Source organism: Scylla paramamosain, unplaced genomic scaffold (genome assembly GCF_035594125.1).
Source record: "Scylla paramamosain isolate STU-SP2022 unplaced genomic scaffold, ASM3559412v1 Contig89, whole genome shotgun sequence".
Lineage (NCBI taxonomy): Eukaryota > Metazoa > Arthropoda > Malacostraca > Decapoda > Portunidae > Scylla > Scylla paramamosain.
The window spans coordinates 3,973-75,000 of record NW_026973754.1 but is presented as its reverse complement, the minus strand read 5'-3'; the positions used below and the strand labels follow the sequence as shown (position 1 = coordinate 75,000).

At 37.6% G+C, this 71,028-nt stretch overlaps 3 protein-coding genes across 3 annotated transcripts; all 3 read left to right on the top strand.

The window, feature by feature from the left end:
* The first annotated feature begins 12,904 nt into the window (after window positions 1-12,904).
* LOC135098878 (serine/arginine repetitive matrix protein 1-like) lies at window positions 12,905-47,441 on the top strand. The gene is made up of 2 exons (XM_064001285.1): window positions 12,905-14,244; window positions 47,147-47,441. The coding sequence occupies exons 1-2, from the start codon at window positions 12,905-12,907 to the stop codon at window positions 47,439-47,441; spliced, it is 1,635 nt and encodes a 544-aa protein (XP_063857355.1).
* LOC135098870 (uncharacterized) lies at window positions 47,172-48,579 on the top strand. The gene has a single exon (XM_064001264.1). The coding sequence runs from the start codon at window positions 47,776-47,778 to the stop codon at window positions 48,577-48,579; it is 804 nt and encodes a 267-aa protein (XP_063857334.1). The 5' UTR covers window positions 47,172-47,775.
* Window positions 48,580-48,624: 45 nt separating this feature from the next.
* On the top strand, window positions 48,625-51,190 carry LOC135098869 (uncharacterized; the record flags this gene model as incomplete). Its single annotated transcript, XM_064001263.1, has 3 exons — window positions 48,625-48,706; window positions 48,883-49,033; window positions 50,935-51,190. Coding segments are annotated over exons 1-3 (489 nt in total), but the record flags the coding sequence as incomplete, so codon positions are not given.
* Between the last annotated feature and the right edge of the window lie 19,838 nt (window positions 51,191-71,028).

Sequence of the window (71,028 nt, the reverse complement as noted above, 5' to 3'; positions counted from 1 at the left end):
ACGAGTTACGACTTTGTAGTTGGAAGTTCGGGGAAGAAGAAAGGACGAACAGTGGAAGAGTGAAGTGTTTTGTAAGCAAGAACAGATTCCACGAAGTTTCCAGCGAACAGAACGAACCGAAAACTCCTTCAGAAGTTGGTATCATTAGGTTTTCTCGGCTCGTAGTGAGACGTTTGCAGCGGCTGTTGTGGTCTGGGAGTCGCAAATCCAAGGAGGAAACGGCGGGAGGGAGGACGAAAAGGAAAGATGTAAGGATAGGATAGAGAGAAGGAAGGGAAGAAAAGGGGGAGGGAGGGACGTAAAGGAAAGAAGGGAAGAAGGAAGGAAGAAAGAGAATGATGAAGGAGGGACGGAAGGAAGGGGAAGGAAGGACAGGAAGCAGGGAGAGAAGAGAACGAGAGAGGGAAGAAAGAGAGGGAAGGGAGGGAGAGAAGGGAGAACGTACAGGAAGATTCAGTGACAAGAGGGAGGGAAGATGGTGAGACGGAGGGAAGAGAAGGAGGGAGGAAAGAAAAGGAGATAATCTACAAAGAGATACCAGACATGTGCAAAAGAAAAAAAGAAAGAATGAAAAATATGAAAATTAAAGAAATATGATAAAGAGGGATTGAAAGAGAGAAAAAAATAAAGGAAAGGAGGACTGAAGGAGAGACAAAATGTAGAGCAAAAGCAGTGAAGGAGATAGAAAGAAAGTGAATGAGAATTGTAGAATGTGAGACAAAAGATCAGAAAACGAAAGGTGAGTCAATGGTATATTTAAGGGAGAGAGAGAGAGAGAGAGAGAGAGAGAGAGAGAGAGAGAGAGAGAGAGAGAGAGAGAGAGAGAGAGAGAGAGAGAGAGAGAGCACTAAGTTAATCAACAGGGAAGCAGACAAACGAAAGAAAACGAGAAAAAAGATAAAGAAAAATCTACCAATCTTTTCCTCCACCTACTTACGGTTCTCTTCCCTCCTTCCTCCCACATCACCCTTTCTCTCCTTGCTCCTCCATCTCTCTCTCTTCCTCTCCTTCTTCGTCCTCCATCTTCCCTTCCACCTCCTTCCTTCAGCAGTGGAAGAGAATAACAAACATATTTTTTACTCCTACCTCTCCCCTTCTCCCTCCTCGCTCCCTTAAGCACTTCCCTCTCTCTCTCACACCCCCCATCTTTCCCCTCTCCTCCCACCCGTATCAGTACTCTCGTGGTCATATCTAGGGTTTCCTAAGGTGGGGGCGCCGCTCCCTGAATGATGAGGCAGCCGTGTTGTGTCGAAGAGGAGGAAGTGGAGGAGGAGGAGGAGAAGGAAGAGAGGAAGAGGAGGAGGAGGAGGAGGAGGAGGAGGAGGAGGAGGAGGAGGAGGAGGAGGAGGGAGAAAAGTAGGTGCAAGGAAGCGTGATGGCGTGCAAGAAATCATAATAAGATGGAAAACAACAATCTCTCTCTCTCTCTCTCTCTCTCTCTCTCTCTCTCTCTCTCTCTCTCTCTCTCTCTCTCTCTCTCTCTCTCTCTTTCTTGCTGCGAATTTTTCTTTTCTGCTGCTAATTTTTCTTATGCTATTTGTAGTAGCAGCAGCAGTAGTAGTAGTAGTAGTAGTAGTAGTAGTAGTAGTAGTAGTAGTAGTAGTAGTAGTAGTAGTAGTGGTGGTGGTAGTGGTAGTGGCGGTAGTAGTAGTAGTAAAAGTAGTAGTAGTAGTGAAAGTAGTAGTAGTAGTAGTAGTAGTAGTAGTAGTAGTAGGAGTGCTAGTAGTAGTAGTAGTAGTAGTAGTAGTAGTAGTAGTAGTAGTAGTAGTAGTAGTAGTAAGAGTAGTAGTAATTGTTGTTGCTTTTGTTTTTATATAGGAGGGGTACCAGTTATTGTTGTTGATGTTATTGTTGTTGTTGCTTTTGTTGTTGTCGTTTGTGATGGTGAAGCCGTTTTGATAATCACGACAACATGTAATAATAACAATAATGAATAACAAAAATAGCAATAACGATAATATTACGAATGGAATGAAAACATGAACCAAAAAAGAAAAAAAAAAACAGGAAGAACTGAAGGAAAAGAAAGAAGTTTTAAAAATGTTCGTCCCAGCATAATAATAATACATTCCTTCTTTTTCCTTACGCGTCAAGTTAGAAGGAGAGGAGGAGAGGATGCAGGAGGGAGGAAGATAAGAATGTGTGAAGGAGGGAAGGAAAGGAGATAAACATATGAAGGATGGGCGGAGGGAGGGAGGGAGATACGGACAGGAGGGAAGGAAGGGAAGACAGAATAGGAAGGTGTGTGAAAGAGAGGGAAAAAGGTGTAGAAAAAAGAGAGGAGGGGGAAAGGAGGGGGAGAGGCTGTAAAGATATGTGAAGGGAGGAAATGACAGGTAAGAAAGAGAGAGAGAGAGAGAGAGAGAGAGAGAGAGAGAGAGAGAGAGAGAGAGAGAGAGAGAGAGAGAGAGAGAGAGAGAGAGAGAGAATGCACAAAAAACAAGAGTAGGAAAAGAGAGAGAAGCAAGGAAAGTGAGAATAGGAAAAAAAAGGAAGAATGGCGAAAGATTAGGACGAAGGAAGAGGAGAGAGAGAGAGAGAGAGAGAGAGAGAGAGAGAGAGAGAGAGAGAGAGAGAGAGAGAGAGAGAGAGAGAGAGAGAGAGAGAAATCAGGGGGAAAGAGTAGAGAGAGAGAGAAAGAGATAGAGAGAGAGAGTAGGATTTCTACCTCCTACTGTACCATAAGAAGACTCTCCTACAGTCGTCCCTTAGCCCTGATTTCCCAAGGGCTGGCTGTGCAAGTGAGGGGGGAGGGGGCTAAGGACTGGGAAGACCTCACTGGGGGTCTGGATGCGATAGGATAGGGCTGAATAGGATTGGATTGGATTAAAATTAGATCAGGTCGAGGGATGATATGTGAGAGAGAGATTAGGTGAACATGAGAACGTAAAAAATTAGGGAAGTTGCTTCAAGTTCTTAGGTCTTCACGTGGCAGTGTCTGTATGGAGGTACTTTACATATTTTCACCCGTCATCCGTATGTGTACTTTTGTCTAATCTTATTTTGTCTAATTTGTCTAATCTTTTGTCCACTTTTTGTCTAATCTTTTCTCTAATCTGTCTATTATTTTGTCTAATTGTCTAATCCTCTTTTGTTTAATCTCTTTAATCTTTCTTTTTTGTTTAGTCTGTTTAATCTCCTTTTGTCTAATCTGTCTAATCGTCTTTTGTTTAATTTGTCTATTTTTTGTGTAATCTGCCTAATCTTTTTTTGTCTAATCTTCTTTTGTCTAATTTATCTAATTATTTTCTGTCTCATCTGTCTGTTCTTCTTATGTTTAATCTAATTCTCTTTTGTCTAATTTCTCTAATCTTTTGTCTAATCTGTCTAATCTTTTGTTTTATCTGTTTTATTTGTAGTTCTATGTTTATTCTTTTATTTTACTTGTCAAATCTTTTGTTCACTCTGTCTAATTTTTGTTTTGTTTAATTTCCCTATTTTTGTTTAATCTATCTAATCTTTTTTCGTCTAGTTTGTCTATATAATCTTCCCTCAATACGCTTCCCTTATCATTACAACTACGCACTTTTACTACAACACACTCTTACTACAACACACTCTTACTGCAAATCACTCTTACCACAACACACTCTTACTACAACACGCTCTTACTGCAACACACTTACAACAACTGATCTCTCTAGTGCACGCTTCCACATAAATGCTAAAGGACAAAGAAAAAAACAACATTACACCAAGCAACAAAACTATAACATTTTACCAATACGTTTTCCTTATTCGCTTCTCTTAATGCAACTCTTCTATACCAGATCTTCTTTGTTCGAACAGAAGCCACAGGGAGAAAAACTACCAATAATTCGTCTCCACTACACCAAGCAACAAAACTACACCATTCTTCCATTATGTAATTTTTTCTACAACATTCGTCTGCTGTACTTAAAAAAAAAAAAAATAAATAAATAAATAGCAGGTTCTGGGAGATCGTGTTAAATATTTAGAGGAAGAGGGAGAAAGAAAATAAGTCTCCATTACACCAAGCAAAAACACTATAGCATTCTGCCAAAACATTTTCCTTATGGCTTCCCTTACGCAATCTTTTTATACCATTCGTCTACTGCACGTAAAAAGAAGCAGGTTTTGGGAGATCGTTTTAAATATTTAGAGGACGAGGCCTTGGCGGTGTGTGGCCTTTGTTTACACTAGCCGCGGTACCAGGGAGGGTGTAGGTTAGTAGTAAAGTGCAGGAGGTAATACAATGGATGTGTAGTACTGTACATTAACGGTAAATTTAGCCGCTATCTAGGGCAGGCCAGCGTGGTTAGGTTAATGATACAAAATGGACGGATATTTTGTCTTCATTCCCTGCGCTCGTGTGGTGGAAAAATGCTTCGTTTCCTACATCTTTTTTGTCCTCTTTTTCCCTTTTTTTTCCTTTTTCGTTTTCCTGGTTTTTCCTTTTTTTCTGTTTTTTTCGCTGTCCCTTGGCTCTCTCTCTCTCTCTCTCTCTCTCTCTCTCTCTCTCTCTCTCTCTCTCTCTCTCTCTCTCTTTCTGTTTCTCTCTGTGCGCGGCGTGTGCGTCACAGCCTCACTGTGGCGCCCTCAGGTGTGTGTGCAGGTGAGGGAGTCACCATGATGTCACACTCATTCATTCACTCCATCCATGAAATTTGTTCAGCGCAGAACCACAACGCAACAGGATTTTCTTTTTCGGACAGACGTCACAACGAAACAACAGAACAACTGTCTGCGTGTCCCCGCGCGGCTGAGGCTGCCCCGTGACTCAGCGAGTGTGCGGCTGTCCCCTCCCAGGCCGGGTGCTGCGCCGTAGTGCTTCGTTCACCTTCTCCAGTGGGGGGAGCGGAACCCTCAGTCCTGCCCAGGTAGCCAAGATGGGCCTGGGCTGCTGGGGAGGACGGCAGACCCCGTCACTGTGCGCTGCGTGGCGAACGGGGTGGCCGTCTTCAGGAGGCAGGTGGCGCTGGCCGCCCTCGTGCAGGTGCTGACGTGCACCGCTACAGCACACCAGGCTGTGCCTTACTTCAGCCCTGCAGGAGGCAAGGTGAAGTGAAAGCAGCAGTGCCTCGCCGCCATATTCTGCAATGGTGGGTATATGGGTTGAGGGTGGCGCCAACCACCCTGCCAACCACGCCGCCAAGCCATTGAGGACAGGTCTGTGACAGGTCAGGCCCTCAGGCTGAGCATGAACAAGACAGCCCAGGCCATGAGGCCATGAGACTTCAGGTCACCTGCTGCTCCTCCCTCAAAGGAAGATTCCCCTTACGGCCACGCGCCAGTCCTGAACTCCTAGCTACAGCTACTGCTACTGCTGCTGCTAGTAGTGGTAGATGTTGTTGTTGCTGTTGTTGTTGTTGTTGTGCAGGTGGTGTGTTGCGTGCAGGCCTCGTAGGACGCCAGCGGTCAGTCACAGTGAGGGCGTCGCCTCTGCTCTAACACGGAGCGCATCACTACAAAGCAGTCGTTTGGATTCACACCTTTGCTTCTCGTGGCCTTTGTTTGCAGACGCGCAAACAAAACCCAGGAAAAGCAAAACTGAATCCAAACCACCGCCTTGTAGGTTCCGAAGTGTTACAGCAAAGGGCACACCGCCGTCTGTGTGGCTTGACTGTGTTACTGAGCTTACGCGGGTGTCCTGTTAGGCCAGTACAACACATAACCAACACAACAACAACAATAACAACAACAGCAGCAGTAGCAACAGAAACATTCCCTCCCCTCACAAGACATCCTTCCCTTCATCTCTGGTTCTCTCCTCGCCTGCCTCGCGCGTCGCCGTCAGGAAACATTGGGTAAGCCACGAAGGATGACACACTGCACACATCTAATGTTTGCTTTTTTCTTTCTTTTCAGGTTAAGAAATACTTTTATTAGTCTCTCTCTCTCTCTCTCTCTCTCTCTCTCTCTCTCTCTCTCTCTCTCTCTCTCTCTCTCTCTCTCTCTCTCTCTCTCTATATATATATATATATATATATATATATATATATATATATATATATATATATTACCACTAACTTATTTTTGGCAAATGTGGCTAGCACACTTGTATGCAAAATCATGGGCATGTCGATCATTTTGTGTGATATTATTTTAGTCAAGTGTTGTGTTATCATTTTTATGACTTTTAGCTATGTAGGCAGTTTTATTTATTTTATATTTTTGTATTCTTAAGTCGTTGATTAACAATAAGTAACTTTTTTAATTAGGTTAGTTTCATTACTTAGTTTTATCTTTTATCATTTCATAGTTTTGGTATGTAATAACTTTTTAAATTTTACTGGCTAGAATTTTTTAAGAGTTAATTCTATATTATATTATTTTCCTTTAACAATATTATGTTTGAAATATTCAATTATTTTATAAAATCAAATAATCCTCTATAGAAACTAATTATTATTTGTAAACCGTTTGTAGAGCATTACGTATTTTAACTTGTCCTTTTATATTGATAGTGTATTAATACTGCTTACTTTGCAGTGGACCGACAGCGTCACTGCCATTTTACCTTTAACTTTGTAATTACATGTTGAGAGTAGCGTTGTGGTCAATAAAATAATAATAATAATAATAATAATAATAATGATAATGATAATAATAATAATAATAAAAATAATAATGATAATAATAATATTAATAATAATGTGTGTGTGTGTGTGTGTGTGTGTGTGTGTGTGTGTGTGTGTGTGTGTGTGTGTGTGTGTGTGTGTGTGTGTGTGTGTGTGTGCGCGTAACGGAAGGCAAGAGGAAACAACGCTGTCAGTAATTAATCTTAAGACGGAAGTGAATCTCAGAGAAGTGTGTATCATGACTTATACTCCCCATTACTCTCTCTCTCTCTCTCTCTCTCTCTCTCTCTCTCTCTCTCTCTCTCTCTCTCTCTCTCTCTCTCTCTCTCTCTCTCTCTCTCTCTCTCTCACACACACACACACACACACACACACACACACACACACACACACACACACAGAAAGTCCTCATCTCAGAATTTCTTTTTTAAAAATCAACAAATCTATTTTTCCCCCTTCCTCCCTTTCAGCATCTCATTTTTCCACGTATTGTAGTTCCCTTTCCCTTCATTCCCTCCCTTCTTTCCTTCCTCCATATACGCAGGCGAGAAAGCCATCCACACCTGCTACTACACATCTGTCAGAAACCTTTACACCTTTCCCATAAGCCTGGCTCCTTTTGGTTACCTGTGATCAGAGTGGCAGGTGAGGAGGGGAGGGAGGAGGTCACGGGAGGCAGGAGGAGAGAGGATAAAGTACAGAGGGATGAGGGGGAAGGTGTAAGGCATCTAAATCTCTGACGAACCAGCATATACCAAGAGACAGGAAGGTATTCGCCTCTTCACGATGAGTAAACAGCGGAGGGAGAGCGTGGGAGGGCAAGATAGAATAGACGTGGAAGGAAGATAGTTTTAAAATTACGTTTTCTTCATCCGTGTTTCGTTTTCTTCACCCGTGTTACGTTTTCTTCGTCCCTGTTTGCCTTACGCCCATCTTCGCATCTTCCACTGCTCTACTTTGTGTCAGAAACAAGTCTCATTCTTCTATTTACTTTACCGCTGTCTCTGCATCATTATTTTGTTGTCTTTCATTCCTATTATACTTCTACTTTCTTCTAATCCCTTGGTGTCCCTTTGTCGCTTTCTGTTCTTCCTTTATCACCAGTTTCTGTTGTCCTCATTCCTTTTTCTAAGTTTCATTAATTGCTCTCTTTCATTCCTCTCATTTTATACCTCTAATTTATCCCTTTTGTAGTTCCCTGGTGTCTCTCTGTTTCTCTCTGTGTCTCTTTTATCACCAGTTCCTGCTGCTTTCACTCCCCTTCCTCTCCTGACCAGTTATTCACCACGACTCTTGTTTCTTGCCATTCCTCTTTACTCAGTCATTCTTAATCACTCCCTGTCGTTTCTTGCCGCTGGTTATCATTCCGTGTCATTCTCAGTCATTCCTAATTCCTCTCTGTGACCTCTTGGCACTCTTTAGGATTACGTGTCATTACCACTCATTCCTAATCATTCCTTGTCGTTTCTTGGCACTGCTAGTCATTCCTTGTCACTCGTGGTCATTTTTCACCCCTCTCAATAACTTTTTGTCTTTCCTTATCATCTCATCACTTCAAGTCATTTCAGTCAACTCCATATAATTTCATCATTTCAAAACACTTCTAGTCGCTCATATTTTTTTTTATACTCCTCACTCCAGAAGCCTCCCAGCCACGCTCATTTTCATACCTCGTCACTCCAAAACACTCAAAATCACTCCCATTTTCATTCCTCTTCACTCCAAAGCACTCCTATAGTCACTCCCTGTCAAACCCTGTCACTCCTTGTTCATCTCCACCATCTCCAGACACTCCCCAACCCCTCCAAGTCTTTCAGTCACTCGTACTCACTCCACACGCTTGTCTTTCCTCATTTGTTTGTCTCGTACTAATACCCAACACACCAATGCTACCCTACTCCCTCTCCCCAGCCTCCCATCCACGTGTCGGTTTCCTCATCGTCTCCTTGCACTTCTCTCCCTCCCGTTCTCATCTTGATTACTGGGAGAGGCAGTGTCGCAGTGGCCCAGTCAAGGGTGCGTCTATGTTTAGCCTTCAGCCTTTCAAGTTCCGACTAATAGATTCTGGTCTTTTTTTTCTGTTTAACTCCTTCATTTGCGTCCGTGTGATGGAGGTCAAGTGATTTGGTGCAAAGGGCCTCGCTTCCACTTGATTTGCTACGTTTGACCTGCGACGCGTGTGACTTGAAGTGGCGGGGAGTTGAGAGGTTTAAAAGCTCCGTCGGTCAGTTTCCCCTCTTGACTGTTTAAGTGGCAAAGTGGCAGCGTTTAATTAGAATGATTTTGAACGAAAGGGCTGTGGAAATCTTGCTACTCCCTTTCCTATTCTTTCTCCATGATTAGCTGTGTCTCTTACTCTCTCTCTCTCTCTCTCTCTCTCTCCTCTCTCTCTCTCTCTCTCTCATCTCTCTCTCTCTCTCTCTCTCTCTCTATCTATCTATCTATCTATCTATCTATCTACCTATCTATTTTTATCTATCTCTTTATTTGGTTAACCTCTTCTTATTTCTCTTCTTTTCTTCCTTTCTTGTGTTACTCTTCATTTCCTTGCTTACCTCTAATTTCTATATTTTCTTATCTTCCTCTCTCTTCTTACTCTTCCTGCCATTGCTTATTTTTCCTGTTCTCTTTTCCTTTCTTTCCTTTCTTTCCTTACCCTTCCTTTCTTTGCCTACCTCTAGTTTCGCTTTTATTATCTTCCTTTCTCTTCTTTATCTTCCTTTCCTTGCTTATCTCTCCCTGTTCTGTTTTCCGTTCTTCCTTTCTGTTCTTACTCCCTTTCCTTGCCTATCTCTACTTCTCTCTCATATTATCCTCCTCTCTCTCTGCTAACCTGTCTCTCTACTTACTCTTCCTTCTCTTCTTTGCCTCTCATCCTCTTTTCCTACCTGTCTTTCTTTTTTTTACTCTTCCTTTCTTCTAATTTATCTCTTCGTTACCTTCCTCCCTCCCCCCCTTGCCTTCTCAATTCCTCCTGTTACATATCTTTACAGTCTTAACGATTAACAAGTAAAATTGGAGTAGCTTTTTATCTCTCTCTCTCTCTCTCTCTCTCTATCTCTCTTCTTCCTTTTCTTCCTCCTCTTCCTCCTCCTCCTCTTAGACTTAATTCTTTATTACTTTCCTCTCAAATTCATGTGGTTTTCCTATACAACATTTTTTTTTTTCTGGGCAGTATTGGTTAGAGTGATGAGAGTGGTGGGGAGGAGCGTCTGTATTATCCTGTCTCTCCCACTAATAGCGTAGAATAGTTTACCGAAACAGTTTAGTAAGGAGCTCTGGTGCTGTTTGGGACTTTCTTTGTATTCCTTTGTATTCGTCCTTTTCCTCCTCCTTCTCCTCCTCCTTCTCCAGCAATATAACCAACCAGCCGGACAGATAGACAGAGAGAAAGAAAGAGAGACAGAGAGAAGGACACACAGAGGAGGGTTTAGAAAAAGACTCGGGAAGAAAAAGTCCAAGACATCCTTTTCTTATCTCATTGAGTGTCCGTCTGCACGGCTCTTCAAACAACGCGAGGAACAGGAGGAGGAGAAAGAAGAGGAGGAGGTGGAGGAGGAGGATGGGGAGGAGGAGAAAGAGGACGAGGAAGAGAATAGATCAGTGAAAGACTTTGTGTTGAAGTATTTTTTTCTTTCTCTCTCTTAGTGGTTAAAATGGCGGCTAGTTACGAGGAAGAGGAGGAGGAGGAGGAGGAGGACCACGAGGAGGAGGAGGAGTTGAAGTTGTAAAACGTCACTGAAAAATCTGAAAAAAACTGACAGTTTTTTTTTCCGTTCCTCCTCCTCCTCCTCCTTCCTCCTCCTCCTCCACTTGGTCGTCTGTCATTATATTTCCTCGCCTCCCTGACTCTGGCCACTCGCTCTCCCAATCAGAAAGGCTTGTCAAGTCATCCGTTTGTCTGAAGCGTGGAGATGATGGATGATTGTCGCCTTTCAAACAGACACACACACACACACACACACACACACAACACACACACACACACACACACACACACACACACACGCGCGCGCGCGCGCGCCGCGCACGCACAGATAGACACACAGGCCGACACTTAAGGTTCACGTTGAGTGTTAAATGAGTGTTTTCCGTTTGTCGTTCTTGGAAAGTTCAATCATACAAGAAAGAATTGAGTTTTCTTCTTCTTCTTATTATTATTATTATCATTATTTTCTTCTTTTTTCTTTTTTTCTTCCTTTCAGGTCTCCTATTTCTCTACCTAAAAAAAAAAATGACATTGTAGTTTTATTTAGACAATTGCCAGACAGATATGTGTTTCAGTTCTATGTGTTATTTTCTTTATTATTCATTTGTATAAATTTTGTTACTCGTGTATTTTGCAGTGTGTGATTCGTCATTTTGTCTATAAAGTGTGTGTGTGTGTGTGTGTGTGTGTGTGTGTGTGTGTGTGTGTGTGTGTGTGTGTGTGTGTGTTTAAGTCATTCACACGCACCCCCAGGAAATAAAATAAAAAAAAAGCTTAATTAACGCCATGAAAAACAGATTTGCCAAAGATAACTTGGTCTAAAGATGAACAAGCCTTAAGCGTCTGTTATGAGCACCAAACTTTTCTAATTAAGCTTTTTTCTTTTCTTTTTCTTTTTTTTTTACTCGAGCATAAAATGAGAGTAATGGTCTAAAGATAAGCAATCATTGGCGATTTCATTAAACGGCATTTAATTTGCACCAAGAGAGAGAGAGAGAGAGAGAGAGAGAGAGAGAGAGAGAGAGAGAGAGAGAGAGAGAGAGAGAGAGAGAGAGAGAGAGAGAGAGAGAGAGAGAGACTTAAATTTACATATGCATTGTTTAATAAGTTTTAAAATTTTTCTTTTATCTGTCTTTGAAACTCTTCTCAAACCTTTTTTCCCATCCCATCCTTCTCTCCTTCTCTTTCTTCCCTTCCCTTCCCTTCCTAAAATCTTGCCTCCTTGACCCATTCCTCTTTGATTTTTTTCTTCCCATTCCTCCTTGTCTCAGTTCTTTAGTCCGTGCCCTTCCTTTGTTCTGCAATTTTTTCCTGTCTTTTTCTTCTTTTCTCCATTTTATATCTTCTCTGCACCTTTTCTCCATCTTCCATTGATCTTTCCTCCTTGCCCCATTCCTCTTTCATTTTTTCCTTCCCATTCCTACTTGTCACAGTTCTTTCAGAAGAAGGAGGGAAGCGCTATAGAAGAAAGAAGAGTAAGAAGAGAAGTAATGATTGGGTGTTGAAGTGCCTCTCTCTCTCTCTCTCTCTCTCTCTCTCTCTCTCTCTCTCTCTCTCTCTCTCTCTCTCTCTCTCTCTCTCTCTCTCTCTCTCTCAAGTGTGTCGGTGTGTAGTAAATATTTAAGAGAGTTCTTAAAGAAAATAGATCGCTGAGAGAGAAAAAAAGAATGTCAAGCAAAGAGGACAAAGAAAAAAATCAATAACTTTGCTTCCTTCTTTCTTCTTTCCTTCCTTCCTTCCTTCCTTCCTTCAACCTTTCCTTCAGCATATTCCTCCATCACTTCTTCCTTCATATCTCCTCTCCTTTAACCCGTTTACTCCTCATCCCTTTTATATTTTTATCTCCTCCTTCCTCTTGACTTTCTTCTTTCTCTCACTCCTATTCTGTCCACCTCTCTAACGCAAGAGTTAACCAGTATTCTCAATCATTCATCCCTTTCTCTGGTAAACTCTGGAACTTCCTGCCTGCTTCTGTATTTCCACTTGAATTCCTTCAAGAGGGAGGTTTCAAGAAACTTATCCTTCAATTTTTGACCACTGCTTTGACCCTTTTATGGGACTGGCATTTCAGTGAGCATTTTTTTTTCTATTGGATTTTTGTTGCCCTTGGTTAGTGTCCCTCCTACATGAAAAAAAAAAAAAGCCTACTGCCCTCTTTCCTCACATCCTGCGCAGCTTAACCAATCTTGTTCTGCTCTTAACCGGTTATGTTGTGCGTTGTCTTGTTGATCAGGTTAGTGGATATGATGACTGTAATATTTGTGAATCTCTTTAATTTTGTTTCCTTTTTCATGCAGGAATGTGTAGTTGTTCAACTTTGCCTGTAACTTTTGAGTGGTTTTGTTACACGGGTAACAAACATATATAATGCATCCCTGGAGCAGGGATGCATTATATATGAGTGAGTCATGAAGGAGTGAACACACTGGCTAGTTGCACTAACTGAAGGTGGACAGAACAGTGACTCAACAGGTGAAAACAGAAACAGGCAAGGAGTGTACGAGTGAAAGGAGGGAAAGAGAGAAGACACTGGTCCACTCTTGTGACTGGTGGCGATCGTGGGATAACAAGGTGACGCACCCAGCCCAAATCAAACTGAATGTTCTTGTTGCTGGTTTTTGCTTGAAGCACAACTTTTTCATAATCACACAAAATGTCTGAACAAATTGAGAAAACCTCTACTAAGAAGAAAATGAAGAAGGGCTCCCGATTCCTCCGTGCGCTGAAGAAGCTCCTGTGGTGCTGCTGTTGCAAGGCGCAGCAGCAGGACGAGGAGGCCGAGGAGTACGTGGTAGTTGAAAGCCCACGTCAGGATGAGGGAGAGAAAGTTGATGTGTGTGAGGAGAGTGGCAGCCTGGCTGACAGCGGCTCGGAGACGGCCCAGTCACTGCAAGTGACTTGCGGACAGTCTCCTGAGTGCGAGTCGGCCCAGGGCTTGCCTGAAGAATGCGTGGCGCTGGAAGATCCTGTGCATGAGGCTGGCCAGAGCTTCTCTGACGATGAGTATGTGTCTACGCCTGACGTGCAGACGTCGTCAAAGGAAGACGATGACTCCCCTGAAGAGTCCCTAGACTGTGAAGCGATGTGTGATGAATCCTTGATTGAGAGCATTTATGCTCTGATTGAAGAGCCTCTGAAGCCATCAGCGACAGAGGCTCTAAAGTGTGTTGAGGCGATGCCTTCACCGTCCAAGGAGCAAGACAAGGCTGAGGGGCAGACAGAGCGCTGTGCTGCAAAACGTCGGCGACGCAGGAAGAAGAAGAAAGTGCCACACGAAGAGGAAGACATTGGTGGCGAGTGGCAGTTGGTGTGTAAGAAACCAAGACGGAAGAAGAATGAGACAGTCATCCAGGAAGCCATCAAGCCCTCTGAGCCTGAGCCACAGCGCGTGTCCCGCAAGTCCAAAAAGCCACGCCGGAACAACAGATGCCCTCAGGACGACCGTGACCGAGTGCGTCTGTCGTGGCAGGAGAGCACAGTGGAGGTGGCGGTGCCGGTGCCGCCAAACAGACGGCGTCACGTCATCGGCACGCGAGGAGACACGATCCGTCAGCTGCAGCAGCAGTACCCCGCCGTGCGTGTGTCAGTGCCCCTCCCGCAGGACCTCGAGTCCCGGGAAGTGATTATCGAAGGGTCCAAGACACAGGCTGATGCCGTGGCGCTGCAAATCACCCTCCGCCTGCAGGCAATAGAGGAGAATCTGCGCGAGGCAGAGCAGCTTCGCCAGGAGAGAAAGAGAACGGTGCTAAAGGTGCAGGTGGCACCCCACATGCGGCGCCACGTGGTGGGTCCTCGAGGCGAGACGCTGAAGAGGCTGGCACAGGAACACCCCACCGTCAGGGTGACTGTGCCGCCCCCCAGCAACACTCGGACCACCAGTGTGAGCATTAAGGGGCCACGCAATGAGGCAGCCGTTGTCGCAGACTGTATCATGGCCTGTGTGCAGGCTGCAGGCCAGCGGCAGCGGCAGCGGCTGCCCAACAAGGGAAAGCTGTGAGGAGGCAGCGCACTAATCAAAAAACCCCGTCATTACAAGGACATGACAATTACAACACGCTAGACTAGTTTAGGCTTAGCTAGGTTAGGTTAGGTTAGGGTTAGGTTAGGTTTAGGTTAGGTTAGGCTTAGTCATACATGTCAAGGTATCTTTGTGTGGGAATAACAATGAAAGTATTTCCTAGAATATCTAGTGACTAGTTTCGGAGCGACAGGCTCCGAAACGGATTCTAAATCTATTAACAGTGGTGTTTCTCAGGTTCTGTCCTGTCACCCACTCTCTTCTTATTATTCATCAATAAACTTCTAAACCAAACTTCTTGTCCTATCCACTCCTACGCTGATGATACCACCCTGCACTTTTCCACGTCTTTCCATAGACGTCCAACCCTTTAGGAAGTAAAAATTTCATGCAGGGAAGCCACAAAATGCCTGACTTCTGATCTTTAAAATCTGCGATTGAGGCAGGACAAACTTAGTATTGTTCAGAGTTTCAAAAACTCAATCCCTCCATCTATCAACTCAACACAACCTTCCAGATAACTATCCCCTCCTCTTCAGTGACATCCAACTGTCTCCATCCCCCCTATACATGTGAAGCATACTCCATACATAGGCGGATAAGGCCCCTGTACAGAGTGAGCTGCTGGTAAGGGGGTGGGGGAGAAAAAAACTGGCGGAGACGACTCAGAACTAAGACTAAGTTCATAGAAACTGTTTTAGCTAGAGATGAGATGTGAAGTTTGCAGTTAAGACAATAAAGGATAGTAACTTAAAAATAAAGTAAAGTTTACTTTAGAAGTAAAGGATAGACCGAGAACGCTCAGTGTAGAAAAGGCAACAAAAATCTAATAAAAAAAAAAATGCCCACTGAAATGCCAGTCCCATAAAAGGGTCAAAGCAGTGGTCAAAAATTGGTGGATAAGTGTCTTGAAACCTCCCTCTTGAAGGAATTCAAGTCATAGGAAGGTGGAAATACAGAAGCAGGCAGGGAGTTCCACAGTTTACCAGAGAGAGGGATGAATGATTGAGAATACTGGTTAACTCTTGCGTTAGAGAGGTGGACAGAATAGGGGTGAGAGAAAGAAGAAAGTCTTGTGCAGCGAGGCCGCAGAAGGAGTGGAGGCATGCAGTTAGCAAGATCAGAAGAGCAGTTAGCATGAAAATAGCGGTAGAAGACAGCTAGATATGCAACATTGCGGCGGTGAGAGAGAGGCTGAAGACAGTCAGTTAGAGGAGAGGAGTTGATGAGACGAAAAGCTTTTGATTCCACCTTGTCTAGAAGAGCAGCATGAGTGGAACCCCCACTCATATACATATATATATATATATATATATATATATATATATATATATATATATATATATATATATATATATATATATATATATATATATATATATATATATATATATATATATATATATATATATATATATATATATTGTAAATGCAGCAAATATTCAATGAATCTCCATCAGATATAAAGAAGAAGGAGGGGAGCTGAAGACAGTTAGAAGAGAGGATTTGATAAGACTTAATGTTTTTGACTCCAACCTCCCTAAAAGGGAAGAATACCTGTTTGAATGTATCTCTTATAAAAGAAGGAATCCAAGGGGTAATCTAATTACAACATATTGTTTTAAAAAGAAGAAGAAGAAAAAGGAGAAAATGCATATAGATGACACAGCCAAGCTGGAGAGAGACAGAGGGTGGTTGGGGGAAGCAGAGAGCATCCAGGCAGCCCTTGCCCTGGACGTTAATAGTTTGATGAGATGCAGAAAGGCAGCCTTTTGCCTTTTCACCACCCAGGCTTATTATACCATGCCAGAGTTTTCTCTTTAGTACAGACACTGGGACTTAACACAATACAATAAAGGAGGAGGCAGTAGACACCTGCCGAAACGATAATTACTCCCAGTGAGGTCTAATGCACTGTTCAGGGGGTGCTGTGAACTTATCATTAAACCCAGCTGTAACCTCACTGAACGTTTCCCTTTGTGTCTCACAGCACAAGGGGGCAGTCACAGCCTGCCCTCTAAAGACAACTCTCTTCCTCCACACAAAACTACAAACACCTAATAACACACACACCCTTCACTCTAAAATTTTAAAATCATCATGGCGACTCTTACACCAGCCTCTGAGTCCCCATCTGGGGAGGGGACCATAAATGTCCCCAGGTCTGACTGCCTTTCTGTCGACGACCCTAAGTGTCTTTACACCCCCCTCAACTTTTTCTTCATTAACTTCTGCAAAATTCGCGGTCTAAGATCTAATTTTCTATCTGTAGAACACCACTTCTCTTCTAAACCTCATCTTCTTTTCCTCACTGAAACTCAGGTGTCTGAGGCAACTGACAGTAGCCCCTTTTCTGTTCCCTCCTACATTCTCTATCCTCATTTTCGATCCAAAGCTGGTTGCTACGTTTATGTGCGCAATGATTTAACTTACTCTCGTGCCCACGCTCTTGAATCTTCCAAGATTTCCACCATCTGGGTACGACTACAGAGTCACTCTCATACTAAATTTATCTGTGCTGTGTACCTCTCTCCTAACTCCTCTGACTATAAGAAATTCTTTGACTACTTAACTTCTAAAGTGGAGCACATTCTGACCCTCTTCCCTTTTGTAGAGATCTCCATTCTTGGAGACTTCAATGTTCACCACCAGCTTTGGCTTTCCTTTCCCTTCACTGACCATCCTGGTGAACTAGCCTACAACTTTGCTATCCTCCATGACCTAGAGCAATTGGTATAACACCCTACTCGTATTCCTGACCGTCTTGGAGATACGCCCAACATTCTTGACCTTTTCCTGACCTCTAATCCTTCTGCTTATGCTGTCACCCTTTCTTCTCCGTTGGGCTCCTCCGATCACAATCTCATATCTGTATCTGGTCCTATGAGTCCAATCCCTCTTCAGGATCCCCCTAAGCGAAGGTGCCTCTGGCGTTTTGCCTCTGCTAGTTTGGGGGGACCTGAGGAGGTATCTTGCTGATTTTCCTTGGAATGACTACTTCTTCCGTGTCAGAGACCAGTCTTTGTGTGCTGAGCGCATAACAGAGGTGATAGTGTCTGGCATGGAGGCATATATTCCTCACTCTTTTTCTTGTCCTAAACCTTCTAAACCTTGGTTTAACACAGCTTTTTTTTTTTTTTTTATGTAGGAAGGACACTGGCCAAGGGCAACAAAAATCTAATAAAAAAATGCCCACTGAAATGCCAGTCCCATAAAAGGGTCTAAGCAATGGTCAAAAATTGGTGGATAAGTGTCTTGAAACCTCCCTCTTGAAGGAATTCAAGTCATAGGAAGGTGGAAATACAGAAGCAGGCAGGGAGTTCCAGAGTTTACCAGAGAAAGGGATGAATGATTGAGAATACTGGTTAACTCTTGCGTTAGAGAGGTGGACAGAATAGGGGTGAGAGAAAGAAGAAAGTCTTGTGCAGCGAGGCCGCGGAAGAAGGGGAGGCATGCAGTTAGCAAGATCAGAAGAGCAGTTAGCATGAAAATAGCAGTAGAAGACAGCTAGATATGCAACATTGCGGCGGTGAGAGAGAGGCTGAAGACAGTCAGTTAGAGGAGAAGAGTTGATGAGACGAAAAGCTTTTGATTCCACCCTGTCTAGAAGACCAGTATGAGTGGAACCCCCCCACACATGTGAAGCATACTCCATACATGGACGGATAAGGCCCTTGTACAGAGTTAGCAGCTGTGGGGGTGAGAAAAACTGGCGGAGACGTCTCAGAACACCTAACTTCATAGAAGCTGTTTTAGCTAGAGATGAGATGTGAAGTTTCCAGTTCAGATTATAAGTAAAGGACAGACCGAGGATGTTTAGTGTAGAAGAGGGGGACAGTTGAGTGTCATTGAAGAAGATGGGATAGTTTTCTGGAAGGTTGTGTCGAGTTGAGAGATGGGAGAGATGAGAGTTTTTGAGGCATTGAACAATACCAAGTTTGCTCTGCCCCAATCAGATATTTTAGAAAGATCAGAAGTCAGGCGTTCTGTGGCTTCCCTGCGTGATATGTTTACCTCCTGAAGGGTTGGACGTCTATGAAAAGACGTGGAAAAGTGTAGGGTGGTATCATCAGCGTAGGAGTGGATAGGACAAAAAGTTTGGTTTAGAAGATCATTAATGAATAATAAGAAGAGAGTGGGTGACAGAACAGAACCCTGAGGAACACCACTGTTAATAGATTTAGGAGAAGAACAGTGACCGTCTACCACAGCAGCAATAGAACGGTCAGAAAGGAAACTTGAGATGAAGTTACAGAGAGAAGGATAGAAACCGTAGGAGGGTAGTTTGGAAATCAAAGCTTTGTGCCAGACTCTATCAAAAGCTTTTGATATGTCCAAGGCAACAGCAAAAGTTTCACCAAAATCTCTAAAAGAGGATGACCAAGACTCAGTAAGAATAGCCAGAAGATCACCAGTAGAGCGGCCTTGACGGAATAAATACTGGCGATCAGATAGAAGGTTGTGAAGTGATAGATGTTTCAGAATCTTCCTGTTAAAGATAGATTCAAAAACTTTAGATAGGCAGGAAATTAAAGCAATAGGACGGTAGTTTGAGGGATTAGAACGGTCATCCTTTTAAGGAACAGGTTGAATGTAGGCAAACTTCCAGCAAGAAGGAAAGGTAGATGTTGACAGACAGAGCTGAAAGAGTTTGACTAGGCAAGGTGCAAGCATGGAGGCACAGTTTCGGAGAACAATAGGAGGGACCCCATCAGGTCCATAAGCCTTCCGAGGGTTTAGGCCAGCGAGGGCAAGGAAAACTTCATTGCGAAGAATTTTAATAGGTGGCATGAAGTAGTCAGAGGGTGGAGGAGAGGGAGGAACAAGCCCAGAATTGTCAAGGTAGAGTTTTTAGCAAAGGTTTGAGCAAAGAGTTCAGCTTTAGAAATAGATGTGATAGCAGTGGTGCCATCTGGTTGAAGTAGAGGAGGGAAAGAAGAAGCAAAGTTATTGGAGATATTTTTGGCTAGATGCCAGAAATCACGAGGGGAGTTAGATCTTGAAAGGTTTTGACATTTTCTGTTAATGAAGGAGTTTTTGGCTAGTTGGAGAAGAGACTTGGCATGGTTCCAGGCAGAAATATAAAGTGCATGAGATTCTGGTGATGGAAGGCTTAAGTACCTTTTGTGGGCCACCTCTCTATCATGTATAGCACGAGAACAAGCTGTGTTAAACCAAGGTTTAGAAGGTTTAGGACGAGAAAAAGAGTGAGGAATGTATGCATCCATGCCAGACACTATCACCTCTGTCATGCGCTCAGCACACAAAGACGGGTCTCTGACACGGAAGCAGTAGTCATTCCAAGGAAAATCAGCAAAATACCTCCTCAGGTCCCCCCAACTAGCAGAGGCAAAACGCCAGAGGCACCTTCGCTTAGGGAGATCCTGAGAAGGGATTGGAGTGATAGGACAAGATAAAGATATGATATTGTGATCGGAGGAGCCCAACGGAGAAGAAAGGGTGACAGCATAAGCAGAAGGATTAGAGGTCAGGAAAAGGTCAAGAATGTTGGGCGTAACTCCAAGACGATCAGGAATACGAGTAGGGTGTTGTACCAATTGCTCTAGGTCATGGAGGATAGCAAAGTTGTAGGCTAGTTCACCAGGATGGTCAGTGAAGGGAGAGGAAAGCCAAAGCTGGTGGTGAACATTGAAGTCTCCAAGAATGGAGATATCAGCAAAAGGGAAGAGGGTCAGAATGTGCTCCACTTTGGAAGTTAAGTAGTCAAAGAATTTCTTATAGTCAGAGGAGTTAGGAGAGAGGTATACAGCACAGATAAATTTAGTATGAGAGTGACTCTGTAGTCGTAGCCAGATGGTGGAAAACTCGGAAGATTCAAGAGCGTGGGCACGAGAGCAAGTTAAGTCATTGCGCACATAAACGCAGCATCCAACTTTGGATCGAAAATGAGGATAGAGAAAGTAGGAGGGAACAGAAAAGGGGCTACTGTCAGTTGCCTGAGACACCTGGGTTTCAGTGAGGAAAAGAAGATGAGGTTTAGAAGAGGAGAGGTGGTGTTCTACAGATTGAAAATTAGATCTTAGACCGCGAATGTTGCAGAAGTTAATGAAGAAAAAGTTGAGGGGGGTGTCAAGACACTTAGGGTCGTCGACAGAAAGGCAGTCCGACCTGGGGACATTTATGGTATCCTCCCCAGATGGGGACTCCGAGGCTGGTGTAGGAGTCGCCATGATGATTTTAAAATTTTAGAGTGAAGGGTGTGTGTGTTATTAGGTGCTTGTAGTTTTGTGTGGAGGAAGAGAGTTGTCTTTAGAGGGCAGGCTGTGACTGCCCTCTTGTGTTGTGAGACACAAAGGGAAACGTTCAGTGAGGTCACAGCTGGGTTTAATGATAAGTTCACAGCACCCCCTGAACAGTGTATTAGACCTCACTGGGAGTAATTATCGTTTCGGCAGGTGTCTACTGCCTCCTCCTCGCTTGTTCTCGTGCTATACATGATAGAGAGGTGGCCCACAAAAGGTACTTAAGCCTTCCATCACCAGAATCTCATGCACTTTATATTTCTGCCTGGAACCATGCCAAGTCTGTCCTCCAACTAGCCAAAATTTCCTACATTACCAGAAAATGTCAAAACCTTTCAAGATCTAACTCCCCTCGTGATTTCTGGCTTCTAGCCAAAAATATCTCCAATAACTTTGCTTCTTCTTCTTCTTTCCCTCCTCTACTTCAACCAGATGCCACCACTGCTATCACATCTATTTCTAAAGCTGAACTCTTTGCTCAAACCTTTGCTAAAAACGCTATCTTGGACGATTCTGGGCTTGTTCCTCCCTCTCCTCCACCCTCTGACTACTTCATGCCACCTATTAAAATTCTTCTCAATGATGTTTTCCATGCCCTCGCTGGCCTAAACCCTCGGAAGGCTTATGGACCTGATGGGGTCCCTCCTATTGTTCTCCGAAACTGTGCCTCCGTGCTTGCACCTTGCCTAGTCAAACTCTTTCAGCTCTGTCTGTCAACATCTACCTTTCCTTCTTGCTGGAAGTTTGCCTACATTCAACCTGTTCCTAAAAAGGATGACCGCTCTAATCCCTCAAACTACCGTCCTATTACTTTAATTTCCTGCCTATCTAAAGTTTTTTAATCTGTCCTCAACAGGAAGATTCTTAAACATCTATCACTTCACAACCTTCTATCTGATCGCCAGTATTTATTCCGTCAAGGCCGCTGTACTAGTGATCTTCTGGCTTTCCTTACTGAGTCTTGGTCATCCTCTTTTAGAGATTTTGGTGAAACTTTTGCTGTTGCCTTGAACGTATCAAAAGCTTTTGATAGAGTCTGGCACAAAGCTTTGATTTCCAAACTACCCTCCTACAGTCTCTATCCTTCTCTCTGTAACTTCATCTCAAGTTTCCTTTCTGACCGTTCTATTGCTGCTGTGGTAGACGGTCACTGTTCTTCTCCTAAATCAATTAACAGTAGTGTTCCTCAGGGCTCTGTCCTGTCACCCACTCTCTTCTTATTATTCATTAATGATTTTCTAAACCAAACTTCTTGTCCTATCCACTCCTACGCTGATGATACCACCCTGCACTTTTCCACGTCTTTTCATAGACGTTCAACCCTTCAGGAGGTAAACATATCACGCAGGGAAGCCACAGAACGCCTGACTTCTAATCTTTCTCAAATATCTGATTGGGGCAGAGCAAATTTGGTATTGTTCAATACCTCAAAAACTCAATTCCTCCATCTATCAACTCGACACAACCTTCCAGACAACTATCCCCTCTTCTTCAATGACACTCAACTGTCCCCCTCTTCTACACTGAATATCCTCGGTCTGTCCTTTACTTATAATCTGAACTGGAAACTTCACATGTGTGGGGGGGTTCCACTCATACTGGTCTTCTAGACAGGGTGGAATCAAAAGCTTTTCGTCTCATCAACTCTTCTCCTCTAACTGACTGTCTTCAGCCTCTCTCTCACCGCCGCAATGTTGCATATCTAGCTGTCTTCTACTGCTATTTTCATGCTAACTGCTCTTCTGATCTTGCTTACTGCATGCCTCCCCTCCTTCCACGGCCTCGCTGCACAAGACTTTCTTCTTTCTCTCACTCCTATTCTGTCCACCTCTCTAACGCAAGAGTTAACCAGTATTCTCAATCATTCATCCCTTTCTCTGGTAAACTCTGGAACTCCCTGCCTTCTTCTGTATTTCCACCTTCCTATGACTTGAATTCCTTCAAGAGGGAGGTTTAAAGACACTTATCCACCAATTTTTGACCACTGCTTTGATCCTTTTATGGGACTGGCATTTCAGTGGGCATTTTTTTTATTAGATTTTTGTTGCCCTTGGCCAGTGTCCTTCCTACATAAAAAAAAAAATAATACAAATATAAATACACTCACACTCTTACCGTTATTCTGGCCAGACTGGAGAACCTGGAAAGATAAGAAAAAACTATGAAAGATCACGCACTACAAAAATTAATATATGCATCAAGTAAAAGCAATAATAAATAATATATAAATGTTGCAAGGTCACTGAGTACCAGAAATATTTCGATACCATAAAGAAAATATTAAAGGAATGTTGCTGACGTTCGTCATCGTTCGGCTGTAGCTAGTTATCACTTCCTTTTTCATCTGTTATTGTTAAAATGTTATTTATCTATTATTACCCTTGTAACGATTTCAGTTTCACAAATATCTCAGGTATTCAGTCTGCTGTTGTTATTGACAGTAAGAACTGTGCACATGTTAAAGCTCCTGCATCTACCTTTCTTCAGATCTTGAATGTGCAGAGCCACCGCTGGCCGGCAGTGAGTAGCGTCAAGTGTAATAGTAACAACATCAACATTTATGACAGTTTTGAACAGCACTGGACTGAAAGCCTCTGATAAATTTAGTTTTCAGTTGCTGCCTCGTTGAACTGTGAGGCATTTTCAATGAGAGTAGAATAAGCAAACATTACACAACAGAGAGGATCTTCTGAGTGTGGCTTGCTTGCTGTTGCTTGTGCCACAAGCTTCTGTTTGCATCTGTCTCCTCAGAATCAAAATTTTGTTCAAGATAAAATGAAGAGCCACTTCGTAAAATGTTTTTTGGAAGGTGTGATGAAACCATGTACTGTGGCGTCACTTCCCTTAGTGCCCAGGAGTAGCAGTTTTTATTGAAAAAGTTTTTGTTGTAAGTGTAGATGACCAGAGTTTGAAGGCGACAGTTCAGTAATGTGTATATTGTGAAATAATATCTATCATTGCTTGTATGGAAAGGATGTCATTGCTGACATTGTTGTGTGTGCTAGACGTAGGTGTGATATTTAGTAAGTTTCCCTTGTTAACATGATGCAGCACTGCCACCTTATCTATCTCTAAGGCTGAACTCTTCGCTCAGCAGACTTTTCCTCAAAACTGATTTAGGGCTTGTTCCTTCCTCTCCTCCACTTAATGTTTAAAATAAATGGTGAAAAAAATATTGTTAGGCGAAGCAAAACATTTTATTTTCAGTCAGATCATTAACATACTGTGCTTTCTGCCATCCAATCTTCATACCTCAATACTTCACACTTCATACTCCATAAGTAAATGGTCTTTGTTTTCAAGAACAAATTAGACAAACACCTAGACTCTCGTCCACATGTAAAGTGTTATTCCTGCTCAAAATAAATGAATCTCGTCACTGTTGTCAATAGCCGTAGTTGTAGCAGAAATGGTAGCGCTAGTAACAAGTGAATAACAGGAAGGTTGCAAGTGGCAGAAAATCTGGTAAGGTACCTGTGTGATCCCCAGGTCCTCGTTGAATGGAAATCGAGTCCCTTTCACCTCATACTGTGGCTGTGGTAGCCCCTCTCTAGTTCAAGACTTTAATTATTTGCATATAATATTTTAAATTCTTATAAAATACAGCATTATGTGGATGACATGGGCTGTGGCTTTGGCGCTAAGAAGGGTATTGAGGCCTTTCGGATAATATATATATAATTTAGTTCTAAATTCTACTTAATAAATAACACAATAGGTTCTATTGTATTATTTTACTTTGCCTTGAATTATTTACTCAATCTCTAGTTACGTGGTAAAACATCCGAGTATTAAAAATAATTATTTGGTAGCATAACTTTTATTTTGTCTACAGGCACTGATGTCTCTTTGGAGTATTGAATTTATAGGCGTAGTTTGTGTTTAACAAAAAGTGATGGGTGCAGCTGGCAGGACAGAATGACAGCTCACCTTTTCACAAAACAAACAAATTTATTTCATTACTATTTAATTATAATTAATTCACAATTTAATTCACATGAACAGAACTTAACACCCAAATTTCACCATACACTCCCAGCTAATTGACAGTCATTTCTTGCCTCCGAAAAATCCAATTTTAAAATTATCCTCACAGGCTGAAATTTTAAGTGAGGCAGTCAGAAGACCGACCGTCACTCACGATACCAACATCAGCATTACATGACCGCGAGGCGAGGAACAGATACATGACACGTGCTACTCTACCATATTCGAACACCGAGGCATATTATCCCTACCCAGTTTGACTTTTCTAATTAACATAACATACAGTATAGACAACTTATCAATTACATATTGCAAGAAATAGAAGACGTGAGGTGGTGTACAAGGAGGACAGAGGAGGGCAGTGCATCTCTGCCCTGGCACGCCAGCGCGGCGTCTCTCACAGCCGTCTGGCTTGCTAGTTGCCTCAGTAACATGTATTTCTTTCTCTTCTCTCCAATGTTATAAAAGATTGGGATCTATCATCCCAGTAGTGAAATCAATCAAGGACTGGAAAAATTTAGCGGCATGGGCAAAAAAAATTCCCAGCGTTGTTTTAGATAATTTATCTTCGATTGTTTGATTTGATTGATAGCTGTGTACCCGCCTAGTCAGCTGAGACATTAATTTTGTACTCCTTATCCAAATTAACCATTAGATATACGCGTTAGCGAGTCATTTAAAACATTGAGAATACAAGACAAGACACTACACGGTGGCAGCATCAGCAACAGCAACAGCACCAGAGGATACATTGCCTTATAGCAAACTGCATGATGCGGTTCTGATTTTGTGGCCCATTAAACAATTAGGTGCGGTCATGGACTTTTACTTACGAATGACATTATTTTACTGTGTTGGTACTCGGCAAGCACCATCAGCTGATTCTGACACTGCCGGTGTCTGTCGCTCAGAAGATTCGTGCCTCTAGTCTTGGATGTGATTTGTTTTATTATCTTTTAACTCTACAGATACAAACATATGTGCACACCCACACAGTGTTAACATACATTGCACCAAATAACATTTTGGGGGTCAGAATGAATTTTAAGCGATCTTACGCTTAAAAGATTTCAGTTTGCAGTGGAGGTATTTCCCCTCATATTTTCAGTCAACGTAATTGGGGGAAGGGATTTTCCGCTCATTTGCAATCTGGTTTCTCTGAGAGGCCATGTGGAGTCCCACATACACTTCTGTGCCTTACTTAAGTTTGTTAGAAGTAGGAGCATCGTGTGCACTACTTCCTTCCTCTCACAAATTATCAGTGTACTGAATTTTCATCTTTAGTTCCTGTTATCTGCAAACATTGTAGCAACATTTGTATATAAACTGCATCCACAGACCACAAATCCACTCACTTTCAGCCTTGCACCGTTTCATTTCCCTAATACAAAATCTACACGAAACAACCTAGTCCTGTCTCACTCTTGCTTCTACAGCAAAATTCCCACCTGACTTCCCATAGCTACATCTTCACATGAGCACTCCTATTTTGACATGTAATATGCTTCCTTCCATCACTTAACTAACTCTTCGCCGCAGTAACTGGTACTCCTCCCTGCTTGCACGGTTGGTCACTCATGTGGAGCATCCGCTCTACTGCTACATTTTCGCTACATATGGTCACTGCAGTTATTTCATATAAGCATTGTTACTACCCCAGATTCCTTCCCCCATCCCCCTCTTACAGCTGCCACTGACCTGGTCAGTTTTCTTAGACTACCACCTACGTAAACTAGTGCGGGGTTCAACTACAGGTTATATAATCCATCTGGTCTCCTGCACCTTTTAAACAAACGGTCGCAACACCAGGCTCAGCACCCCCCTCCCCTTACGGCTGCCACTATCTCAGGTCAGCCTCCCTAAACTGCCAAGTTTGTAGTTTAGTACAGGACTCACAATCACTTTTACAGAATTCTTCTGGTCTCCTCTGGTGAGTTAAACAAATGGGGTCGTCAACCAGTTTCACTTCCCACAAGTAAGGGAATATTGCAACTGCCAAACAACTCCAACCAGTTGAAAGAGAATAGCAAACCACATTTAGCTGCGACAAGGAACAAACGGTTATGAGGATTGAAGTATTCTATGAGCTTCCGCCCTCACGAATAAATGGCCCTCATAGAATAAATGGCACGGCCCGAGTAGGAAACAGATGAGACTGCACAACAGAAAAACTATAATCCTCTGGGTCCAAAGCTCTAAACAGAAATTTGAAGCCCATTAGCATTTAGCAATACAATAAGACACCATATTAAATACAAGACACCAAGCAGGGACGGGCAGGGGAAGCTCGTCATTACTACAAATTTGGCTTGGCATGCCACACTCAGTCAGAACCTTATGAAAGGGGCGGTGACAGGGACCGCTAACTCCTATAAAGTACTATCTAATCCACTCTCTCTAAACTGTACAAATGTAGTCCTATTCCGTGCCAGTGTCAGGCAATGACTCAAAGGGGATAGGGAAGGGGAAGAACAGAGAAGTAATACGCCACCCACCCGATCGCCCTCACTCATACTAATTTCACCTCACAGAGATCGGTATTAAAAAAAATAATAATAATAAATATATAAAATAACTGTGAGTAAACGGCTAAGTCTGGATGGATTCTGATTACCCTGTTTACAAAATGAACTCTTTAACAGTATAATGTGTGGGACTCAATATGAAAGCACAACAGGAAATAAGGAAATTTAAATGGAGAAGTGGAATATCTATATATGAAGAATCTTACAGGAAACACGTTGTGAGTAACCAAGCATTCATCGTGCCTCTTGCACCTACTGTCTTCGTCCCCCCCCCCCCCTCTCTCTCTCTCTCTCTCTCTCTCTCTCTCTCTCTCTCTCTCTCTCTCTCTCTCTCTCTCTCTCTCTCTCTCTCTCTCTCTCTCTCTTTTTCTGTATGATAACTTAAAAGAAAGTTCACTTACTGAAACTGTACAAAAACCGACATGCAAGAACCAGGTGCTCAATCTCGTGCTTGTTACAAAAAATGAATAGAAATTCTGAATGTTGGTGAAGAGTTCAGCAATAGCCACCACCGCGCAATCCCCTTTTGTTATCAACTTCTTGGCTGACGAGTCAAAGTAAAGCATAGAAAAGTCCCTGACTACAAAAAAGCAAATATTTGGAAACTCAGATCAGTCCTCAATTAAATGGATTGGAGTTTCTTACGTATAACCACAGACATTAATGCTCAGTGGAAAATTTTCACTGATAAATATTAATAAGTTGTGCAAGAATAGGTGCTCATGAAAAATCGTCGTCCAACTCAAAACGTTAAGCCTTAATGATAGAATACATAAATAGCTGAATGCCTGCGCACAAAGATGGGCGCCAATAACAAGTTAAAATCCTATAGTAATAACGATGAACGTGCTAGATTCATAGAGTTAAGACGTAGAGTAAAGAGGTTAATTAAACATAGCTAAAGGTCCACCAAATTAAACGCTGCAAAACAAAGTAGGACGAATCCAAAGGAATTTCATAGCTTTATCAAGTAAAACAGTTTACCCATAGGTAGGTAAGGAAAGGTATGGTAGGAATTGGTAGGATTTTTGTTAATGTAGCTTACAGAATTTCCATGGTGAAAATTTCCATTGTTTTTGCATCTGTTGAGATGTCCCCAACTAATACAGACTGATCACGAGATGCTGATGATATGTCTACGTCTACGGACAAGACACTGTCTACGTCGTTGGTTCCGGTTAGTACTTGGATGGGTGACCGCCTGGGAACACCAGATGTTGTTGGCATTCCAAAATTTTTATTTCCTTATTTATTCATCATTTTGCCTTTTCCTCCCTCCCTTGATGATAAAACAATGCAATAAGACAAGCAGAAAAGAAAAACAAATAATAAAATGCTTCCATTGACAAATAAAGCATCTCTCTCTCTCTCTCTCTGTCTCTCTTTCTCTGTGTATGTATATATATAAATATATATATATATATATATATATATATATATATATATATATATATATATATATATATATATATATATATATATATATATATATATATATATATATATATATATATATATATATATATATATATATATATATATATATATATATATATATATATATATATATATATATATATATATATATATATATATATATATATATATATATCCTTATTATTCTTTTCATACTTCAAGATCAACGAGGTTAAGCAACGGCTCTGGGCAAAACGTGGATGGGTGACTACACAAGCTTCATCCCGCAACTGGATCAGGATCACGGGTCCCCGTCCCAGCCATTTCTGTGATTGGCCCAGACATTCCTGGGCCGAGAGCACACCCAACTACTGCCACCACCTCACATCATCATTGTTCTTAATAATAAATTCTTCTTCTTCTTCTCCTTATCATTATTACTATACAAATAATAATGATAATGATAATAAATTAATAATAATAATAATAATAATAATAATAATAATAATAATAATAATAATAATAATAATAATAATAATAATAATAAGAAGAAGAAGAAGAAGAAGAAGAAGAAGAAGAAAAGAGGAAGAAAATAATAATAACAATAAAAATAAAATAAAATAATTATAATAAAAAATAAATAAATAAATGAAAATATAATATTAAAAGAAGAAAAAGAAGAAGAAGGAGAAGAAGAAGAAGAAGAAGAAGAAGAAGAAGAAGAAGAAGAAGAAGAAGAAGAAGAAGAAGAAGCAAAAGAAAAAAAAATAATAATAATAATAATAAGAAGAAGAAGATGAAGAAGAAAAAAGAGAAACAGAAGAAGAAGAAGAACAAGAACAAGAAGAAGATAGTCCAATCTTCTAATAGTCGGAAACTCAAGCTCACCAAGGCCAACGACCACACAACGTTGAATACACCGCTTCTCGTCTGATCAGCGAAATACACGCATTAAGTAAGGTTGTTCTGTTTCTCAATTAAGAGTGTTATTCATCAGTTTCAGCATTTTCGTATCTAGGAAATCTCTCCATATACACGAGTTTTTGCGTTGTTTGCTTTGTGGTTCTTTTGAACTATAAAACACTCATTATACACTTTTCTTGCAATGTCCTTTTGTTTCCCAATATAGAGTGCTTTGCATCAATTTTCGCGTTTTTGTAGGTAAAAAGCTCAAAAACAATCAAAATATACCTTTTTGGTAACGTTTTTCTATTTCTTGATATTGGTTGGTTTGCATCCGTTTTAACGTTTTTCTACGTAAAACACTGAGAAGACACGTTTTCAGTAACTTTGTTTTGGATTCCCATATAGAGTGAGTTCCTTATTATTTATCATTTCGGTGCGTAACATGCTAAAAAACACACAAAACAGAGATTTCTAGTAAGGTCGTTTAATTTCCTCATATTGGAGGCTTTGCATGCACTTTAGGGTTTGGTACATAAGTCCGAACAAAAAAAGCTGAAATTATCTTTTTTGATAATATTCTTTCATCAAATAATTACCCAGAATTTTCCCAGAATTTTGGCATCTTGGTACCTATGAAAATGAATAAACAAAAAAAAAAAAAAAAAAATCCTAATTTATTTATTTATTTATTTTTTCTAAATAAAGAGTGTTATTTGTGGGTTTTAGCTTTTTGGTACTTAAGGAACTTATAAAAATCACTCATAATACACGTTTCTCGTAATGTTCTTTCGTTTCCCAAACATAAGGTTCTTTGTATGTATTTAAGCGTTTTTATACATAACATGATAAAAAACACTCAAAATACATGTATTTGGTACTGTTATTCTGTTTCTCCACAAAATGTATTTTGCAAGCGTTTTAGCGTTTTGTTATGTAAGGAGCTTAAAAACACTTAAAGGCAAGTTCTTCTTAAAATTTGGTTTTATTCCCATGTAATGTGATTGCCCTGTGTTTTAGTGCTTTATTGCGTAACACGCTCAAAAACACTGAAAAGACATGCAAAGCCTCCCATATGAGGAAATTAAAGACCTTACCACAAATCTGTCTTTTAAGTGTTTTTCAGTTTGTTAGGCACCAAAACGATAAATAATAAGGAACTCACTCTATGTGGGAATCCAAAAGAAAACTACTGAAAATGTGTCTTCTCAATGTTTTACGTAGAAAAACGCTAAAACTGATGCAAATCAACCAATATCAAGAAGCAGAAAAAACATTACCAAAAATGTATATTTTGAGTGTTTTTGAGCTTGTTACATACAAAAAAAAAAAAACGCAAAAAATTGATACAAAGCACTCTACATTTGGAAACAAAGGGACATTGCGAGAAAAGTGTATAATAAATGTTTTATAGTTTAAAAAACACAAGGCAAAAAACGCAAAAACTCGTGTATATGGAGAAGTTTCGTAGATACCAAAATGCTGAAACTCATGAGTAACACTCTTAATTGAGAAACAAAACAACCTTACTAAATGCATGTCAAAAACACTAAAAGGCAAGTTCTTCGTAAAAGTTGGTTTTATTCCCATGTAATGTGATTGCCCTGCTTTTTAGTGCTTTATTGCCTAACACGCTCAAAAACACTCAGACACTTTTCTGGTATTGTCATTTTCTTCCCTTATAAAGCTAGTTTCGCATGGAATTTGGGGTTGTGGTAACTAAGAATGTAAAAAAACACTCAAAATACACGCATTTAGTAAGGTTGCTTTGTTCCTTGATTAAGAAAGTTATTCATGAGTTTCAGCATTTTGGTATCTTGGAAACTTCTCCACACATACGAGTTTTTGCGTTTTTTGCCTTGTGATTCTGGTGAAACTATAAAACACTCATTATACACGTTTTTTGTTATGTTTTTTTTTCCCTAATATACAGTGCTTTGCATCCATTTTTGCGTTTTTTTTATGTAACAAGCTCAAAAACATGCAAAATATACTTTTCTGGTAATATTATTCTATTTTTTCATATTGGTTGGTTTGCATCCTTTTTAGCGTTTTTCTACGTAAATCTTTTAAAAAACACGTTTTCAGTAATTTTATTTTGGATTTCCATATAGAGTGACTTTCATATAATCTATCGTTTTGGTGCCTAACATGCGAAAAAACACTCAAAAGACAGGTTTCTTGTAAAGTCGTAAAATTTTCCCAAATAGGTGACTTTGCATACATTTTATGGTTTGGTACATAACTCCGAAAAAAAGGTAAAATTAACTTTTTCGATAATGTTCTTTTTTCCACATAATTTCCCTGAATTTTGGCAGAATTTTGGCATCTTGGTACTTATGAACATCAATAACAAAAAAATAAAAATGCTATTTTTTTATTTATTTATTTTTCTCTATAGTGTTATTAGTAGGTTTTAACGTTTTGGTACTTAAGGAACTTAAAATCATCCATAGTACACATTTCTCGTAATGTCCTTTCGTTTCCCAAATATAGGGATTTTTGCATGTATTTAAGTGTTTTTTTATAGAAAACATGATAAAAAACACTCAAAAACACTTGTTTTTGGTAATGTTATTCTGCTTCTCCATAAAAGAGTGTTTTGCATGCATTTTAGCGATTTGTTATGTAAGGAGCTGAAAAACACTTCAAGGCAAGTTCTTGGTAAAAGTTGGTTTTATTCCAATGTAATATGATTGCCCTGCTTTTTAGTGCTTTATTGCCTAACACGCTTAAAAACACTCATAAGACACTTTTGGTAATGTCATTTTTTTTCCCACATAAAGCTAGATTCGCATGCTATTTGGGGTTTTGCTAACTAAGAATGTGAAAAAACACTCAAAATACACGCATTTGGTAATGTTCTGTTTCTCAATTAAGATTGTTATTCATGAGTTTCAGCATTTTAGTATCGAAGAAACTTCTTTATATACACGAGTTTTTGCGTTTTTTGCCTTGTGGTTCTTGTTAACCACAAGTTCTTTTGCCGGAAAATAATAAGACACTCACTATACACGTTTCTCGTAACGTCCTTTTCTTTCATAATAGGGAGTGCTTTGCATCTATTTTCCCGTGTTTTTAGGTAACAAGCTCAAAAAAATACTCAAAATATACCTTTTTGGTAATGTTATTCTATTTCTTCATATTGGTTGGTTTCTATCCGTTTTCGCGTTTTTCTACGTAAAACACCGAAAAGATACGTTTTCAGTAATTTTCTTTTCGATTCCCAAAGAATATTGCCAGAAATTTGGCATTTTAGTACCTATGATGATGAATAACAAAAAAAAAAAAAAAAAAAAATTATATTTTTTTTCTCTATAAAAAGTGTTATTTGTGAGTTTTAGCTTTTTTGGTACTTAAAAACACTCATAATACACGTTTCTCGTAATGTCCTTTCGTTTCCCAAACATAAAGTTCTTTGCATGTATTTAAGCGTTTTTATAAATAACATGATCAAAAACACTCAAAATACATGTTTTTGGTAATGTTTCTCCATAAAGGGTGTTTTGCATGCGTTTTAGCGTTTTGGTATGTAAGGAGTAAAAAAAAAAAACACTTAAAGGCAAGTTCTTCGTAAAAGTTGGTTTTATTCCCATGTAATGTGATTGTTCTGCTTTTTAGTGCTTTGTTGCACATCACGCTCAAAAACACTCAAAAGACCCTTTTCTGGTAATATCATTTTTTTTTTTCCACATAAAGCTAGTTTCGCTTGTAATTTGGGATTTTCGTAACTATGAATGTGAAAAACACTCAAAATACACACATTTGGTAAGGTAGTCCTGTTTCTCAATTAAAAGTGTTATTCATGCATTTCAGCATTTGGTATGTAAGAAACTTCTCTATATACACAAGTTTTTGCGTTTTTTGCCTTGTGGTTCCTGTAAAACTATAAAACACTCATTATACACGTTTCTCGTAATGTTCTTTTGTTTCCCAATATAGAGTGCTTTCCATCTATTTTCGCATTTTTTGTAGGTAACAAGCTGAAAAACACTCAAAATATATGTTTTTGGTAATATTCTATTTCTTCATATTGGTTGGTTTGCATCCGTTTTAGCGTTTTCCTTCGTAAATCACTGAAAAGTTACGTTTTCAGTAATGTTGTTGAATTTGCTGAAAAACACTCAAAAGACAGATTTCTGGTAAAGTCGTGTAATTTCCATGCACTTCTGCATGCACTTCTGGGTTTGGTACATAATTCCGGAAAAAAGCTAATTTTTTTTTTATAATGTTTGTTTTTACATAATTTCGCTGAATTTTGCCTGAATTTTGGCATCATCATACCTATATAGATGAATAAAAAAAAAAAAAAAAAAATTTTTTAGTTCATTATTTTTTCTCTATTTTTGGGTTTTAGTTTTTTGGTACTTAAGGAACTTAAAAACAATTATAATACACGATTTTCGTAATGTCCTTTTGTTTCACAGACATAGGGTTCTTTGCATGTATTTAGGCGTTTTTATAGGTAACATGATCAAAAACACTAAAAATACATGTTTTTGGTAATATTATTCTGTTTCTCCATAAAGGGTGTTTTGCATGCGTTTTAGCGTTTTGGTATGTAAGGAGTTAAAAACACTTAAAGGCTACTTCTTCGTAAAAGTTGGTTTTATTCCTATATAATGTGATTATTCTGCTTTTTAGTGCTTTGTTGCATATCACGCTCAAAAACACTCAAAAGACACTTTTCAGATAATGTCATTTTTTTTCCCACATAAAGCTAGTTTTGCATGTAATTTGGGATTTTCGTAACTAAGAATGTGAAAAACACTCAAAATACACACATTTGGTAAGGTAGTTCTGTTTCTCAATTAAAAGTGTTATTCATGAGTTTTAGCATTTTGGTATGTAAGAAACTTCTCTATATACACGAGTTTTTGTGTTTTTTGTCTTGTGGTTCTTGTGAAACTATAAAACAATCATTATACACGTTTCTCTAAATGTCCTTTTGCTTCCCAATATAGAGTGCTTTCCAAATATTTGCGCGTTTTTTGTAGGTAAAAAGCTCAAAAACACTTTTTGGTAATGTTATTCTATTTCTTCATATTTGTTGGATTGCATCCGTTTTAGCGTTTTTCTACGTAAAACACTGAAAAGACAAGTTTTCAGTAATTTTATTTTGGATTCACATATTGACTGACTTCCATATTATTTATCGTTTTGGTGCCTAACATGCTGGAAAACACTGAAAAGACAGGTTTCTGGTAAAGTCGTTTAACTTCCTTATATAGGTGGCATGCACTTTAGAGTTTGGTACATAAAAATCCGAAAAAGAGCTATAATTAACTTTTTTGATAATGTTCTTTTTTCCACATAAATTCCCTGAATTTTGGCAGAATTTTGGCGTCTTGGTACCTATGAAAATCAATATAAGAAAAAAAGCTATTTTTATTGATTTATTTATTTTTTTTCTCTATAGAGAGTGTTATTTGTGGGTTTTAATGTTTTTGTACTTAAGGAACTTAAAAACGGTCCTAATACACGTTTCTCGTAATGTCCTTTCGTTTCCCAAACATAGGGTTCTTTGCATGTATTTAAGCGTTTTTTGTAGGTAACATGATCAAAAACACTTAAAACACATGTTTTTAGTAATGTTATTCTGCATCTCCATAAAGGATTTTTTGCATGCGTTTTAGCGTTTTGGTTTGTAAGAAGATCAAAAACACTTCAAGGCAAGTTCTTGGTAAAAAGTTGGTTTTATTCCCATGTAATGTGATTGTCCTGTTTCTTTTTGTGATTTATTGTCTAACACGCTCAAAAACACTCAAAAGACACTTCTGGTAATGTCATTTTTTTCCAACATAGTTTCGCGTGCTATTTGGGGTTTTGCTAACTATGAATGTGAAAAACACTCAAAATACACGCATTTGGTAAAATTGTTCTGTTTCTCAATTAATATTGTTATTCAAGAGTTTCAGCATTTTGGTATCTAAGAAACTTCTTTATGTACACTAGTTTTTGCGTTTTTTGACTTATGGTTCTAGTGAACCACAAGTTTTTTTGCTCAAAAATAATAAGACCCTCATTATACACGTTTCTCGTAATGTCCTTTTGTTTCCCCAAAAAAATGGATGCTGTGCATCCATTTTCGCATTTTTTGTAGGTAACAAGGTCAAAAACACTCAAAATGTACCTTTTTGGTAATGTTATTTTATTTTTTCTTATTGGTTGGTTTGCATCCGTTTTAGCTTTTTTCTACGTAAAACACCGAAAAAACACGTTTTCAGTAATTTTGTTTTAGATTCCCATATAGAGTGACTTGCATGTTATTTACGGTAATGGTGCCCAAGAAGCTAAAAAAAACACTCATAAGACAGTTTTCTGGCAGAGACGTTTAATTTCCCAATATAGGTGGCTTTGCATGCACTTTAGGGGTTTGGTACATAACAGTACGAAAAAAAAGCTAAAATTAACTTTTTTGATAATTGACTCATAATTTCCTGAATTTTGCCTAAATTTTGGCATCTCGGTACCTGTGAAGATGAAAAAGAAAGAAAAAAAATATCGTATTTTTTTTTTATTTATTTATTTTTTCTCAATAAAGAGTGTTATTTGAGGCTTTTAGCTTTTAGGTAAATAATGATCTTAAAAACACTCGTAATACACGTTTCTCGCAATGTCCTTTCATTTCCCAAAAATACTGTTCTTTGCAAGTATTTAAGCGTTTTTATTGGTAACATGATCAAAAACACTCAAAATATATGTTTTTGGTAATGCTATTCTCTTTCTCCATAAAGTGTGTTTTGCATGCGTTTTAGCGTTTTGGTATATAAGGAGCTCAAAACACTTAAAGGCAAGTTCTTGGTAAAAATTGATTTTATTGCCATGTAAAGTGATTCCCCTGCTTTTTAGTGCTTTATTGCCTATCACGCTCAAAAACACTCAAAAGACACTTTTCTGGTAATGTCATATTTTTCCCACATAACGCTGGTTTTGCATGCAATTTGGGATTTTGGTAACTAAGAATGTGAAAAGCAGTCAAAATACACGCATTTAGTAAAGTTGTTCTATTTCTCAATTAAGAGTGTTATTCATGAGTTTAAGCATTTTGGTATATAGGAAACATCTCCATATACACGAGTTTTTGCGTTTTTTTGCCTTGTGGTTCTTTTGAACTATAAAACATTCATTATACACTTTTCTTGCAATGTCCCTTTGTTTCCTAATATAGAGTGGTTTGTATCAATTTTTGCGTTTTTTTATAGGTAACAAGCTCAAAAACACTCAAAATATACCTTTTTGGTAATGTTTTTCTACTTCTTGATATTGATTGGTTTGCATCCGTTTTAGCGTTTTTCTACGTAAAACAATGAGAAGACACTTTTTCAGTAATTTTGTCTTGGTTTGCCATATAGAGTGAGTTCCTTATAATTTATCGTTTTGGTGCCTAACATGCTGAAAAACACTCAAAACACAGATTTCTGGTAAGGTCGTTTAATATCCTCATATGGGAGACTTTGCATGCACTTTAGTGTTTGGTACATAACAGTCCGAAAAAAAGCTATTATCAACTTTTTTTGATAATATTCTCTTATCATATAATTGCCCTAATTTTTCTCAGAATTTTGGCATCTCGGTACCTATGAAGTTGAATAACAAAAAAAAAAAGAAAAGAAAATCCTTTTGTTTATTTATTTTTTATTTTTTTATTTTTTTCTAAATAACGAGTGTTATTTGTGGGTTTTAGCTTTTTTAGTAGTCAAGGAACTTAAAAACACTCATAATTCACGTTTCTCGTAATGTCCTTGTTTCCCAAACATAAGGTTCTTTGCATGTATTTAAGCGATTTTAAAGATAACATTATCAAAAACACTCAAAATACATGTTTTTGGTAATGTTATTCTGTTTCTCCATAAAGTTTGTTTTCCATGCGTTTTAGCGGTTTGGTATGTAAGGAGCTCAAAAACACATATTGGCAAAATCTTGGTAAAAGTTGGTTTTATTCCCATGTAATGTGATTGCCCTGCGTTTTTGTACTTCATTGCCTAACACGCTAAAAAACAATTAAAAGACATTTCTGGTAATGTCATTTTTTTCCCCTCATAAAGCTAGTTTCGCATGCTATTTTGGGTATTGCTAACTAGGAATATGAAAAACACTCAAAATACATGCATTTGCTAAGGTTGTTCTGTTTCTCAATTAAGATTGTTATTCATGAGTTTGAGCATTTTGGTATCTAAGAAAATTCTTTATATACACGAGTTTTTGCGTTTTTCTACGTAAAACACTGAGAAGACACGTTTCATTAGTTTTGTTTTGGATTCCCATATAAAGTGAGTTACTTATTTATTTATCGTTTTGGTGCCTAAAATTCTGAAAAACACTCAAAAGACAGATTTCTTTTAATGTCGTTTAATTTCCTCATATAGGAGGCTTTGCATGCACTTTAGGGTTTGGTACTTAACAGTTCGAAAAAAAAAGGTGAAATTAACTTTTTTGATAATATTCTTTTATCACATAATTGCCCTGAATTTTCCCAGAATTTTGGGATGTCGGTACCTATGAATATGAATTACAAAAAAAAAAAAAAAATCCTATTTATTTTATTTATTTTTATTTTTTATTTTTCTAAATAAAGAGTGTTATTTGTGGGTTTTAGCTTTTTGGTACTTAAGGAACTTAAAAAACACTCATAATACACGTTTCTCGTAATGTCCTTTTGGTTCCCAAACATAATGTTCTTTGCATGTACTTTAGCGTTTTTATAGATAACATGATAAAAAAACTCAAAATACATGTTTTTGGTAGTTATTCTGTTTTTCCATAAAGTTTGTTTTGCATGCGTTTTAGCGGTTTGGTATATAAGGGGTTAATAAACACTTAAAGGCCCTTACAAGAAATATGTCTTTTCAGTGTTTTTCATCATATTAAGCACCAAAACGATAAATAATAAGAAACTCTCTCTATGTGGGAATCCAAAAGAAAATTACTGAAAACGTGTCTTCTCAGTGTTTTACGTAGAAAAACGCTAAAAGGGATACAAACCAACCAATATCAAGAAGCAGAAAAACATTACCAAAAATGTATATTTTGAGTGTTTTTGTGCTTGTTTCCTACAAAAAAAAACGCGAAAATTGATACAAAGCACTCTATATTGGGAAAGAAAGGGATATTGCGAGAAAAGTGTATAATGAATGTTTTATAGTTAAAAAAAAAAAACACAAGGCAAAAAACGCGAAAACTCGTGTATATGGAGAAGTTTCCTATATACCAAAATGCTAAAACTCATGAATAACACTCTTAATTGAGAAACAGAGCAACCTTACTAAATGCGTGTCAAAAACACTAAAAGACAAGTTCTTCGTAAAAGTTGGTTTTATTCCCATGTAATGTGATTGCCCTGCTTTTCAGTGCTTTATTGCCTAACACGCTCAAAAACACTCAAAGACACTTTTCTGGTAATGTCATTTTTTTTCCCACATAAAGCTAGTTTCGCATAGAATTTGGGGTTTTGGTAACTAAGAATGAAAAAAAACCACTCAAAATACACGCATTTAGTAAGGTTGTTCTGTTTCTTGATTAAGAGTGTTACTCATGAGTTTCAGTATTTTGGTATCTTAGAAACTTTTCCATACAGTCGAGTGTTTGCGTTTTTTTATTTGTGATTCTGGTGAAACTATAAAACACTCATTATACACGTTTCTCGTTATGTCGTCTTTTTCTTATATAGAGTGTTTTGCATCCATTTTCGCGTTTTTTTTATGTAACAAGCTAAAAAAAACACACAAAATATATTTTTTTGGTAATGTTATTCTATTTCTTCATATTGGTTGGTTTGCATCCGTTTTAGCGTTTTTCTACGTAAATCTTTTAAAAGACACGTTTTCAGTAATTTTGTTTTGGATTTCCATATAGAGTGACTTTCATATTATTTATCGTTTTGGTGCCTAACATGCAGAAAAACACTCAAAAGACAGGTTTCTTGTAAAGTCGTTAAATTTTATCAGATAGGTGGCTTTGCATACACTTTATGGTTTGGAACATAACTCCGAAAAAAAAGGTAAGATTAACTTTTTCGATAATGTTTTTTCCACATAATTTCCCTGAAATTTGGCAGAATTTTGACATCTTTGTACCTATGAACATCAATAACAAAAAAATAAAAATGCTATTTTTTTATTTATTATTTTTCTTCATAAAGAGTGTTATTTGTAGGTTTTAACGTTTTGGTACTTAAGGAACTTAAAAACATTCATAATACATATTTCTCATAATGTCCTTTCGTTTCCCAAATATGGGGATCTTTGCATGTATTTAAGCGTTTTTATAGGTAACATGATAAAAAACACTCAAAACACTTGTTTTTGGTAATGTTATTCTGTTTCTCCATAAAGGAGTGTTTTACATGCGTTTTAGCGATTTGGTATATAAGGAGCTGAAAAACACTTTAAGGCAAGTTCTTGGTAAAAGTTAGTTTTATTCCAGTGTAATATGATTGCCCTGCTTTTCAGTGCTTTATTGCCTAACACGCTCAAAAACACTGAAAAGATACTTCTGCTAATGTCATTTTTTCCCACATAAAATTAGTTTCGCATGCTATTTAGTGTTTTGCGAAGAATGTGAAAAAATCTCAAAATACATGCATTTGGTAATGTTGTTCTGTTTCTCAATTAAGATTGTTATTCATGAGTTTCAGCATTTTGGTATCTAAGAAACTTCTTTATATACACGAGTTTTTGCGTTTTTTGCCTTGTGGTTCTAGTGAACGAAAAGTTCTTTTGCCCGAAAATAATAAGACACTCATTATACATGTTTCTCGTAATGTCCTTTTCTTTCCCAATAGGGACTGCTTTGCATCCTTTTTCGCGTTTTTTTGTTGGTAACAAGCTCAAAAACACTCAAAATATACCTCCTTGGTTATGTTATTGTATTTATTCATATTGGTTGGTTTTCATCTGTTTTTCTATGTAAAACACCGAAAAGACACGTTTTAAGTAATTTTTTTTTCGATTCCCAAAGAATTTTGCCAGAATTTTGGCATCTTAGTACCTATGAAGATGAATAACAAAAAAAAAAAAAAAATTTTTCTCTATAAAGAGTGTTATTTCTGGGTTTTAACTTTTTTGGTCCTAAAGGAACTTAAAAACACTCATAATACACGTTTCTCGTAATGTCCTTTCGTTTCCCAAAATTAGGGTTCTTTGCATGTATTTAAGCGTTTTTATTGGTAACATGATCAAAAACACTCAAAATACATGTTTTTGGTAATGTTCTTCTGTTTCACCATGAAGTGTATTTTGCATGCGTTTTAGTGTTTTTGGTATATAAGGAGCTCAAAAACACTTAAAGGCAAGTTCTTGTTAAAAATTGATTTTATTGCAATGTAATGTGTTTGCCCTGCTTTTTAGTGTTTTATTGCCTAACACGCTCAAAAACACTCAAAAGACATTTTTCTGGTAATGTCACTTTTTTCCCACATAAAGCTGGTTTCGCATGCAATTTGGGGTTTTGGTAACTAAGAATGTGAAAACCACTCAAAATTAACGCATTTAGTAAGATTGTTCTGTTTCTCAATTAAGAGTGTTGTTCCAGAGTTTCAGCATTTTAGAATGTAAGAAACATCTCTATATACACGAGTTTTCGCGTTTCTTGCCTTGTTGTTCTTGTGAAACTATAAAACACTTATTATACATATTTAGCGTAATATCCTTTTCTTTCCAAATATAGAGTGCTTTCCATCCATTTTCGCGTTTTTTGTAGGTAACGATTTCAAAAACACTCAAAATATACCTTTTTGATAATGTTATGTTATTTCTTCATATTGGTTGGTTTGCATCCGTTTTAGCGTTATCCTACGTAAAACACCGAAAAGACACGTTTTTAGTAATTTTGTTTTGTATTCCCATATAGATTGACTACTATGTTATTTATCGTGTTGGTTCCTACGATGCTGAAAAACACTTACAAGACCGTTTTCTGGCAAAGACGTTTAATTTCCCCTTATAGGTGGCTTTGCACGCACTTTTGGGATTTTGTACATAACAGTCCGAAAAAAACTAAATTTAACTTTTTTGATAATGTTCTTATTTCACATAATTTCCTGAATTTTGCCCGAATTTTGGCATATCGGTACCTGTGAAGATGAATAAAAAATAAATAAATAAATATTGTATCTTTTTTTATTTATCTATTGTTTCTCAATAAAGAGTGTTATTTATGGCTTTTAACTTTTTGGTAATTAATTAAATTAAAAACACTCATAATACACGTTTCTCGTAATCTCCTTTCGTTTCCCAAAAATAGTGTTCTTTGTATGTATTTAAGCGTTTTTATTAGTAACATGATCAAAAACACTCAAAATACATGTTTTTGGTAATTTTATTCTGTTTCACCATAAAGTTTGTTTTCCATGCGTTTTAGTGTTCTGGTAAATAAGGCCCTCAAAAACACTTAAAGGCAAGTTCTTGGTAAAAATTCGTTTTTCTCCAATGTAATGTAATTGCCCTCCTTTTTAGTGCTTTATTTTCTATCACGCTCAAAAACACTCAAAAGACACTTTTCTAGTATAGTCATTTTTTTTTCCCACAATCGAATTTCGCATGGAATTTGGGGTTTTGGTAACTAAGAATGTTAAAAGCACTCAAAATACATGCATTTAGTAAGGTTGTTCTGTTTCTCAATTAGGAGTGTTATACATGAGTTTTAGCATTTTTGGTATCTAGGAAACCTCTCCATATACACGATATTTTGCGTTTTTTGCCTTGTGGTTCTTTTGAACTATAAAACACTCATTATACACTTTTCTTGCAATGTCCTTTTCTTTCCCAATATAGAGTGCTTTGCATCAATTTTCGCGTTTTTTGTATTTAACAAGCTCAAAAACACTCAAAATATACCTTTTTAGTAACGTTTTTCTATTTCTTGATATTGGTTGCTTTGCATCCGTTTTAGCGTTTTTCTACGTAAAACACTGAGAAGACACGTTTTCAGTAACTTTGTTTTGGATTTCCATATAGAGTGAGTTCCTTATTATTTATCGTTTTGGTGCCTAACATGCTAAAAAAACACTCAAAACACAAATTTCTTGTAAGGTCGTTTAATTTCCTTATATAGGAGGAGGCTTTGCATGCACTTTAGGGTTTGGTACATAACAGTCCGAAAAAAAAGCTGAAATTAACTTTTTGATAATATTGTTTTATCATATGATTGCCCTGAATTTTCCCAGAATTTTGGCATCTCGGTACCTATGAAGATGAATAACAAAAAAAAAAAAAAAAAAGAAATTCCTATTTTTTTAATTTTTTAATTTTTTTTTAATTTTCTAAATAAAGAGTGTTATTTGTGGGTTTTAGCTTTTTGGTACTTAAGGAACTTAAAAAACACTCATAATACACGTTTCTCGTAATGTCCTTTTGTTTCCCAAACATAATGATTTTTGCATGTATTTAAGCGTTTTTATAGATAATATGATCAAAAACACTAAAAACACATGTTTTTTGTAATGTTATTCTGTCTCTCCATGAAGTGTGTTTTCCATGCGTTTTAGCAGTTTTGTATATAAGGAGCTCAAAAACACTTAAAGGCAAGTTTTTCGTATAAATTGGTGTTATTCCAATGTAATATGATTGCCAAGCTTTTTATTGCTTTATTGCCTATCACGCTCAAAAACACTTAAAAGACACTTTTCTGGTAATGTCATTTTTTTCTCACATAAAGGTGGTTTCGCATGCAATTTGGGGTTTTGGTAACTAAGAATGTGAAAAACACTCAAAATACACGCATTTAGTAAGGTTGTTCTGTTTTTTTTATTTAAATTAAGAGTGTTATTCATGAATTTCAGCATTTTGGTATCTAGGAAATCTCTCCATATACACAAGTTTTTTGCGTTTTTTGCTTAGTGGTTCTTTTGAACTATAAAACACTTATTATACACTTTTCTTGCAATGTCTTTTTCTTTCCCAATATAGAGTGTTTTGCATCAATTTTCGCGTTTTTTGTAGGTAAAAAGCTCAAAAACACTCAAAATATACCTTTTTGGTAACTTTTTCTATTTCTTGATATTGGTTGGTTTCTATCCGTTTTAACGTGTTTGTACGTAAAACACTGAGAAGACACGTTTTCAGTAACTTTGTTTTGGGTTCCCTTATAGAGTGAGTTCCTTATTATTTATCGTTTTTGTGCCTAACATGCTAAAAACACTAAAAACACAGATTTCTGGTAAGGTCGTTTAATTTTGCATGCACTTTAGGGTTTGGTATATAACAGTCCGAAAAAAATAAGCTGAAATTAACTTTTTTGATAATATTCTTTTATCACATAATTGCCCTGAATTTTCCCAGAATTTTTGCATCTCGGTACCTATGAAGATAAATAACAAAAAAAAAAAAAACCTACTTATTTTATTTTTTTATTTTTTTATTTTTATTTATTTTTTTTTAAATAATTAGTGTTATTTGTGTGTTTTAGCTTTTTGGTATTTAAGGAACTTAAAAAAAACACTCATAATACACGTTTCTCGTAATGTCCTTTTGTTTCCCAAACATAATGTTCTTTGCATGTATTTAAGCGTTTTTAAAGATAACATGATCGAAAACACTCAAAATACATGTTTTTGGTATTTGTTATTCTGTTACTCCATAAAGTTTGTTTTGCATGCGTTTTAGCGGTTTGGTATATAAGGGGTTAAAAAACACTTAGTCAAATTCTTCGTAAAAGTTGGATTTATTCCCATGTAATATGATCGTTCTTATTTTTAGTGCTTTGTTCCATATCACGCTGAGAAACACTGAAAAGACACTTTTCTGGTAATATCATTTTTTTCCTCACATGAAGCTAGTTTTGCATGTAATTTGGCATTTTCGTAACTAAGCATGGGAAAAACACTCAAAATACACAATTTGGTAAGGTAGTTCTGTTTATCGATTAAAAGTGTTATTCATGCCTTTATTCATTTTGGTATGTAAGAAATTTCTCTATATACACGAGTTTTTGCGTTTATTGCCTTGTGGTTCTTTTAAAACTATAAAACACTCATTATACACGTTTCTCGTAATGTCCTTTTGTTTCCTAATATAGAGTGCTTTACATTCATTTTTGCATTTTTTGTAGGTAACAATCTCAAAAACACTCAAAATATATCTTTTTGGTAATGTTATTCTATTTCTTCATATAGGATGGTTTGTATCTGCTTTAGCGTTTTTCTACGTAAAACACTGAAAAGACACGTTTTCAGTAATTTTCTTTTGGATTCACATATTGACCGACTTCCAAATTATTTATCGTTTTGGTGGCTAACATGCTGAAAAACACTGAAAAGACAGGTTTCTGGTAAAGTCGTTTAACTTCCCTATATAGGTGGCTTTGCATGCTGTTTAGGGTTTGGTACATAACAATCCGAAAAAAAAAAGCTATAATTAACTTATATGATAATGTTCTTTTTTCCACATAAATTCCCTGCATTTTGGCAGAATTTTGGCATCTCGGTACCTATGAAGATGAATAACAAAAAAAAAAAAATCCCATTTTATTATTTTTTTATTTATTATATTTTTTTCTAAAGAGTGTTATTTGTGGGTTTTAGCTTTTTGGTACTGAAGGAACTTAAAAATCACTCATAATACACGTTTCTCGTAATGTTCTTTCGTTTCCCAAACATAAGGTTCTTTGCATGTATTTAAGCGTTTTTATAGATAATGTGATCAAAAACACTCAAAATTTGGTATTTGGTAATGTAATTCTGTTTCTCCATAAAATGTATTTTGCATGCGTTTTAGCGTTTTGGTACGTAAGGAGCTCAAAAACACTTAAAGGCAAGTTCTTGGTAAAAATTGGTTTTATTCCCATGTAATGTGATTGCCCTGACTTTTAGTGCTTTATTGCGTTACACGCTCAAAAACACTGAAAAGACATGCAAAGCCTCCCATATGAGGAAATTAAAGACCTTACCAGAAATATGTCTTTTGAGTGTTTTTCTGTGTTTTGAGTGTTTTGAGTGTTTTTTATTAGGCACCAAAACGATATTTAATAAGGAACTCACTCTATGTGGGAATCCAAAAGAAAATTACTGAAAACGTGTCTTCTCAGTGTTTTATGTAGAAAAACGCTAAAACTGATACAAACCAACCAATATCAAGAAGCAGAAAAACATTACCAAAAATGTATATTTTTGTATATTTTTGTATATTTTTGAGCTTGTTACCTACAATAAAACACGAAAATGAATACAAAGCACTCTATATTGGGAGATAAAGGGACATTGCGAGAAAAGTGTATAATGAATGTTTTATAGTTCAAAAAAACCACAAGGCAAAAAACGCAAAAACTCGTGTATATGCTGAAACTCATGAATAACACTCTTAATTGAGAAAAAGAGCAACCTTACTAAATGCGTGTCAAAAACACTAAAAGGCAAGTTCTTCGTAAAAGTTGGTTTTATTCCTATGTAATGTGATTGCCCTGCTTTTTAGTGCTTTATTGCCTAACACGCTCAAAAACACTCAAAGACACTTTTCTGGTAATGTAATTTTTTTCCCACATAAAGCTGGTTTCGCATGTAATTTAGGGTTTTGGTAACTAAGAATGTAAAAAAACACTCAAAATACACGCATTTTGTTCTGGTTGTTGTGTTTTTTGATTAAGATTGATTCATGAGTTTCAGTATTTTGGTATCTTAGAATCTTCTCCATACAGTCGAGTTTTTGCGTTTTTTGCCTTGTGATTCTGGGGAAACTATAAAACACTCATTATACATGTTTCTCGTTATGTCCTTTTTTTCCTTATATAGAGTGCTTTGCATCCATTTTCGCGTTTTTTTTTATGTAACAAGATAAAAAACACACAAAATATACTTTTTTGGTAATGTTATTCTATTTCTTCATATTGGTTGGTTTGCATCCGTTTTAACGTTTTTCTACGTAAATCTTTTAAAAGACACGTTTCCAGTAATTTTGTTTTGGATTTCCATATAGAGTGACTTTCATATTATTTATCGTTTTGGTGCCTAACATGCTTTTTGGTGCCTTTTGCTTCCCAATATAGAGTGCTTTCCATCCATTTTCGCGTTTTTTGTAGGTAACAATTTCAAAAAGACTCAAAATATACCTTTTTGGTAATGTTATTCTATTTCTTCATTTTGGTTGGTTTGCATCCGTTTTAGCGTTTTCTACGTAAAACACCGAAAAGACACGTTTTCAGAAATTTTGTTTTGGATTCCCATATAAATTGACTTCCTTGGGTTTTATCGTGTTTGTTCCTAACATGCTGAAAAACACTTGTAGCGGGACACAAGTCACCGCTCCTAGCACTCCGTTTTCTATTATATTTTCACCCTTCCGTTTTCACTCTCTTTACTGCACAGACTTTTGTCTTTCATCTCTTCTTTCCTCACTTTATACATATCTCTTACTGTACACATTCTGTGCACGCTCTTTGACACATGTGTTACACATCTTCTCAATACATCTTATTACTCCTTTCTTCACACAGACATACACACACACATACACTCTCTTTTTCCATAATTTTGTATATATCATTTTGTGTGTGTCGATTGTTATGTTCAGTAATTTTTTTTATATATTGTTCATGTTTTTGCTGAATAAACAGAGAATACTCAGGCTAAGTTTCCTTTGCCAGAGCTACACAGTTATGACACTGGAAATTGTTACCCTTCAAGGACTAAACACTGCTATGACCAAGAGTCATAGTTAGGAGCCTACACTTCTCGCTTGAGCAACTTCCGGGCGGCCAAGTAGCATCTCACCTTCGCTACAATTGGTGAACCCGTTGTTCCGGAATGAGCAGCAAAGTCCACCCTGCTGCTATCCTCCAACCACCTGGCCAAGGCGACGCGGTTGGCTACGGGCGAATCTTCCGGCAGCTGCCCCTTCGCCGGTGTCGCTGCCTCCAGCAGCAGACCCCGGCCCCCGCCGCCTCAACGCTGCCTGGCCGCCACCCCGCCGGCCGCCGCCCCCAGCCGCCCGTACGCCGCCCCCAGCCGCCCGTATGCCGCCCCCAGCCGCCTGTACGCCGTCCCCCGCCGCCCGGCCGCCCTCACGGCGCCTCCCCCTGCGGCACTCTCCAGCTGGCCCTCGCCACTGGCCAGCAGTCTCTCCCAGTCGCGGACGCTCCTCCACGTAACTTCTGCCGGCCCCTCCAGTTTCCTGCTGTTACCTGGAGCCCTCCCACTGGCCTCGTCCCGCCTCCATCTACAGCTCTTCATTGGGGATTACCTACGGTCCATCGCCCAGGATTAACACTCTCATCCGTGGATTACTTATAGTGCAGTGCCAAGGATAACGTACAGTTCGTTCAGTGGTGAGTGAAGTGACATTGCCCCAATTCGGCATCTCTCACCGCTGTGGCACCCGGTCACACCGGCGCCTCACGCCTTCACTCCTCACCGCTGTGGCTCCCGGACTTTCCGGCGCCTGTAGTGTACTTTACACAGTCACGTGGTGGTCCACTCAGCACAATGCCTGATGACATCGACTCTGTAGCCTTCAGTGCTCCTCCGTTCATCAGCCAGGACCCTTCCACGTGGTTCTCCATCCTGGAATGTAACTTCAAGGCTTCCAAGATAACAGTAAGTCTAACCAAGTTCGTGAAGGCCTCTACAGTACTACCAGCTGACGTTCTTTCACAAGTTGCTGATGTCGTCAGTGCTGCCAGCACTTCTGCTTCGCCCTATGAAGACCTCAAAGCTGCTGTTCTGCAACGCCTACAATCTACAGTGTCGAGGCGCCTCCAGGAGCTTCTGTCAAAAGAAGAACTTGGTGGTGAAAAGCCCACAGACCTTCTTCGCCGCATGAAGAAGCTGCTTGGCGACAAGTACACCTCCTTCGACAAGGAACTCTTCTTACAGCTGTTCTACCAACGCCTGCCTCCTGACACTCAACGCTGCCTCTTCACTGTCAAGAACAAGCTCTCAGTAGACGAGCTTGCCACTCTCGCCGATGAATTCATGGCTACCCTTCCACAAGGTCAACCAGCTGCAGTAGCCTCCATCTCAGCAGAAGACGGTACCAAGCAACTTGTTGAGCTCGTCTCACAGCTTAGACTTGAAGTGAGAGATCTTCGGAGAGAGCTCAGAGAACGCTCATGCTCATGTTCGCGTTCTTCCTCCAGACACCACTTCCGGCGCCGCCAGCGTTCAAAGAGTAAGACGCCGGAGACTTCTAGTTTCTGCTACTACCATGAAGAGTTCGGGAAAGACGCAAGAAATTGTAAGGCTCCCTGTACCTTCGCCAAGTCTTTAAACCCCAACAGCGAGCACTAGCGGCGCATAGTGTTCGCGACACCTCGTCTGCGCTACTGAAGTTGTATGACCCTCTCTCCCGGACCAAGTTCCTCATCGACTCTGGTGCAGACGTCAGCATTCTCCCTGCCCCTGGTGTACACCGGACGTTGCCTCCCTTCCTTCACCTTCACGCCGCCAATGGTACGGAGATTCCTGTGTACACGCGACGCACCTTGCAACTTCACCTGAACCTCCGCCGTACCTACGAGTGGACGTTCTACGTAGCAGCTGTCACGCAACCAATTCTAGGTGCTGACTTCCTCCGACACTTCGGTCTCCTAGTGGACATCAAGGGTCGGAAGCTGCTCGATCCTCTCACCTCAGTCACAACAAAGGGACAGGTCACTCATGGTGAGAGCACACAGATCTCCCTCGTCAAGGCAGACCACCAGTTCTCCTCCCTGCTGAAGTCCTTCCCTACGCTGACGCAGCCGTATTCAGCCAGCAAGCCGGTCACACACCACGTCTCGCACCACATCGAGACCAAGGGACCTCCTACCCACGCCAAGGCCCGCCGCCTAGCTCCAGAGCGCGCCAGACAAGCCAAGGCAGAGTTCGAGTCCCTCATTCAGCAAGGCATCATACGGCCCAGCTCCAGCAACTGGTCTTCCGCTCTCCACATCGTGCCTAAGAAAAATGGCGAACTACGACTATGTGGAGACTACCGCGCTCTCAACTCGCGCACCGTCGAGGACAGGTACCCAGTGCCTAACATCCAGGAGTTCTCTTCTCAGCTCTCCGGATGCACCTACTTCTCGAGGATCGACCTTGTGAAAGCTTTTCACCACATCCCCGTCCATCCAGCGGACATTCCGAAGACTGCTCTCATCACACCCTTCGGATTGTTCGAGTACGTCAGGATGCCCTTTGGTTTGAGGAATGCCACTCAAACCTTCCAACGCTTCATTGACGAAGTCCTTCGAGGTCTCCCCTTCTGCTTCGCGTACATCGACGACCTCCTCATCGCCAGTCCTAACGCAGAGACGCACCAACAGCACCTCCAGCAAGTACTCACCCGTTTGCAAGACTACGGGGTGCAAGTCAACGTCGACAAGTCTGTGTTTGGGGTCCCCTCCATCACCTTCCTTGGCCACACTGTCTCCTTGGAAGGCATCACTCCACTGCAAGAAAAGTGCGAGTCCATCCAGAACTTCCCCAAGCCTACAACACAGCGCCAACTCAAGCAATTCCTGGGGATGCTGAACTACTACAACCGCTTCATCCCCAGCTGCTCCCTACTTCTTCAGCCGCTCTACGCGATGATCAAGCCTTGCAAGAGAGGACAGTCCATCTCCTTAGTCTGGACTCCAGCCACTGAGGAAGCTTTCACAGCAGCAAAACAAGCTCTCAGCTCCGTCTCACCTCTCAGCTTCCCTGCCCCAGATGGCATCATCTCTATCGCCACAGACGCTTCTGACATCGGCATCGGAGCAGTTCTACAGCAGTATGTCGACGGAGGTTGGAAACCGCTCTCTTCTCAAAGAAATTTAACAAGGCGGAATCCAAGTACAGTACTTACGACAGGGAACTTCTCGCCATCTACAAGGCCATCAAGCGTTTCCGGTACTTCGTGGAAGGTCGCAACTTCTATGTATACACCGACCACAAGCCACTCACTTCGAAGTCCCTGCACATCAAGACCTCCTGTTCACCGCGACAACTGCGTCACATCGACTTCATCTCGCAGTTCACCACGGATTTGCGCTACGTCAAAGGTGAACACAACGCCCCAGCTGATGCTCTCTCGCGCAACATCTCTGCTGTGTCATCTTCTCCGATCGACTACACTGCCATCGCTGCCGACCAGGCCAACGATGAAGAGCTGCGGCAACTCCAAGACAATCCCGCACTACAGATGAAGAAGATACAACTCCCAGGAACCACAGTGCACGTTTACGCTGACACTTCCACCGATTCCTGTCGGCCCTACCTGCCGAAGACCCACCGGTATCGTGTTTTTCGTCAGCTGCACGACCTCTCCCACCCTGGCATCCGAGCATCTCAGCAGATGATGACCTCACGCTTCATCTGGTCTGGCATCAACAAAGACGTCAGGCTGTGGACCCGCACATGTGTCAAGTGCCAAGCCTCCAAGGTGTGGCGACACACACGCTCTCCTGCGGCCGCCTTCACTCCAGTCTCTTCACGGTTCGACCACGTGCATGTCGACCTCGTTGGACCACTACCCTACTCTGACGGTTACCGGTACCTTCTCACCTGCGTCGACCGCTTCACACGCTGGCCGGAAGCTGCACCTTTGGCTGACATCACAACGGACTCCGTCGCACGTGCCTTCATCACTACTTGGATCTCCAGGTTCGGTGTCCCTCTCAGCCTCACTTCTGACCGTGGCAGCCAGTTCGAGTCCAGTATGTGGAACAAGGTGATGTCACTACTAGGCATCCAACGCTTCAGGACAGCCAGTTACCACCCGCAGGCAAACGGCACCGTTGAGAGATTCCACCGTCAGCTGAAGTCTTCCTTAGCTGCCTCTGCCACACGTGCAGACTGGTCCCAGGCACTCCCTCTCGTCCTCCTTGGCATACGGACATCACTAAAGGAAGACCTACACCACTCCTCCGCCGAGCTCGTTTATGGTACCAAGCTCAGGTTACCTGGCGAACTCCTAACTCCTGCACCTCGCTCTACTCCTTGCAGCGTTCAGGACTTTGCTGCCAACCTCTCTGACTTCATGCAGCGTCTGCAGCCTGTCCAGCCTCGCACGTCTCCCTCCAAGACTTTTGTCAGCCAGGATCTGGACACTTGCACGCACGTGTTCGTCAGGGTTGACGCTGTGAAGAAGCCCCTGCAGCAGCCCTACCAAGGCCCCTACAAAGTCCTGAGCAGGAGGAGAAAGACGGTCACTGTGGACAAGGATGGTAAGGCTGACACCATCTCCATCGACCGAGTCAAGCCTGCCTACCTCCTTCACAGTGACCCGGCCGTCATCACCACCATCGGCCAGAACGTCGCCACCAACACCACTCGGCACCAGAAGACGGTTACGTTCCTCCTACCTCGTCACTAGGGGGGAATACTGTAGCGGGACACAAGTCACCGCTCCTAGCACTCCGTTTTCTATTATATTTTCACCCTTCCGTTTTCACTCTCTCTACTGCACAGACTTTTGTCTTTCATCTCTTCTTTCCTCACTTTATACATATCTCTTACTGTACACATTCTGTGCACGCTCTTTGACACATGTGTTACACATCTTCTCAATACATCTTATTACTCCTTTCTTCACACAGACATACACACACACATACACTCTCTTTTTCCATAATTTTGTATATATCATTTTGTGTGTGTCGTTTGTTATGTTCAGTAATTTTTTTTATATATTGTTCATGTTTTTGCATGAACAATATATAAAAAAAAAAATTACTGAACATAACAAACGACACACACAAAATGATATATACAAAATTATACTGGGACTCGTAGCTGGCCTCCTCTCTCCCCACTCCGCGCCCTGAGTCGGCGGTGAGGCGGTATGCCAAGCCGGTGTTCACCACACCGTAGTGCACAGCCGAGGGGTACTGGCCACTGGTAGGGCTTGCTGGCCCCCAGCAAGCGGTAGATGGGGAGGGGGTTGCACCTCATCCTAAGTCGCCGACACCCGGGGACCTACCTATAGGGGGTAAGAGTTGTGTGGTGTCGGCGAGGGAGTAGTGGTAGAGTCTCTCTCGACTCGCCTGCGGTGTAACAGGGAGAACAATCGCGGCCCGTGCCATCATATGAAGTCAGCACACAGAACACAAACATTCTCACAAACACATAATACACAGTATAACATCAATAAGTAAAATAGCAAGGTGGACAGCCCACCATCTTTAATCTTATACTTCTTTCATTATTTCTCACTATCCTCTTATACTCATATTATTCTTCCTTCACCCATCTTTTCTATAAATATAGATATAAATATAGATAGCTGAATAAACAGAGAATACCCAGGCTAAGTTTCCTTTGCCAGAGCTACACAGTTATGACACTGGAAATTGTTACCCTTCAAGGACTAAACACTGCTATGACCAAGAGTCATAGTTGGGAGCCTACACTTCTCGCTTGAGCAACTTCCGGGCGGCCAAGTAGCACCTCACCTTCGCTATACACTCATAAACAGTTTTCTGGCAAAGACGTTTAATTTCCCCATATAGGTGCCTTTGCATGCAATTTAGGGGTTTGGTACATAACAGTCCAAAAAAAAAGCTAAATTTAACTTTTTTGATAATATTCTTATTTCATATAATTTCCTGAACTTTGCCCGAATTTTGGCACCTCGTTACCTGTGAAGATAAATAAGAATGAAAAAAAATATCGAATTTTTTTTATTTATTTATTTATTTACTTTTTCTTAATAAAGAGTGTAATTTGTGGCTTTTAGCTTTTTCGTACTTAATGAACTTAAAAAACTCATAATACACGTTTCTCGTAATGTCTTTTCGTTTCCCAAAAATAGGGTTCTTTGCATGTATTTAAGCGTTTTTATTGGTAACATGATCAAAAACACTCAAAATATAAGTTTTTGGTAATGTTATTCTGTTTCACCATAAAGTGTATTTTACATGCATTTTAGTGTTTTGGTATATAAGGAGCTCAAATACACTTAAAGGCAAGTTGTTGTTAAAAATTGATTTTATTCCAATGTAATGTGATTGCCATGCTTTTTAGTGCTTTATTAACTAACACGCTTTGGAGGTTTTTAAATTTATAATGTACCAAAACAATAAAATATGCATAACACCTTTCCTGCAGAAATATAAAAACGTTAACAAAAACGAGCATTTTGGGCGATTTTTCAGCTTGTTATGTACAAAAGCGTCAAAATGCATATAAAGTACCCTATATAGGAAAACGAAAAGACATAAAAAGAAACCAGTATTATGATTTTTTTTTTTTTTTTTTTAGCTTATTAGGTACCGAAACGATAAAACGCACAATTTGCCTTCTGTATGGAGAAAACGTGCTATTTAAGTGTATTTAGCTTTGTTAGGTATCAAAACGCCAAAATGCATGCAAAGCACGCGATATGGGGAAAATAAACGACATTTCCAGAAACATGTCTTTTGAGATTTTATGAGTGTGTTAGGCACAAAAAGCTCTTAAAAAGCATGGAAAGTGTCGTAAATGGGAAAACATTAAGTGTTTTGAGGTACTTACATATCAAACCGCTAAAACGGTTGCAAAACACACTTTATGGAGAAACTCAACAGCTTTACCAAAAACATGCATTTTGAGAGATTTTGCGCCTGTTACGTACAAAAACGATAAAATACATGCAAATAACCCTAAAAGGGGAAAAGAAAACATTAAAAGAAACGTATATTTTAAGTGGTATTGAGCTTCATAGGTACCAGAACACTAAAACGTATGAATAATACTCTATATGGAGAAACGGAACAAGATTAACCAACCCTTGTGTTTTAAGGCTTTTTTTCACGTTATTACGTACCGCAACGCGAAAATGCATGCAAAGCATGGGGAAAGGAAACATTTCCAGAAACATGTCCTTTCACTGTTTATGAGCATGTTAGGTGCCAAGAAGCTAAAAACCAAGGAAAGCACCCTATAAGAGAAAACAAAAGATTACAAAAACTTTTAATTTAAGCGCTTATGAGCTACTTACATACAAAAACACTTAAACGAATCCAAAACGCCGTGGAAAAACTGAATAACATTACCAAAAAAGCGTGTATTTTCAATGTTTTGAGCTTGTTACGCAAAAAAAAAAAAAAGTAACCTAAGACATTATGAGAGCGTTTTTGAGCTTCTCAGGTACCAAAACGCGAAAATGCATAAATAATACTCTCTTTAGAGAAACACAACAATATTAGATACCAAAACGCTAAAAACCAACGAAAGCTCCCTATTTGGAAAAGCAAAACATTACCAAAAGCGTGTCTTTTGAGAGTTTTTACAGCTACTTACGTACCAAAACGCTAAAATGCATGCAAAGCACATTTTATGGAGAAACAGAATAACATTACCAGAAACGTGTATTTTGAGTTTTTTTTTCTTACGTATAAAAAAAAGCAAAAATGTATGCAAAGTATCCTAAATGGCGATACGAAAAGAAATAAAAAGACACTTCATTTATCAGTGTTTTTGAGATTCTTAGGTAGCAAAATGCACAAACGCATGTATAACATTATATATGAAGAAACAGAAGAACATTACCGAAAACGTATATTTTGAGTGTTTTTTCACATTGTTACGTAACAAAAACGCCAAAATGCATGGAAATCACCCAATATCGATAAAATAAAGGACATTACGAGAAAGATGCCATTAGTGTTTTTGAGCGTCTTAGGTACCAAACGCGAAAACTATTTAGTACCACTGTATATGGAGAAACAGAACATTACCAAAAACGTTTATTTTGAGTGTTTTTCACAATTTTATGTACCAAAACGTCAAAATGACTCCAGAGCACCATCTATGGTGAGATGAAACGATATTTCCAGAAACATGTCTTTTGAGTGTCGATTATTGTTGTTAGGTACCAAAGTTATAAAAAGCATGAAAAGCTACCTATATGAAAGAACAAGTCAACCAAAAATTTATCTTTTGGGTATTTTCAGCTACTTACGTACCATAACGCTGATATGTATGCAAAACACCCTTTACGAGACTTTACGAGAAACCTGTGTTGTGAGTGATTTCAGCATGTTAGTCACGAAAACAATAAATAATATGGAAGTCATTTTATGTGGAATCCAAAACAAAATTACTGAAAACGTGTCTTTGTCGTGTTTTACGTAGAAAAACGCTCAAACGGATGCAAACCAACCAAAATGAAAAAATAGAATAACATTACCAAAAAGGTACATTTTGAGTGTTTTTGAGCTCTTTACTTACAAAAAACGCGAAAATGGATGCAAATGGACATTACGAGAAATGTGTATAATGAGTGTTTTATAGATTCTCAAGAACCACAAGGCAAAAAACGCAAAAACTCGTATATATGGAGATACCAAAATGCTGAAACTCCTGAATAACACTCTTAATTGAGAAACAGAACAACCTTACTAAATGCGTGTATTTTGAGTGTTTTTCACATTCTTAGTTACCAAAACCCCAAATTGCATGCGAAACTAGCTTTATGTGGGGAAAAAAGTGACATTACATGAATAGTATCTTTTCAGTGTTTTTGAGCGTGTTAAGCAATAAAGCACTAAAAAGGAGAGCAATCATATTATATGGGAATAAAACCAACTTTTACCAAGAACTTGCCTTTAGTGTTTTTGAGCTAAAACGCATGCAAAACACCCCTTATGGAGAAACAGAATAACATTACCAAAAACATGTATTTTGAGTGTTTTTGATTATGTTACCTATAAAAACTCTAATTAAATACATGCAAAGAACCTTATGTTTGGGAAACGAAAGAACATTTCGAGAAACGTGTATTATGAGTGTTTTTATTTTTTTTAAGTACCAAAAAGCTAAAACCCAAAAATAACATTCTTTAGAGAGAAATAAATAAATAAATAAAAAAATTGGATTTTTTTTTTTGTTATTTATCTTCATAGGTACCGAGATGCCAAAATTGTGGCAAAATTCAGGAAAATTATGTGAGAAAAGAATATTATGAAAAAAGTTAATTTTAGCTTTTTTTTCGGACTGTTATGTACCAAACCCTAAAGTGCATGCAAAGCCACCTATATTGGGAAATTAAACGACTTTACCAGAAAGCATTTTGCTACCTAAAAATCTCAAAAACACTGATAAATGAAGTGTCTTTTTATTTCATTTCGTATCGCCATTTAAGATACTTTGCATGTATTTTTGCTTTTTTTTTATAAGTAAGATAAAAAAAAAACTCAAAATACACGTTTCTGGTAATGTTATTCTGTTTCTCCATAAAATGTGCTTTGCATGCATTTTAGCGTTTTGGTACGTAAGTAGCTGTAAAAACTCTCAAAAGACACGCTTTTGGTAATGTTTTGCTTTTCCAAATAGGGAGCTTTTGTTGCTTTTTAGCGTGTTGGTATCTAATATTGTTGTGTTTCTCCAAAGAGAGTATTATTCATGCATTTTCGCGTTTTGGTACCTGAGAAGCTCAAAAACGCTCTTAATATAAGTTTCTCATAATGCCGTTGGTTACTTTTTATGTTTTTTTTGGGGGGGGTTAAGAAGCTCAAAACATTGAAAATAAACTTTTTTTTGGTAATGTTATTATTTAAAAAAAAAAAAAAAGGCGTTTTGGATGCGTTTAAGTGTTTTTGTATGTAAGTAACTCATAAGCACTGAAATGAAAAGTTTTTGTAATCTTTTGTTTTCTCCTATAGGGTGCTTTCCTTGGTTTTTAGCTTCTTGGTACATAACACGCTCATAAACAGTGAAAGGACATGTTTCTGGAAATGTTTCCTTTCCCCATATAGTATGCTTTGCATGCATTTTCGCGTTGCGGTACCTAATAACGTGAAAAAAGCCTTAAAACACAAGTTTTGGTTAATCTTGCTTTGTTTCTCCATATAGAGTATTATTCATACGTTTTAGTGTTCTGGTACCTATGAAGCTCAATACTACTCAAAATACACGTTTCTTTTAATGTATTCTTTTCCCCTTTTAGGGTTATTTGGATGTATTTTATCGTTATTGTACGTAACAGGCGCAAAATTTCTCAAAATGCATGTTTTTGGTAAATCTGTTGAGTTTCTACATAAAATGTGTTTTCCAACCGTTTTAGCAGTTTGGTACGTAAGTAGCTGAAAACAGTGTTTTCCCATTTACGGTACTTTCCATGCTTTTTAAGAGTTTTTTGTGCCTAACACACTCATAAACTCTCAAAAGATATGTTTCTGGAAATGTCGTTTATTTTGTCCATATCGGGTGCTTTGCATGCATTTTGGCGTTTTGATACCTACCAACACTAAATACACTTAAAATACACGTTTTCTCCATACAGAATGCAAATCATACGTTTTATTGTTTTGGTACCTAAAAAGCTAAAAAAAAAAAAAAAAAATCTCATACTACTGGTTTCTCTTAATGTCTTTTCGTTTTCTTATATAGGGTATTTTATATGCATTTTGACGCTCTTGTACATAACAAGTTCAAAAATCGCTGAAAATGCTTGTTTTTGGTAATGTTTTATGTTTCTGCAGGAAGGGTGTTTTGCATGTTTTATCGTTCTGGTACATTATAAAATTAAAAACTTCCAAACACGTGAAAAGTCACTTTGTTGGTTATTTCTTTTTCCCTTCCAACATAGTGCTCTTTTCATACTTCTTAGTGTTTTGGTGTCTAACACGTAGAAACACTCTCAAAACATAGGTTTCTTGTAATGTCGTTTTGTGTCGTCTTTTAGAGGTCTTTGCATATATTTTTGCGTCTTGGTACCTAATAATATGAAAACCACTCAAAATATATATTTTCATTCGTGTTGTTTTGTTTCTCCATATAGAGTACTATTAAGGTGCCTTTGTGTTTGGTACCTAAAAAGCTGAAAAGCTCTCATAATACACGTTTCTCGAAACGGAACTTTGCATACATTTCGGTGTTATTCTACTTACATACCTCAAAAACACTGAAAATATATATTTTTTTGTATTGTTATTTTGTTTCTCCATAAAGCGTGTTTTGCGTCTGTTCAAACGTTTTGATATAGAAGTAGCTCAAAAAACACACAAAAAGAATACTATTTTTTTTTGTAATTTTGTTTTGTATTCCCATATAGGATGCTTTCCATTTTTATTTTTTAGAGTTTTAGTGCCTAACACGCTCATAAACACTCAAAATTCACGTTTCTGGAAATTTCGTTTCGTTTTTCGCATAGATTGCACTTTTCATGAATTTCGACGTTTTGGTACATAACATTGTGAAAACAAACAAAATACACGTTTTAATTAATGTTGCTCTGTTACTCCATATAGAGTGGTATTCATGCATTTTCGTATTTTTAACCTAATAAGGTGTAAAACACTTATAATATACGTTTCTCGTAATGTCTTTTCGTTTCCCCCATATTGGGAACTTTACATGAATTTTGAAATTTTTTTACGTAATTAGCTTAAAACATTAAAAATACAACGTTTTCTTCTTGCTCTGTAAAAGGTGTTTTGCATGCGCCTTTGCGTTTTAGCATGTAAGTAGCTCAAAACAATAAAAAAACTTATTTGTAATGTTCTGTTTTCCCATGTTTTGTAGCATTTTGGTACCTAATAAGCTTACAAACACTGAAAAAAACACGTTTCTAGAAGTGTCGTATTTTCCCTCATATATCATGGTTTTCATGCATTTTAGCGTTTTTGTTTCTCCATATAGAGTGCTATTCATTCGCTTCAGCGTTTTGGTACCTAATAATTTGAAAACACTCATAATGCACGTTTCTCGTAATGCACTTTCGTATCCATATATAGTGTACTTTGCATGCATTTTGGCCCTTTTGTACGTGACAGGCTTAAGAAATAAAATGAAATACTAGTTTCTGGTAAGGTTATTTGTTTTTTCCATGAAGGGATTTTTGCAAGCATTTTAGCGGTTTTGTACGTTAGTAGCTGAAAAATACTGAAAAATGTTGTTTTTGCTTTTCCAGTATAGGGGAAGTTTTCATGCTTTTTACTGTTTTGTTGTTAACAAGTTCATATACACATATACTTGGAAATTATAAAAAAAAAAAACTGCCAAAAACGTGTCTTTTGAGTTTTTTTTCAGCTTCTTAAGTACCAAGAAGGTAAAATGCATGAAAAACACGCTTTATGGAAAAACAGAATAATATCACCAAAAACAAATCGTTTGAGAGTGTTTGAGCTTGTTAGGTAGAAAAACGCCATAATGTATGGAAAGTATTCTATATGAAGAAAGAAAAAGACATTACGAGAAACGTGTATTATGAGTAAATTTGAGCTTCTTAGGTACCAAAATGTGAAAACGCATGAATAGCACTCTGTATGGATAAACATAACAACATTACCAAAAACGTGTATATTGAGTGTTTTTTCATATTGTTAGGTGCCAAAAAGCCAAAATGTATGGAAGCCCACTAACTAACAAACAAAACTAAATTTAATGAAACGTGTCTTTTGAATGTTTATGAATCTGCTAGGTATCAGAATGCTAAAAAGCATGGAAAGATCACCATATGGAAATAAAAAAAACATTATCAAAAACATGTCTTTTCAATCTTTTTGAGCTTCTTACGTACCAAAACGCTAATACGTTTGTAAAACACTTTTTATGGAGAAACAGAATAAAATTGCCAAAAACAAGTATTTTATGTGTTTATGAGCTTGTTACGTAGGAAACGCAAAAATGCATGCAAAGTAACCTTTATGAGGAAATGAAACGATGTTTCCAGAAACGTGTTCTTTGGAGTGTTTAGACACTAAATCGATATAAAGCTTGGAAATCACTTGATTTGAACAACAAAACAACACTAAGGAAAAACGTGTCTTTTAAGTGTTTTTGAGCTTATTACATACCAAAAACCTAAGGTACATGCAAAAAAAAAAAAAAATCGTCATCGAGAAACATAATAACATTACCAAAAACTTGTAATTGGAGTGTATTTCTCATTGTTAAGTACACATGCAAAGCATGCGAAAGGAAACTAGTTTTCCAGAAAGGTGTCTTTGAGTGTTTATCAGTGTTCTAGCTCCAAAACGATGAAAAGCATGGAAATCACACTGTAATGGAAAACAAAACATTAACAAAAATGTCTATTTTCAGTATTTTTGAGCAACTTAGGTATCAGAACGCTAAAACGCATGCAAAACACTCTTGATGGAGAAACAGAATAACATTACCAAAAACAATATTTTTTTTTTATTGTTTTTGAGGCTGTTACGTGAAAAACGTCATAATACATTCTATGTATTATTAAATGGAAAAAAAAATATTACAAGAAAGGTTTTTTTTTTTTTACTTCTTAGGTAACAAACCGCTAAAAGGCATCCATTTTCGCGTTTTTGTAAGTAAAAAGCTCAAAAATATTCAAAATATATCTTTTTGGTAATCTTATTCTATTTCTTCACATTGGTTGGTTTGCATCCGTTTTAGCGTTTTTCTACGTAAAACACGGAAAAGACACGTTTTCAGTAATTTTGTTTTGGATTCTCATATAGAACGACTTCCATATTATTTATTGTTTTGGTGACTAACATGTTGAAAAACACTAAAAACACAGGTTTCTAGTAAAGTCGTTTAATTTTCCCATATAGTTGGCTTTGCATGCACTTTAAGGTTTCGTACATAACAGTCCGAAAAAAAATAAAGCTAAAATTAACTTTTTTGATAATGTTCTTTTTTTCACATAATTTCCCTAAATTTTGCAAAAATTTTGGCATCTCGGTACTTATGAAGAAGAATACCCCCCCAAAAAAAATCCTATTTTTCTATTTGATTTTCTTTCTTTATAAAGAGGTTTAACTTTTTTGGTACTTATGGAACTTAAAAACACTCATAATACACGTTTCTCGTAATGTCCTTTCGTTTCCCAGACATAGGGTTCTTTCCATGTATTTCAGCGTTTTTAGAGATAACATGATCAAAAAACGTTCAAAATACATGATTTTGGTAATGTTAATCTGTTTCTCCATAAAGGGTGTTTTGCATGCGTTTTAGCGATTTCGTATATAATGAGCTCAAAAACATTTAAAGGCAAGTTCTTGGTAAAAGTTGGTTTTATTCCCATGTAATATGATTGCCCTCCTTTTTAGTGCTTTATTGCCTAACACGCTCAAAAACACTCAAAAGACACTTCTCTGGTAATGTCATTTTTCGTCCCACATAAAGCTAGTTTCGCATGCATTTTGGGGTTTTGGTAACTAAGAATGTAAAAAACACTCAAAATACACGCATTTAGTGAGGTTATTCTGTTTTTTAATTAAAAGTGTTATTCAGGAGTTTCAGCATTTTGGTATCTAAGAAACTTCTCCATATACACGAGTTTTTGTGTTTTTTGCCTTGTGGTTCTTGTGAAACTATAAAACACTCATTATACACGTTTCTCGTAATGTCTTTTTGTTTCCCAATATAGAGTGCTTTGCATCCATTTTCGTGTTTTTTTTGTTGGTAACAAGCTCAATAACACTTAAAATATACCTTTTGGTAATGTTATTCTTTTTCTTCATATTGGTTGGTTTGCATCCGTTTTAGCGTTTTTCTACGTAAAACACTGAAAAGACACGTTTTCAGTAATTTTGTTTTGGATTCCCATATAGATTGACTTCCATATTATTTATCGTTTTGGTGCCTAACATGCTGAAAAACACTCAAAAGACAGTTTTCTTGTCAAGTCGTTTAATTTCCTCATATAGGTGGCTTTGCATGCACTTTAGGGTTTGATTTTTTTTTTTTTTTTTTTTTTTATATGTAGGAAGGATACTGGCCAAGGGCAACAAAAATCTAATAAAAAAAATGCCCACTGAAATGCCAGTCCCTTAAAAGGGTCAAAGCAGTGGTCAAAAAATTTTTTGAGTGAAGGGTGTGTGTGTTATTAGGTGCTTGTAGTTTTGTGTGGAGGAAGAGAGTTGTCTTTAGAGGGCAGGTTGTGACTACCCCCTTGTGTTGTGAGACACAAAGGGAAACGTTCAGTGAGGTCACAGCTGGGTTTAATGATAAGTTCACAGCACCCCCTGAACAGTGCTTTAGACCTCACTGGGAGTAATTATCGTTTCGGCAGGTGTCTACTGCCTCCTCCTCATAACATAACAGTCCGAAAAAAAAAGCTAAAATTAACTTTTTCGATAATGTTCTTTTATCCACCTAATTTCCCAGAATTTTAACAGAATTTTGGCGGCATCTCGGTACCTATGAACATGAATAACAAAAAAAAAATGCTATTTTTTTATTTATTTATTTATTTATTTATTATTATTTTTTTGGTTTCTTTATAAAGAGTGTTATTTGTGGGTTTTCGATCTTTGGTACTTAGTAGCTTAAAAACACTTATAATACACGTTTCTCGTAATGCCCTTTCGTTTCCCAAACATAGGGTTCTTTGCATGTATTTAAGTGTTTTTATAGGTAACATGATCAAAGGCACTAGAAATATGTGTTTTGGTAATGTTATTCTGTTTCTCCATAAAGGGAGTTTTGCTTGCGTTTTAGCTCAAAAACACTTAAAGGCAAATTCTTGGTAAAAGTTGGATTTATTCCCATGTAATGTGATTACCGTGCTTTTTAGTGCTTTATTGCTTAACACGCTCAAAAACACTCAAAAGACACTTTTCTGGTAATGTCATTTTTTTCCCACATAAAGCTAGTTTCGCATGCAATTTGGGGTTCTGGTAACTAAGAATGTGAAAAACACTCAAAATACACCCATTCATGAGTTTCAGCATTTTGGTATCTAAGAAACTTTTGACTTGTGGTTCTTCTGAAACTATAAAACTCTAATTATACACGTTTCTCGTAATGTCCTTTTGTTTCCCAATATAGAGTGCTTTGCATCCATTTTCGCGTTTTTTATAGGTAACAGGCTCAAAAACACTCAGAATATACCTTTTTGGTAATGTTATTCTATTTCTTGATATTGGTTTGTTTGCATCCGTTTTAGTTTTTTATTCTACGTAAAACACTGAAAAAACAAGTTTTTAGTAATGATGTTTTCGATTCCCATATAGAGTGACTTCCATATTATTTATTGTTTTGATGCCTAACATGCTGAAAAACACTCAAACGACAGGTTTCTGGTAAAGTCGTTTAATTTCCCCATATAGGTGGCTTTGCATGCAATTTAGGGTTTTTTACATAACAGTCCGAAATAAGCTAAAATAACTTTTTTGATAATGTTCTTTTTTCCACATAATTTCCCTGAATTTTGCCAGAATTTTGGCATCTCGGTACCTATGAAGACTAACAAAAAAAAAAGACAATTACTTTTTTTTTGTTTCTTTATAAAGAGTGTTGTTATTTGTGGGTTTTAGCTTTTTGGTACTTAAGGAACTTAATAACACTCATAATACACGTTTCTCGTAATGTCCTTTCGTTTCCTAAACATAGGGTTCTTTCCATGTATTTAAGCGATTTTATAGGTAACATGATCAAAAATACTCAAAATACATGTTTTTTGGTAATGTTATTCAGTTCTCCATAAAGGATGTTTTGCATGCGTTTTAGCGTTTTGGTATGTAAGGAGGTCAAAAACACTTAAAGGCAAGTTCTTGGTTAAAGTTGGTTTTATTCCTATGTAATGTGATTCCCCTGCTTTCTAGTGCTTTATTGCCTAACACGTACAAAAACCCTTAAAAGACACCTTTCTGGAAATGCCTTTTTTTTCACATAAAGCTAGTTTCACTTGCAATTTGGGGTTTTGGTAACTAAGAATGTGAAAAACACTCAAAATACACGCATTTGGTAAGGTTGTTCTGTTTCTCATTTAAGAGTTTTATTCATGAGTTTTATTCAGCGTTTTGGTATCTAAGTATCTGAAAAAAAACACTCATAATGCACGTTTCTCGTGATGTCCTTTTTTTTTTACTTATTTAGGGTGCTTTGCATGCATTTTGGCATTTTTTTTTTTACGTAATAGCTGAAAAACACTGAAAATACACGCTTTTGGTAATAAGAATATAAGAACATAAGAAATAAGTAAATATGCAAGAAGGCATCAGGCCTACACATGGCAGTACTTGTATGAAATATGCCTACCTATTCCCACCACATATCACCTCCATCCATAAATGTCTAATTTTCTCTTACAGTTCCCAAATGCCTCAGCACTAACAGCTTGATTACTACGTCCGTTCCAATCATCTACTATTTTATTTGAGAACCAATTCCTTCTTTTCTCCTTTTTTGAACATCAAGTTTTCAGGCTTGAACCCATTTTTCTTGTTCTATCATGGTTACAGATTCTAAGAATTTTCCTTATGTTGCCCTTGTTATAACCCATATACCACTTAAAGACTTCTATCAAGTCCACTCTTAACCTACGTCTCTCTAAAGAATGTAAATTTAACAGCTTGAATATCGCTTCGTAAGGAATACTCCTCATCCCCTGTATCCTTTTAGTCTTTCTCCTTTGTACTGATTCTAATAGACCTTTTATCCTTCCTGTGATGTGGTGATGTGATGTGGTGACCAGAATTGGACAGCGTATTCTAGATGAAGTCTGACCAGCGCCAAATGTAACTTTAATATTACTTCGGGAGTTTTACTTTTAGCACTCCTGAAAATTAATCATAATACACTATTTGCTTTGTTTCTGGCCTCTTTGCATTGCTTTCTTAGACGGAGTTCAAGGCTAACTTTAAATCTCAAATCATTTTCTTACCCTGAACCTACCAGAACTTGGTTGTTCATTGTGTAACTAATGTTTGGGTTTCTTCCACTTACGCTAAGTGCTTTCAATTTGTTGATATTAAACTGCATTTGCCATCTGTCTGTCCATTCGTTCATCCTATCCAAATCTGCCTGCAAGGCGATTGTATGCGATTCAGACCTAATTAATCTACATACTCTCGTGTCATCCGCAAATTTACTAACAACACTACTAATTCCACTATCCAAGTCATTGACATATATTACAAAGAACATCGGCCCTAATACTAATAATCCCTTTTATCACCCCACTAATTACTTGACCCCACTCGGATTTAGAGCTGTTTATTACAACACTCTGTCGCCTGCCGCTTAGCCATGACCTTATCCAATCTAAACACCTCATCTCTCTCGTGCGCCCTAACCTTTCTCAGTAGCCTCTGATTGGGTACCTTGTCAAATGCTTTACTAAAGTCCTGATATAGGATGCCATAACTATCACCATTATCTGCCTCCACATTACCGATACCTCACATGACTAAAGTGATTTCCTAAGGACAGAAACTAACAGATTACTTATAACCTTTTTTCCATTCCTTAAATACTGTGGAATATATTTCATCTGGTCCTGGTGACTTGAACTTTTCAGCTTATCTATCTCCTGTTCCACTATCTCTTTAGTTATAGTAATATCTGTCAGCTTCTCTTTCTCTTCTATTCTAAATATCTTCTCACTATTCGGCAAATCCTGCATGTTTTCCTGGGCAAAGACAGTTAAAAAATACTCGTTCACAATTTTACTAATCTCCTCTCAACAACTAAGCAGGTCCCATTCTGCTGTCTTTAAGGAAGTTTTGTTTCTCTATTCTTCGTCTTATATGTCTGATAAAATCCCTTGGGGTCCATCTTCGCTTGGCTGGCTACATTAAATGCTTAACTATTTTTAGCTTTCCTTGTTAAACTCCTGGCTTTTCAAATTCATTATATTATGGCCTTAAAACCACTTCCCCTGTCTTTAATCTCATATACACTTCTCTTTCGCCCTATGTAGTGTTTTATTATCAGTCATCCATTTAGGACCATTCTTCTGCGATCTTATTTTTCTGTAAGGGATGTTCCCTAACTGTCCTGAATGTAATTTATCAACGAAATATTTATTTCACTTCTCCACATAAAGGGTGTTTTGCTTGGGTTTTAGCGTTTCTGTACATAAGAACCTATAAAACACGTTTTTTTAGTAATGTTGTTTTGGTATTCCTTTTTTTTTTTTTTTTTTTTTGGTAAAATAAAAAGCTCAAAAAATACTTATAATACACTTTTCTCGTAATGTCTTTTTGTTTTCATATATATAGGGGTAATTTCATGATCTTGGCATTTCTTTACGTATGAAACTCAAAAACACTCAATATAAACGATTTTTTTAAGGGGGTAAATTTATATATATTTTTTTATTACATACGTTTTAGCGTTTTAGTACGTAACTTTATAAACATTGAAAAGAGCACGTTTTTTTTGGTAATGTTGTTTTGTTTCCATAAACACTAAAAAGACGTTTCTTAAGATATCGTTACCTTTGCCAAATATAGGGTGCTTTAAATGCATTTTGGCGTTTTGTCACTTCAAAATATGAAATGCACTTAAAATACACGTTTTTGATAATGTTGTTCTGTTTCTCTCTATATAGAGTCCTACTCATGCAAATTTGAAAAAAAAAACACTCAATACATGTTTCTCGTTATGCCTTTTCCATTCCCTATTGCATTGTACATTGCCTGCATATTGACCTAATATGCTGAAAAGACACTAGAATTTTTTTTTTTTGGTAATGGTAATCTGTTTCTACAGTTTTTTTTTTTTCATGCGTTTTATCGTTTTGTTACCTAAAAAACTGAAAACAGACTCAAAATGTACAATATAAGTAATGTTGTTTCGTTTTTCCCATATAAGGTGTATTCCATTCTTTTTTAGCATTTTCGTGCCTAACATGCACAAAAACACAAAAAAATACATATCTTGTAATGTTGCTTCGTTCCTGAATATAAAGAGTTTTGCATCCATTTTGTCGTTTTGATATCTTACAGTACGAAAAAACACTTAAAATACACGTTTTTAGTAATGTTGTTGTGTTTCTGAATAGGAAGTGTTATTCTTGCTTTTCCCTCATTTTTGGTACCTAAAAAGCTTGGGAAAAACATCCATTATACATGTTTTTCGTAATGCATTTTTCTTTCCCCATATAGAATACTTTGTATGCGTTTTTGAGTTTTCCAAGTAACAAGTCGAAAACACTCAGAACACTTTTTTTTTTTTTAATGTTATTCTGTTTCTCCATTAAAAGGTGTTTTGCATGAGTTTTAGCGTAAAAAGTAAAAACAAAACTCTCAAAAAGACTCGTTTTTCGTAACGTTTTGTATTCCGCTATAAGGTCATTTTCCATGCTTTTTAGCGTTTCTTTTGTTGCCTAACGTGCTGAAAGACGCACATAAATACACGTTTCTCGTTTCTTGTAATCACGTTTTATTTTCGTATATAAAGGCTTTTCAGGTATTTTAGTAATGTAAAAAAAGCACTCAAAATGCTTGTTTTTAGTAATGTCGTTCTGTTTTTCCATATATAGTTGTATTATCACCTTTTTTCCGTTTTGGTACCTAAGAAGCTTAAAAACACTTTCTCGTAATGTCTTTTCGTTTCATCATAGAGAGTACTTTGCACGGTTTTTTTAAATTTTTTGTACGTAACAAACTCAGAAAACAATTGAAATACAAGTTTAAATAAAGTTATTGTGTTTCTGAATAACACATATTTATATGCGTTTTAGCTTTTGGAAACGTAAGTAGCTCACAAACACTGAAAAGAGACATTTTTTTGTAATGTTGTTTTTGTTTTCCCAGATATAGTGGACACACAAAGCGTTTTCGCTTTTATCGTTTTGGTGCCTAGCACGCTCATCAACATCTGGAAAGACACTTCTGGAAAACTCGTTTCGCCATTTAGGGTGCATTACATAGACAATGGCGTTTTAGTACCTAACAATGTGTGAAATATACTTAAAATACACGTTTTTGGTAATGTTGTTTTGTTTCTCCAAAAGAAGATCGCTAGTCATGCGATTCCTCGTTTTTGTACCTAAGAAGCCCCCTCCAAAAAAAAACACTAAGAAATGGTTCTCGCAATCCCCTTTCGTCTAAACATATAGGAAATTTCACTTTTGGATGCATTTTGCCGGTTTTGTACGTAAAAAAACCTGAAAACAGCCAAAATACTTGCATTTTTGGTAAAATTATTCTGTTTCACCATGAACTGTGTTTTATATGGGTTTTATCCTTTCAGTACGTAAGAAGATTAAAAACACTCAAAAGACATGTACGTAACGTTGTTTTGTATTCTTATATAAGGTGATTTCCATGCTTTTAAACGTGTTGGTAACTAACACGCTCAAAACACTGAAGAAGACACGTTTCTGGTAATGCTGTTTCGTTTCCCCATATATGAACCTTTATTGCCTCGTGCTGTTTTGCTACCTAATAATGTGAGAAAACACTCAAAATACACATTTTTGGTAATATTGTTAGTTTTTCGATATAGAGTACTATTCATTCGTTTTAGGATTTTGGTACCTAAGAAGGATAAAAAAAAAAAAAAACTCATAATACACGCTTTCTCGTAATTTCTCGTTTCCCCGTATAGAGTAAATTCTACAGATTCATTTTTACTTTTTCAACGTAACAAGGCTCAAAACATTTAAAACAATACATATTTTTTTATAAAGTTATTGTGTTTATGAAGGGTGTTTTTGCATGTAATTTAGAGTTCTGGTACGTAAGAAGCTGAAAAACACTCATAAGATACGTTTTTTTCGTAATGTTTTGAATTTTCATACATGCTTACATGCTCAGAAACCCTCAAAGCACTTATTTTTTTTTTTCTGAAAAATGTCGTTTCCTTTCCTATTATAAGGGGCTTTGCATGCATTTTGGCGTTTTGGCGGGTAACAATGTGAAACACACTCAAAATACATGATTTCTCCTATTTCGAAAAACAAAACAACATTACATTAATCGTGCCTTTTGAGTCTTTTTCATTTATTTACGTACCAAAACGCTAAAACGCATGCAAAAAAAACTTTAATGTAGAAACAGAGTAATATTATCAAAATCATACATTTTTTTATTTATTTTTTTTATAGCTTGTTACGTAGAAAAAGCGAAAATGCATGCAAAGTACCGTATATAGGGAAACAAAAAGACTTCATGAGAAACTTGTATTATGAGTATTTTGAGGTTCTTAGGTACCAAAATGTTAAAGTGCATGAATAACACTCTATATGGAGAAACAGAAAAGCATTATTGAAGACATGTATCTCGACTGTATTTCATATTGTTAGGCAACAAATCACCAAAAGCATGCAAAGCGATATTTCCAGAAACGTGTCTTTTTGAGTGTTTATGAGCGTGCTAAGCACCAAAACCCTAAATGTATGGAAACCATCCTGTATGAGTAAACAAAATAATATAACTACATACATCTCTTTTCAGTGTTTTTTGAGGTATGTACCAAAACGCCAAAATGCATGCAAAAAAAAAAAAAAAAAAAGTATGGAGCAATAGTAAAAAATTACAAAAGAAACGTGTTTTTAGTGCTTTTCAACTCAATACGTAGAAAACGCCAAAATGTATGTAAATTACCCTATATCTCGTAACGAAAACATATTACAAGAAACGTGTATTTTTTGTTTTGTTTTTGAGTTTCTTTGGTACCAAAACGAGAAAATGTATGCATAGCACCCTATATATAGAAACATAATATGATAACCAAAAATTGGTATTTAGAGTGATTTTTTTCACATTGTTAGATACCAAAACGCCAAAATGTATGGAAAGTACCTTATATCGGGATAGGAAACGAGATTTCCAAGAAACGGGTCTTTTGTGTGTTTGTGAGCATGCTAGGCAATAAAAAAAAATGTTAAAAAAAAAAAAAAAAACGTAAAACAAACATTAATAAAACATCTTCTGAGAGTTTTTGAGCTACTTACGTCGTAAAATGATAAAATGCATGCAAATGCTTTATGGAAAAACAAAATAACTTTAGCAAAAAACGTGTATTTTTTTCAGCTTTTTACGTACAAAAAAAACGCTGAATTGCATGGAAAATAGTTTATAAGGGGAAACGAAAGAGCTTTACGAGAAACGTGTATTATGATTGTTTTTTGAGCTTTTTAGGTACCAAACCAGAAAAAAATATGTATGAATATCACACTATATAAAACAAACATAAAATTATTATTAAAAAACTTGTATTTTGAATGTTTTTAACATTGTTAGGTATCAAAACGGCAAAGTGCATGGAAATATCCCTATAAGGGGAAACAGAACTACATTTCCAGAATCATATATTTTCAGTGTTTTTAACGTATTAGCAAGGAAAACGGTTAAAAAAAAAACATGAATTATATCCTTTATGGGAAAATAAAGAACGAGTGTTTTTGAGTTTTTTTTTTTTACGTCTAAAACACCAAAATGCATACAAACTATCCTATATAGGGAACCGAAACGACATTACAAAAACGTTTATTATCATTATTTTTTTTTTTTTTAGCTTCTTAGGTACCAAAACGTTAAAACACATGAATAGCGCTTTATTTGGAGAAAAAGAAGATTAATACCAAAAACGTGTATTGTATTTCACATTATTAGGAGATATAACAGCAAAATGCATGCAAAGCACTCGATATTGAGAAACGAAAAGTCTTTACGAGAAATCTGTTTTTTTGAGCTTCTTAAGTACCAAAACTCTAAAACGCATGAATAGCATTCTATATGAAAAAAAAAAAAAAAAACAGGACAATAGTTCCAAAAAACGTGTCTTTTGAGTGTTTTTTCGGTATCTTTACGTACCAAAAACGCAAAAAAATGCATGCAAAACACAGTTTATGGAGAAAAAGAATAATATTACCAAAAACAAGTTTTTTGAGTGTTTTGTGAGCTTAGGTGGAAAAACGCCAAAATACATCCTTCTTAGGTAATTTGAAAATTATATATGGAGAAACGAAAAGGCATTACAAGAAACGTGTGTTATGAATGTTTTTGAGCTTCTTAGGTACCAACACGCAATAAAAAACCATCAATAACATTCTATATGAAGATACAAAACATTACCAAATACGTGTTTTGAGTGTTTTTTTTTCACATTCATAGATACCAAAACACCAAA

Bases quoted from the DNA above. Each gene is read 5' to 3' on its own strand.
- LOC135098870 (XM_064001264.1), top strand. From the start codon at position 47,776: ATGCCTGATGACATCGACTCTGTAGCCTTCAGTGCTCCTCCGTTCATC.
- LOC135098878 (XM_064001285.1), top strand. From the start codon at position 12,905: ATGTCTGAACAAATTGAGAAAACCTCTACTAAGAAGAAAATGAAGAAG. The intron at 14,245-47,146 runs GTGAGGAGGCAG...CACCTGGCCAAG, and splicing joins CTGCCCAACAAGGGAAAGCT to GCGACGCGGTTGGCTACGGG.